The 72,089-nt window shown below is 33.3% G+C and overlaps 1 protein-coding gene across 1 annotated transcript; it reads left to right on the top strand.

The window, feature by feature from the left end:
- Positions 1–38,136: 38,136 nt before the first annotated feature.
- Positions 38,137–38,816, top strand: LOC120200987 (RING-H2 finger protein ATL70-like). The gene has a single exon (XM_039201690.1). The coding sequence runs from the start codon at positions 38,227–38,229 to the stop codon at positions 38,755–38,757; it is 531 nt and encodes a 176-aa protein (XP_039057621.1). The 5' UTR covers positions 38,137–38,226; the 3' UTR covers positions 38,758–38,816.
- The last annotated feature ends 33,273 nt before the right edge of the window (positions 38,817–72,089 follow it).

Below are 72,089 nucleotides of genomic sequence, written 5' to 3'. Positions count from 1 at the left end.
TGGCGGATAGAACACGAACGAAAAAGCTTTGGGGAGAGTAAATACAACACCATATTTATTTTCCAAGTAAAGCAATGTTCAAATCATGAATGTCTAGAAAATCAAAACCCCCTGCACGCTTTGGTCGATAAATAGATTCCCAAGCAGGTAGAGGTCACCCACGCTCCAAATGATGACTAGACCATCAGTAATCTTGAAGGACTTTAGTCATGTCACGAATAACACAATTCGATAATAAGAAGCAACCCATGAAATACGTTGGTAGAGATTGACCAACAGCTTTAATATAGATCCTCCAACATCCATATAATAGCAAAATTTTAGTCCACTCCCTCACAAGCGAGGCAACCTTATCACTAAGATAACCAAATGTTGCATTTTTATTTTACCCTTAATTAAAGACATCCCTAAATATATAACTTGGTTCATTAATCGGTTGGACACCCATAAGTGCACATAAATGATCTCGGGTAGAAGTAGGAGTAGAAGGGTTGAAATGGAGCCAAGATTCATCATAGTTTATCTTTTGACCCGAGGCCGCTTCGCAAAGAACAAGTACCTCCTGAATACGAGCAAATTTAGCAACATTATTAAGAAGAAACAAAATACAATAATCCGCGAAAAATAAATGTGTAATCTGAGGGCCAAGACGATAAACTTTTAATCCTAAAATATGTTGTTATAGTTATTCAGAATGTAGAAAAGAAGACAATCCCTATGCACATAAGATAAAAAGGAAATGTGAAGGTAGATCACCTTGAGTAAGGCCTCGTTTTGGTGAAAATACATCAGTTAGTGCCCCATTAATTTTGATTCGATAAGAGACTGTAGAAACACAAGACATAATAAGTGACACCCATGCTAAATCAAATCCCAAACGAAGAAAAAAGGCACGAAGGAAAGAACTTTCAACCTAATCATACATTTTCTCTATATCGAGTTTTAAAGTTGCTCTACGATTGTTACTTTTTATCATGATTTCAAATATTGAATGACCTCTTGAGTGATAAGCACATCGTCCGGGATTATCCGACTCGACATAAAGGTAGCTTGGTTCCCATCGATATGTCACATGCCGCGGAATTGAGCTTGATACATTGGTGTAAGTATCCGAAAAAGAGGTTGAATATAGAGTATCAGACTTTCCAAGAAGACCAGACTTGACCCATCACTTGGAGAATGTTGTAGAGTCTGTTCACACTGGCTGTGTAAAAAAGGAAAGTGGAATCATATCAGAAGATGATCATAGGATCTTGACAAATATGGTAGGGGACGATGTCATATCAAGGAGGATTATGGAAGAATCTCTCCATATCTAGTGTGACCACCTATCCAAGGAAAGAATCCTACTAATGGATGTAATTAGAAATGATTGAGTTAGATTTCTTTGATTTAGGGGATTATGTATTAATTGGGCTCATATTAGTTGTTGATGTAAATATATCTAGGCCATTGATTTAGAGGGAGATTAGCTATAAATATAGAGCATCCCCTCCTCATTTGTATCATCTCATTCCATTTATTCTCTTTATAGAGTAATAAAGCTCTAAGGCATTTTCTCTAGTTATTGTGTTTTTCATTCTTTATTATCTTGGTGCTTTTTGCCTCTTTTGGTGGCCAGGAGTAGCTACACTTGTGTTTTCATTTCCACACCATAGTCCAACCTAAGAGGCTTGGAGTAGCCACGTTGGTATTAAAGCTTTCGCATCCTAGAAGCCTCAAGGGTTTGGTTCCAACCTTGGTGAGTTTACATATTAATAGGCTTGGGTAAGGTTTACTTAGTCATAAAGAAGAGTAAGAAGTGTCAAGAAGCGTCTAAGACCGCACAACCCATTAGACCTTAACTCTGATATTGAGGGCTTAAAGGTTCTGAGGGCGTGATAAGTGGTATTAAAGTAAGTCGTTGTGGGCAGACAATGATCATTTTGTCCATTTTTGGTGGAAGTGATAAATGAGGTAAGTTTGATTTACTTACTGTATTGTCAATTTACTTTGGTAGTTAAGTTGGAAATGATTTGTTCTTGACCTAGTCAGGGGTGGTTGAGCTAGTTCATGAAAAAGGAGTTCGAGATAGAAAAATAGGAGTTAGAACCTTAAGGGAGTCGATAGTTGCGGTAAAGGAAATGGTTATTAGGTTAGAAGAAATAGATAGCCATACTGAGAGAGGGGTGTAGAAGCTACACAAGGAGTTCAGTGAAAAAACTTTCGATCATATGAAGGATGTGCTAGACAACATGTTAGAAATCTAAACTTGGTTAGAGAAAAGGGTCGATAGACTTGAGAAATCTGTGGAGGGAGCCAAGGAGACCTAGGGTGTTGTGGAGACCCATATTGATAAATTGGAGTCCATGGAGGACAAGTTGAAGGACTAGACCCACCAAGTTCTCAACGAGTTAGAGATGGTTTGAATAAGTAATGCCCAAGAAGTCGAGGTGATGGATTTAAGAAATAAGGTTGATGAGCTCAAGGGTGAGCTGCTCATATACAAGGGTGCAATGAGTGAATGGGGTGTGCTCAAGACCTTCTTGGAAGGATTTATACCAGGGTCAAAACTCGCGGTGGATTAAGGTAATGCCCAGAGATTTTCAGAGGCCACAGTTGTAGATCTTGCGGGTGGTGAGCCAACCAACGTAGAGTCATATAGGCCTACGTAGAGATGTGCCCAGAGACTTTCAGAGGCCACAACTGTAGATCTTGCGGGTGGTGAGCCAACCAATATAGAGTCATCTAGGCCCACGTAGATATGTGTCAATAGTGGGCAGACCAGGGAGAGGTGTAACAGGGAGAGGTGTAGCAGGGAGAGGTGTAGCAGAGAGATGGTGGAGAAAGCTTTTCGAATGAGAAAGATGGGCATCGACTGTTCGTAACCAAGGGAAGCCATCAACAGGGAATAGCAAGGTTGAATCCATGGTAGAGAAAAAGGTGAGCAAAAAGGAGTTCTAATGTACATATGTGATGGTCCCCAAGTGATAAGGGTATGTCCCAAGAAGAATAGACTAGCTACTATTGTTAAAGGGATAGATGAGTCTAGAGAGATATTAACAAGATGTGGTGCACAAAGGGAGTAGTTAAACTGCTACCGGTGCAAGGGGCCTCCTAAGGTATGGAGGTACCCAATCGAACCAAGCAATCCAAGGGAAAGGACCATGCTGCGGATACTGAGCTTGCAAGACTTAGTGCGATAAGGTTTGTTTCTTCTAAGGTGAGTAGTAGCCAAGTGCAGAAAGGGATAGCCATGTCGAAAGAGGTTAGGGAGCTCGCTGAGTATGTTCAAGAAGAGAAGAACAGGGCTTCAAAGATTGTAAATAGAGAAGAGTTGAAGGGAGTTGATCCAAGGAGGGACAAGGCAACCGTGGGACTACCAATGGGCAAGGTGGGAAATGAGCGAATGACTTCGAGTAAGAAGTGCCAACGCAATAGGAGGAAACTGACTTCAAGGAAGAAGTGCTGGGGTAACAAGGGAGCACTGAACTTCAGAAAGGAATGATCTATGCATGGAGTGTCAGAATTCATGAAGAAAGAATGTATGATGCATTTTAGAGTAAATGCAACAGAAAATGAGGTATATCTCGAAAACAGTTCTAGTGTTTCTTAGTTTGATTTGTCATCTTTGATGAATATAAGTGTGGAGAAACCTAACCATCCGTGTGGAGAGGCCAAAGGTTTGAGGGAGAATTCCAAACCTTCCCCAAAATGGCAAGGGAGTCCAAGATTCACACGACAACAAATAAGTTGATTGCTATTTGGAGAGTAGGTTGCGATCTGAAATGTTATAAAATTGAAAACTATCGATATTTTTACAAAAAGTATCGATACTTACCGGCAACATAAGTTACTTGATTAATCCATTTTAAATTATCTTAAATTACTTGCAACCTAATATATTAAACTTAACTCAAAATTTTCGGTAGCGCTAAACCTATTTCTTATGCTCCTTTTAAAATTTTCGGTTACACATTAGTATGTCGTTTCGTAGACTTTCCTCACAACATGACTTAATTGAAGCAATAACTCGTTAAAGTGACATCAACTAAAAAAATATTAAAATATAGAATGATATGTACATGTAACTTAGGTAATGTTAATATTGATCAGCTTAAAGGAAGTTCAATAATTGACATAATTACATGTGCAACTTTGGTAATAAGCATGCGATAGTTATTCAGTTTTATATATGAGTAATAATTCAATTCAGAGGAAGATTCTAGATCAAATATTCTTATTATCAAAGTTTGAATTTCACATCTAATATTTATCTGAAGATAAAATATTAATGGAGTATTTGATATCTTAAGATGAGGTTTATCTTTACTCAAATTTATTATTATTTTGGTTATCTTTTAATTTAACTTAAATATAAAATTAAAATAAATTGATTGATTGATGTAATCATAATTTTTATCCCAAAAATATTTATTATTGTATTATTATTATTACCAAAAATCATAAAAAGAAAGAAAAAGGGGAAAAACAATCCAATAATATATGGGGCATTCAATACCCCGGGTACTATTGTTGCCATCACCAATTCTCTGCCATCTCCATTCCTTGCAAACTATCCTAACAGTGCCCCAATCATATATGTAATTTTTATTTTTTTTATTGTTGTAACCGAGCAGTTATAAAACCCAAAGCAAACAATGTAATTGGGGGTTCCTGTTTTGATTTGAAAAGGAAAAAAATAACACTTTCCCATTTTTCAGCAAAAGAAATCAAGCACCGTTTTATTTTATTTTTTTAAATCCCAGTAATCAAACAGAGATAAACATTTCAAAACAAAGTAAAAAAACAAAGGAAGAGGCTTACCTTTCGGTCGGACCTTTCACCAGCGTTAGGGACCTCTGGTGGCAATCGAACGGTGGGGAGGAGTGTACCGACGAGGGGAAAAACATACTTGAAAAGCAACTTGATCCGATGGTGGACGGAGGAGATTGGAGCTTTAGAAGCCAAAACATTATCGGCCGTTTTCGTGGAGTTGGGCGTTGATTATCGCAAAATCGAGCGCCGTTTTGGACCATACCCGTGTGTTTTGGTCTTTGGTGGTCAAATCACACTCGCAGTCATCCCAAGTTTCATCGTCTTACATTTTGGTCACCAATTTCAATTTAATTCATATTATTTTAAAATTGATGTCCTTTTTGCGTTATTTTCCATTTATATGTTTTGGTTGCGTTAACTTTTTGTTTATTCTCTTTCAAGACCCCTTATTTTTTCTGTCTTTTCACAGTTTGATCACTAGATTGTGTCATTTTCAGAATAATTCGAACGTATGCCTCCAGTTGTGCTATTTACCCTTTTTATTTAATGTGTTATGTTGAAAATAAAAGAGAAAATGTTGCTTTTGGTACCTTAGGTCTAGCCGCGTTTTGCATTTGGGTCATTTAATTATTTCGAATGATATGCTAGTTCTGTTTTAATTCATTTAGGTCACTTGTGTTTATTTTATGTGTTTTTATTTTTTTTAATTTAAGTCTGATTTGGTGCACTAATTGTGTAATTTTTCCTTTCAAATTATTGTTTTTAATTTAACTTATTAGCTAACCTTTTCAATATTCTAGTTTCCTTAATTTAATTTGACTTTTCCGTTTGTGTGACTTTATTTGTTTTTATTTCTTTTGTTATTCCTATTTTGTTTGTTTCCCATTTTGATAAAGATTTACATATAATTTGAATGTATTTCCTTTTTTATATTGATTTGTTCATTTACTCCCTTTAAATTTGGCAATGGAATTCATTTGACTTGATTATTTCTAATTTAATTTTCATTCGAAATTGCTTGATTCATGCTTCTTTTTATTGAATTGTTTCTTATGTTTTAGTTCTTTACCTTTCTTTCTTGACGTGCATACTTTTCTCCTTATTATTACATATTTCATATCATATACTTTTTATATATATATATTTTTCATATTAAATATCAATTTGTAAGCAATGTGTATGTGTATATATTTATTACATAGCATCATGAATCTTAATTTACATACATAGCCCTTGTTTATATGTTATGGAGTGCTTACATGTCTTACGCATTAGTGTAGGAAGAATAAATATGTTTTACAAGTTAGTTTTACTTTACGTTATTACGTTTATTTATAAATATGTATGTATAAATATATATCGTATGCAGTTCAGTATTTCATCTTGACTCTATATATAGTATAACAATTTCTCCTATATACTTGTATTGATTCACTTGGCTTTAGGTTATAATCTTTAAATTTAACTTTTTTAAGTTTAGTCCCTTAATTTAGATTTTGATAAGATCTAGTCCTTGAACTTTTAGGGAATATTCGATTTGGCCTCATCTTTATGCCCGAGGGTTTTTATCGATTATTTGATTCAATAAAAAGGAGAATTATTAGGGTTAATAATTAAAGCCTTAAACTTAGACTTTTTACACTTTAGTCCTTAAACTTTTTAATTAGATATTTATTTAACATAATTAATTAGGTTAATTACAACCTCTAGTTTTGGTTTAATTTCACCTTAGTCCTTTAATTTAGGGAATAACTCGATTTGGCTTTCGCTTTAAGATGCCCGATGGTGCAAATTGATTATTCGATTCAATAATTGGTTAAAATAAATTAGGATTAATATTAGAGATCCACTTTTAGGTTTAGTCCCCTAAGTTCTTTAATTTTCATAATTTGACACTTTAGGTTAGGCTTAAACTATTGATTGTTTGATTCATCATGTCTTCAAATCAAGACAATGTTCATTTACCAAAGAGGAGTTCTAATGTACATATGTGATGGTCCCCAAGTGATAAGGGTATGTCCCAAGAAGAATAGACTAGCTACCATTGTTAAAGGGATAGATGAGTCTAGAGAGAGATTAACAAGATGTGGTGCACAAAGGGAGTAGTTAAACTGCTACCGGTGCAAGGGGCCTCCTAAGGTATGGAGGTACCCAATCGAACCAAGCAATCCAAGGGAAAGGACCATGCTGCGGATACTGAGCTTGCAAGACTTAGTGCGATAAGGTTTGTTTCTTCTAAGGTGAGTAGTAGCCAAGTGCAGAAAGGGATAGCCATGTCGAAAGAGGTTAGGGAGCTCGCTGAGTATGTTCAAGCAGAGAAGAACAGGGCTTCAAAGATTGTAAATAGAGAAGAGTTGAAGGGAGTTGATCCAAGGAGGGACAAGGCAACCGTGGGACTACCAATGGGCAAGGTGGGAAATGAGCGAATGACTTCGAGTAAGAAGTGCCAACGCAATAGGAGGAAACTGACTTCAAGGAAGAAGTGCTGGGGTAACAAGGGAGCACTGAACTTCAGAAAGGAATGATCTATGCATGGAGTGTCAGAATTCATGAAGAAAGAATGTATGATGCATTTTAGAGTAAATGCAACAGAAAATGAGGTATATCTCGAAAACAGTTCTAGTGTTTCTTAGTTTGATTTGTCATCTTTGATGAATATAAGTGTGGAGAAACCTAACCATCCGTGTGGAGAGGCCAAAGGTTTGAGGGAGAATTCCAAACCTTCCCCAAAATGGCAAGGGAGTCCAAGATTCACACGACAACAAAATAAGTTGATTGCTATTTGGAGAGTAGGTTGCGATCTGAAATGTTATAAAATTGAAAACTATCGATATTTTTACAAAAAGTATCGATACTTACCGGCAACATAAGTTACTTGATTAATCCATTTTAAATTATCTTAAATTACTTGCAACCTAATATATTAAACTTAACTCAAAATTTTCGGTAGCGCTAAACCTATTTTCTTATGCTCCTTTTAAAATTTTCGGTTACACATTAGTATGTCGTTTCGTAGACTTTCCTCACAACATGACTTAATTGAAGCAATAACTCGTTAAAGTGACATCAACTAAAAAAATATTAAAATATAGAATGATATGTACATGTAACTTAGGTAATGTTAATATTGATCAGCTCAAAGGAAGTTCAATAATTGACATAATTACATGTGCAACTTTGGTAATAAGCATGCGATAGTTATTCAGTTTTATATATGAGTAATAATTCAATTCAGAGGAAGATTCTAGATCAAATATTCTTATTATCAAAGTTTGAATTTCACATCTAATATTTATCTGAAGATAAAATATTAATGGAGTATTTGATATCTTAAGATGAGGTTTATCTTTACTCAAATTTATTATTATTTTGGTTATCTTTTAATTTAACTTAAATATAAAATTAAAATAAATTGATTGATTGATGTAATCATAATTTTTATCCCAAAAATATTTATTATTGTATTATTATTATTACCAAAAATCATAAAAAGAAAGAAAAAGGGGAAAAACAATCCAATAATATATGGGGCATTCAATACCCCGGGTACTATTGTTGCCATCACCAATTCTCTGCCATCTCCATTCCTTGCAAACTATCCTAACAGTGCCCCAATCATATATGTAATTTTTATTTTTTTTATTGTTGTAACCGAGCAGTTATAAAACCCAAAGCAAACAATGTAATTGGGGGTTCCTGTTTTGATTTGAAAAGGAAAAAAATAACACTTTCCCATTTTTCAGCAAAAGAATCAAGCACCGTTTATTTTATTTTTTTAAATCCCAGTAATCAAACAGAGATAAACATTTCAAAACAAAGTAAAAAAACAAAGGAAGAGGCTTACCTTTCGGTCGGACCTTTCACCAGTGTTAGGGACCTCTGGTGGCAATCGAACGGTGGGGAGGAGTGTACCGACGAGGGGAAAAACATACTTGAAAAGCAACTTGATCCGATGGTGGACGGAGGAGATTGGAGCTTTAGAAGCCAAAACATTATCGGCCATTTTCGTGGAGTTGGGCGTTGATTATCGCAAAATCGAGCGCCGTTTTGGACCATACCCGTGTGTTTTGGTCTTTGGTGGTCAAATCACACTCGCAGTCATCCCAAGTTTCATCGTCTTACATTTTGGTCACCAATTTCAATTTAATTCATATTATTTTAAAATTGATGTCCTTTTTGCGTTATTTTCCATTTATATGTTTTGGTTGCGTTAACTTTTTGTTTATTCTCTTTCAAGACCCCTTATTTTTTCTATCTTTTCACAGTTTGATCACTAGATTGTGTCATTTTCAGAATAATTCGAACGTATGCCTCCAGTTGTGCTATTTACCCTTTTTATTTAATGTGTTATGTTGAAAATAAAAGAGAAAATGTTGCTTTTGGTACCTTAGGTCTAGCCGCGTTTTGCATTTTGGGTCATTTAATTATTTCGAATGATATATGCTAGTTCTGTTTTAATTCATTTAGGTCACTTGTGTTTATTTTATGTGTTTTTATTTTTTTTAATTTTAAGTCTGATTTGGTGCACTAATTGTGTAATTTTTCCTTTCAAATTATTGTTTTTAATTTAACTTATTAGCTAACCTTTTCAATATTCTAGTTTCCTTAATTTAATTTGACTTTTCCGTTTGTGTGACTTTATTTGTTTTTATTTCTTTTGTTATTCCTATTTTGTTTGTTTCCCATTTTGATAAAGATTTACGTATAATTTGAATGTATTTCCTTTTTTATATTGATTTGTTCATTTTACTCCCTTTAAATTTGGCAATGGAATTCATTTGACTTGATTATTTTCTAATTTAATTTTCATTCGAAATTGCTTGATTCATGCTTCTTTTTATTGAATTGTTTCTTATGTTTTAGTTCTTTACCTTTCTTTCTTGACGTGCATACTTTTCTCCTTATTATTACATATTTTCATATCATATACTTTTTATATACATATATATTATTTTTCATATTAAATATCAATTTGTAAGCAATGTGTATGTGTATATATTTATTACATAGCATCATGAATCTTAATTTACATACATAGCCCTTGTTTATATGTTATGGAGTGCTTACATGTCTTACGCATTAGTGTAGGAAGAATAAATATGTTTTACAAGTTAGTTTTACTTTACGTTATTACGTTTATTTTATAAATATGTATGTATAAATATATATATCGTATGCAGTTCAGTATTTCATCTTGACTCTATATATAGTATAACAATTTCTCCTTATATACTTGTATATTGATTCACTTGGCTTTAGGTTATAATCTTTAAATTTAACTTTTTTAAGTTTAGTCCCTTAATTTAGATTTTGATAAGATCTAGTCCTTGAACTTTTAGGGAATATTCGATTTGGCCTCATCTTTATGCCCGAGGGTTTTTATCGATTATTTGATTCAATAAAAAGGAGAATTATTAGGGTTAATAATTAAAGCCTTAAACTTAGACTTTTTACACTTTAGTCCTTAAACTTTTTAATTAGATATTTATTTAACATAATTAATTAGGTTAATTACAACCTCTAGTTTTGGTTTAATTTCACCTTAGTCCTTTAATTTAGGGAATAACTCGATTTGGCTTTCGCTTTAAGATGCCCGATGGTGCAAATTGATTATTCGATTCAATAATTGGTTAAAATAAATTAGGATTAATATTAGAGATCCACTTTTAGGTTTAGTCCCCTAAGTTCTTTAATTTTCATAATTTGACACTTTAGGTTAGGCTTAAACTATTGATTGTTTGATTCATCATGTCTTCAAATCAAGACAATGTTCATTTACCAAAGAGTTAATAGTGTATCCTCCGCATTATGCTCAAGGGGTGACCAATGGTAATTCTCGAAGCAAATTGACATCCTTTTCAAAACCTTGCATACATAATGAATTTTAGATTAAGTAAAAGCTTGAACTCAAAATTTCAAAATTTTAATTATAGGATAATAGATTAGGTACCGATTTTTGGACGCTATAGGGTGCTAATGATTCCCCACGCGTAACCGACTACTGAACCTGATTTCTAGTTTTTGCAATCCTAAAGTTGGTATTTTTGATAAAATAAATTTTTTATTAAAATTACACGATTTCTGGTGTTCCAATCACACCTTAAAAATGATTTTTGGCAACTCCCAACATTTCACATATCTTTTTAAAGAAAAACCCAAGTCATACTAGTTTTTGACCCACATGGGCGAAAAACAATGACGACATCTTAGTGACTCTGCTGGGGAAAATATTTTTTCTAAAACAAATCGAGAGTCAAGCCACGAGTTGATTACCATACATTTGGAATTTAGAAATTTTGAGTTTGAATTTATTTAATTTACAGTTAATTATGTTATTTTGAAAGAAAAAAAGATTTTTTCTCTGTCATACTAGTTTTTGACCCACATGGGCGAAAGACAATGACGACATCTTAGTGACTCTAATGGGGAAAATTTGTTTTCTAAAACAAATCGAGAGTCAAGCCACGAGTTGATTACCCTACATTTGGAATTTAGAAATTTTGAGTTTGAATTTATTTAATTTACAGTTAATTATGTTATTTTGAAAGAAAAAAAATATTTTTTCTCTGTCATACTAGTTTTTGACCCACATGGGCGAAAAATAATGACGACATCTTAGTGACTTTGCTGGGAAAAATTTGTTTTCTAAAACAAATCGAGAGTCAAGCCACGATTTGATTACCCTACATTTGGAATTTAGAAATTTTGAGTTTGAATTTATTTAATTTACAGTTAATTATGTTATTTTGAAAGAAAAAAAGATTTTTTCTCTGATTAATGATTACTTCTGTGAATATTTAGGATTGTTGCATATCATAGTTGTATACATGAGCTCAATCCCGATTTACCTAAGTAGGGGGGAATGTCACACCTCATGGGGGGCATTGGGCTTCCTTGTGTAGGTATAAAAAATTACCTCTGGAAAGCATCCTAAGTTGTATGTTCGGATATCAATTCCGATATATGCTTTTAGTGGTGTGATCCCTAAGTTGAATCCAATTTACAAGTCTACAATGGGCCATAATTGGGGACCTTTTTAACCTTTGTAGGTTGTAAGCAAAGCTTAGGAACCCTATGCTAGAACCAAACTTTGTGTAAAGAATTTAGTAAGCCTACCTGCTAGAGCCATGTGGATAACCTATGAGAACTAGAACGCATGCGCTTATGACTCTTAATTTCCTTTGTATGCTTTATTTCTCAGTGTTAACTTTGAGTCGTATTTAATTATTTTTGCTAAGCTTACAATTCTTTGAATAATCATTTTAAATAGCTTGATTTCTTTTTCTCTCGTCTTGTGCTTTGTTATATTTTTGCATGAACATGACATATCATTTAAAGGTATTGATCCCTGGAATAACTGATCTTTTAAAAGTTTCTTGAAAGATAATGACCACAGTAATGCCTCTCATTAGGTTAGATAGAATTTTGAAGATTCTTTAAGTAGATCAAGTAGCGTCAAGAGATAGCTTACCTACTAAGGAAACAAGCAGGACATCTACCTGCTGAGGTAACAAGTTAGACTCAATAAGATTTGACGTTGAAGCCAATAGTTGAAGGTCACGAACCAACTTGATAAATCTTTGAAAGTAGGAGATGAAGTAAAAGCTTTAAAGGTTTTCAATATGCCTAAATCTGATAAAAGACGATGCAATACCCAAACGCTCGTAGGAGCTGGACAACTTGAAGATGGACCAGATTTTCACTTCCCTAGTGTACCGAGACATTGTCAGTTTCTAAAGAATTATTCAAGGAACAATTACTTTTGGGAGCAATTCATTTGTTGCATTTGCATCTCACATTTTGTATTCTCATTTCTGTATTTATGCATTCTTATGTGCATCTTTGCATTCAAATCTATACATCATACATTGCATAATATACATCAAAACATGCATTAATCATGGATCTTGGGAGTAACTCGTGGAGAATCCTATGATATAAGTTTTTGAGGTAAATTGAAGTCCCCCCATTCGTACCTAGAAAACGATTGAGAGCTATGGACGCGATGTTAACACCGTTTGAAGTTTGAGGCACATCATTGATATTTATGGGGCATCAAATAGCAAGGTCCAAAATTTGTTTGACTCAGGACCATTGACCTTTAACGTGTAATGAGACATTATGGAGCCAATTAGGATTTTTTTTTTGCATCCACCATGAAACCTTATTGCACTAACATTGCCCTGTTTGAACTTGTATTTGTTATTTCTTTATTTCCTTAAAATAGTTTGATGATTGAGCTTGTGTCATTTTCTAAGGTTATGAGCAATAAATCAAGTTTTAATCTTGTACATCTTTGACTATCAAATGAATTAGAAGGTTCTTTTACTACTTCATTAATTATAGATCTTTGACAAGTGACAAGATTAGACCTTTCGTGTTCCCTACAAAGTCGAACACCCTTACTCGTTTCCTTACATGGCATGTGCTCGTTACCAAAAAAATTGAACCTCGACATCACCTCCCTTTAAAGCTATGAAGTTATACCCTTATACTCCCCGGGTCACCAAACATATACTTTTACCTTCCCATATAGAGCAGATGTTTCCTTAACACTACCTTTTCCATGATAAATGGTTTCAGATTCACTCATTTCCCTTCCTAGACACAAAACCGACATTTATCTCCAACCTTGATAGGACCTAGAGTCATAAAGTACAAGGTGTCTGTGTGTACTAGAACATTCCTACAAGAGAACGAGATAGAGCATATCAGATCAAGTTTTTGAAAAAAAAAAGCTCGGATAATTGGGAAATACTTGTAGCAAGAAGAATAAGTAGAAAATAATTCTATCATGTATTACTGATATTGTTTTCATGTGAATAAAGTTAATCATAAATACTCATCCCCTTGGAGATACCTCTTTCACAAGGATATCTATGTGTGAAATGATGAACGACTTTCTTTCATTTATCCCTATATAAATGCATGCATCCCTTGTTGTCCCCACTTGAGCCTATATTATTTTTCTTCTGATTCTACCCTAACCAAGGATCACCCTCCACACCGGGGGGCAAGGTGAAGGAAATCTGCTTGCAAGAATAAAAGCCATCAATCCAGATTTTTTTACAAAGGTGAGTCATGGTGAAATAAAGTGGGAAATAACAATATACTGCAAGGTGTACCAACTACAAAGTGCTTAAAGATCAAATCAAGTTGACAACACAAAGACAAAAAAGAGAAGATATAGTAAAAAGAAGAAAAAAACATAAAAAAAAGAGAAATAAAGTAAAAAAAATGAGAGAAAAGAAAGCAAAAAAGGAAAAAAATGAAGAAATAAAAAAGATCAAAAACTTCAAGACGAGTAACTCAATCATCCTCAAACCACAAGGTTGATCAATTATGGCTAGTTCGAAGATCCAAATTCAATAATAATATCAAAAATGCGATGACATAGTGAGATGAAGATGAACTCTAGGGTGAAAACCAAAAAATGGGTAGTCTAGAGGGATCTAAGAAAATGAAACGTTAATAAGTAGATTCAAATCAGGCAGAGCAAGATTGAAGATGTCAACACAAGTTGATCATTTGTTTGATCACTCTTAAACACTTGTTTAGGCCTATTTATCCCTTTTTTCCATAACCGCGAGCCCTAACATACGTTACGTGTCTGAAAAGTCCATTCTAATTATACATGGATTTTTAGGTGCATAGATTATCTTCAGATTTCATTGAACCCCTCAGGGTTAATTTTATTTACAAAAAATAGTTTTCTAAAATCATTAATGCACGATAGGGAAAAATAACAAAAAGAGGGTTCAAGACATAAAATTTTAGAAAATGCCTTGAAACCAAAGGAGAATTCGAGTTGAAAACCTAAAAACTCGAATAAAAAGATTGTCAACTACTGCACAGAAGACGATCTTATACATCTCTTGATAAAGCACTGCACAACCTAAAGGCGCTCACGTGGGCTGAGAACCATTAAACATTTATGGAAGATAAGCATAACGACTACTTCATCAGATCAATGAACACTAAAATCAAGAAAGCTATACCTTAACCAAATAAACCAACCTGAAACACATTACCTTCCCAAATCAACCTGAAATACTCTACCTCCACAAGTCAACATAAGTCTTAAATCAACATCAATCTTTACACTTGTCAAGTAAATATACTTTTTTAAGGATTAAAAGAGAATTTAACTAATTTGATATTCAATGAACACTTGTTTTATAATTTATTTTGATTGTGAGCCTGAAGAAAATGGCAGCATTTTTAAAACTCATTCATCAAACTTTTTTTCAAATTTCTAAAATTGAAAGAAGAAGAAAAATATTTTCAAACAGGACAATCTCAAGTGAAAAAGGTCCTTAAAGCCAGTGAGGCTCATTCTGCCTCAATTGGAGAAAAAGAACAAACGATGCCAGGGTAATGAAGTAATTTCACAATCTTGAAAGATAATAGTCTGAGAGATCAAAATGATTGGAGGATAGAACTTCTAACATTTCCTTGTGGCATTGTTGATAATCCATCAAGAAGTAGACAATTGCCTTAGTCGAAAGGGGTATACATCAGCTTATAGCAAAGATTAAAGACATTTTTATTAGAAGAATTGATCACTTCTTAAGTGTCCATTAGATTGTAGCATCATGAAGAGAACCCCTTAAATTATTCGATAACATTTCTATTGATGACATATATTGCTAATTAGTGACACACTAGTTAAACCATTCGAGATTAAGATATTAACACGAAGAGAGCCATGAGTACCCAGATTTGGGCATTACTAAAATCAGATCCCGGTGAGATAACGATATTTAATTCAAGTAGACATGGTGAATAAGCCTCGTCGTTTGGAGTGCGAAGAGCAAAATATGAGAACAAGAAGAGTTTACCTTGAAATGTTTATGATAGAACAATTGAATTAGAGCCATAAAGAGGCATCAAGACCATATGCCTGACTGAAGGAAAGCACTTATTCTAAGAATGTAACGAAGAAACCCAAGATAGAAGATAGAAAATACATGATTGCACAAGTTAATCAGATTAGCCCTCAGAAGATACAAGCTTAAGCTGACAAGTTGCTATTGAAGCATGATTCATTCAAGAATAATCAAGTGAAGGAAAATTGAGTTCCTACTTTGAAGCCAGAAGAAGAATTAATTATAAACATTTCTGTATTCAGGAATGTCATGCATTACATACAGATACATATCTATTGCATTCACATTTCATGCATCAAGGCATATTTTACAGATTGTTCAAAGAAATAAGAGAGTGAAGAAATAGCATAATTCAAGCCTTGAATCAAGCGGATTTTGTTCAAAGTGTCTAAGCCTAAAGAATCGAGGAGCCCAATCAAGAAGAATCATTACTTTGGTGCGGGGTATGTTACCCAAACAATATGATGTTATCAAATGAGATTTATAAAGAAGATAAGCTTGATTTCATGGTTTCTTGATGTTTTCAAATGAATTTTTAAAGAAGCTAAGCCTGATTTGCAGGAGTTTCTTGATGTTTACAAATGGATTTTCAAAGAAGATCAACATGATATTCATGTGTTTTTTGATGTCTTCAAATGAATTTTGAAAAAAGCAAAGCTTGATTTTTAGGGTTTCTTGATGTTTACAAATGGATTTTGAAAGAAGCTAAGCCAAATTTTCAGGGGTTTCTTAATGATAATTGTAAATAAATTTTTGAAGAAGCCAAGTTTTATTTTTAAAGGTTTCTCCATGATTAATCCTTAGGGAATCGTAGCATATAGTTGCATTATTCTGGTGATTTGTTATGCATAAACTTAAAAGCCACCAGAAATGATGAATGATTCCCATACCAGTAGTTATGATGCTGAGCTAATGTTGAGGTCATAAGGGGTTTCTATAAATTCTAATTTAACCCATTTGGAAGGTTATGTTATGTCTGCACCAAGATTAAAAGTAGATAACCGAGAAGTTCTCTTTTCGCTAAATGGGCGATAGACCTTTGAAAAAATCAATGAAAGCTTGAAGAGATGAATTTGATATTAGTAATTCAGCAAACACCTTTACTTCCAGTTGTTTCTAAGGTTCTAACTACAATCCTTGGCATGGATGTATCGTAGGACTTGTTAGGGAACATGAATGTTCTGTCAGTTTCTATGATTGTTAGTTCTAGACAGTGACTATTGATTTTTTTCCAAAAGGTAGCAGGGAGTACACGATCTCCAAAGCTTAAAATGATGGATTCTCTTTTCAAAACATTTTGGCAAATATGAAAGCTCTATTGGATTTCTACATAAGTAAGGCAGGAGAAGCCAAATTTATCAAGGGCCAAAATTTACTGAAGCAAGATGCACCCATTCACAAGTCAAGATTCGTAAAAATGCACTCAGATGTGACAGATAAGGAAGATAACCAAACCTAGAAAACAATGAAGACTACTCTAGCAATAAAGACTGCTCTTGCAACAATTCCCAACAAAACAAGAAAACATGCATTCATACATATTACATGAATTTGTATCTTTGCATCATACATTTCATCGTCTCATAAACATGATAAATTTTGGTTTACCTCTCATGAGGATGTCTGTAAAATCTATTTTGAGAAGCTATTTTTTCCTTATTAGGATCATTTTTCTAGAAATTCGTTTGAGTCATTCTGAGGACTATTTTTTTAGAATGTCATTTGAGTCCTTTTTAGGATTATCTCCCTAGAAACCTTTTCAGTGATATCTTTCTTGAACTTGACTTTTCGTGTAGAGAAGTCAACCATTTACCAGAAAGTGGCTAGATCACTTCAATGTGATTGAGCAATGTCATTTCCAGGATGAACCCAACAAAGAAAAAACTCAGCGAAGATGAGGAGTGGAAACTCACTAAACAATATAACTGCAACACTAAAATGACATCATGCATGCATATTTAGGCATTAGTAAAATAGGAGCATACACATTCATTTTTCATCAAGTTTTAAATATTTGATAAGAATTCAAAGAGTCAACAAAGGTTTCATTTCAGGATTTCTTGTAAAAATGTGAGAAGAACTTACTCAACATTTGCTTGATTCTATCATATAAAGAGGTGGAACAACACCGACCTTGGCTCATACATCGCATAAGGAGCTGAATCAACATCATCACTTTGTTTGAATCCATCACATAAGGGAGTGGATAAAATTTTCCAATAAATAAGTTCCTAATGAGAATAACATGTTCAACATTTCATTCGATTCCATCATAGAAGGAGGTGGATCAACATTTCAAATAAAAGGCTTTGCAATGAGAAGAACTCATCCGATGAGGGAGAAGAAGTTCATAATGAGAAGAATTTGTTCAACCTTAGCTCAATTCCATCACATAAGGAGTTGGAACAACATCGAATTTGGCTCATTCATCGTATAAGGAGTTAGATCAGCATCATCACTTTGTTCAAATCCATCACAGAAGGATGTTGATCAACACTTCCACTAAAGAAGTTCCTAATTAGAATAACTTGTTCAACATTTCACTCGATTATATCACATAAGGGGATGGATCAACATTTCCAATGGAAGGGTTTGTAATGAGAAGAACTCATCTGATGAGGGAGAAGAAGTTCATAATGAGAAAAACTTTTTAACCTTGGTTCGATTCCATCATAGAAGAAGGCAAATCAACATTTATATTAGAGAGTTCATAATGAGAAGAACATTTCCGATGAGGGAGAAGAAGTTCATAACAAGAAGAGCTTGTTCAACCTTTGTTCATCCATCACAGAAGGAGATGAATCAGCATTTCCAGAGAAGAAGTTCATAATGAGAAGAACTTGTTCAAACCTTGGCTTATCCATCACATAAGGAGTTGGATCAGTGTCACCTTTGCTCGATTCCATCATAGAAGGAGATGGACCAGAGTTCCAAAGAAACGTTCATCCCATGAGAGTGAAGAGTTCATAATAAGAAGAATTTGCAGCTCAAGAACTTCAACATTTTAAGCCGGATAAAAATGGTTCTTATTATCTTTGTTCCATTGCTTTTCCACAATAATGAGAAAATAGGGGCAACTGTAATCACCATTTTTATCCCAAAAATATTTATTATTATAATATTATTATTATTACCAAAAATCATAAAAAAGAAAAAAGGGCAAAGCAATCCTTGAAGATTCGGGGCATTCAATGCCCTAGTTATTATTGCTGCCATCACCAATTCTCTACAAACTGTCCCAACAGTGCCTAAATCATATATGTAATTTTTTATTTTTTATTATTGTAATCAGGTTGTTATAAAACCCAAATCAAACAATGTAATTGGGGGTTCCCTGTTTTGATTCAAAAAAAACAACAAAAAAACTATTTCCCATTTTTTAGAAAAAAAAAATCAAACACAATTTTTTTCTAACAAATCCAGCAGCCAAACAGAGATAAACATTTAAAAACGAAGTAAAAAACAAAGAAAGAGGCTTACCTTTTAGTTGGACCTTTCACCGGCGTTAGGGACCTCCGGTAGCTAATCTAAAATGTGGGAAGGAGTGTACCAATGAGGGGAACAACATACTTTAAAAGAAGCTTGACCTGACAATGGACGGAGGAGATTGAAGCTTCGAAAGTCGAAGCGTTCTTGGCTGTTTCCGGGGATTTGAGCACCGATTATCGTTAAACCGAGGTTGGATCCACTCTTCTGGCATCGAGGTGGACCTTTTTGTTCTTTTAGTACCCAACGACCATCGGTGACGGTGATCAGTTGAGTCCGGCGCGGCTGCATGTGACTAGACTCTCGCCGGTTTCTGGAGAAGTTTAAAAACAATAGAGAGAACTTTGAAGAGGGGGAGTGAATAGGCATAAAATAAAAAATGTGATAAAGGATATTTATACCCAAAGAAAAACGACGCCATTTTGGACCATACCCGTGTGTTTTGGTCTCTGGTGGTCAAATCACGCCCATAAACATCCCAAGTTTCATCGTTTTACATTTTGGTCGCCAATTTCAATTTAATTCGTATTATTTCAGAATTGAAGTCCTTGTTGCTTTATTTTCCATTTCTATGTTTTTGCGTTAACTTTTGGTTTATTCTCTTTCAGAACCCCTATTTTTCCTTATTTTCACAGTTTGGTCACTAGATTTTGTCATTTTTCAGATTAATTCGAACGTGTAGCCCCCAGTTGTGCTATTTACCCCTTTTTATTCCTGAATGTGTTATGTTGAAAATAAAAGAGAAAATGTTGCTTTTGGTACCTTAGGTCTAACCGCGTTTTGCATTTTGGATCATTTAATTATTTCTAATGATATATGTTAGTTTTGTTTTAATTCATTTAGGTCACTTGTGTTTATTTTATGTGTTTTTATTTTTTTTAATTTTAAGTCTGATTTTTTGCAGTAATTGTGTAATTTTCCCTTTCAAATTATTGTTATAATTTAACTCATTAGTTAACCTTTTCATTATTCTAGTTTCCTTATTTTAATTCAACTTTTTCGTTTGTCTGACTTTATTTGTTTTTATTTGTTTTGTTATTCCTATTTTGTTTGTTTCCTGTTTTGATAAATATTTAACCATAATTTGAATGTATTTACTTTTTTATATTTATTTGTTTATTTTATTCCCTTAAATTTGGCCATGGAATTCAATTGACTTGATTATTTGCTAATTTAGTTTTCATTCAAAATTGCTTGATTCATGCTTCTTTTCATTGAATTGTTTCTTATGTTTTAGTTCTTTAGCTTTCTTTCTTGACATGTATTCTATTTTCCTTATTATTACATATATTTTGATATCATATAATTTCTATATATACATATATATTATTTTTCATATTAAATATCAGTTTGTAAGCAATGTGTAGGTGCATATATATTTATTACATGGTATGGAGTGCTTACATGTCTTACGCACTAGTGCAGGAAGAATAAATATATTTTACAAGTTAGTTTTACTTTACATTATTACGTTTATTTTATAAATATGTATGTAAAGATATATATATCGTATGCCTTTCATTATTTCATGTCGACTCTAGATAGAGTATAACAATTTCTCCATGTATACTTGTATGTTGATTCTCTTGGCTTTAGATTCTAATCTTTACATTTAACTTTTTTAAATTTAATCCTTAAATTTAGATTTTGACAAGATCTAGTCCATGAACTTTTTGGGAATATTCGATTTGGCCCTCACCTTTATGCCCAAGGGTTTTCATCGATTATTTGATTCAATAAAAAGGAGAATTAATTAGGGTTAATAATTAGAGCCTTAACCTTAGACTTTTTACACTTTAGTCCTTGAACTTTTTAATTAGATATGTATTTAACATAATTAATTAGGTTAAGCCATCGCCTTTATGCCCGAGGGTTTTCATCGATTATTCGATTCAATAAAAAGGATAATTAATTAGGATTAATAATTAAAGCCCTAACCCTTAGACTTTTTACACTTTAGTCCTTGAACTTTTTAATTAGATATTCATTTAACATAATTAATTAGGTTAATTAGAGCCTGCACTTTAGGTTTAATTTCACCTTAGTCCTTTAATTTAGGGAATAACTCGATTTGTCTTTCACTTTAAGATGTCCGGTGGTGCAAATTGATTATTCGATTCAACAATTGGTTAAAATAAATTCTTATTAACATTAGAGATTCCACTTTTAGGTTCAGTCCCCTAAGTTTTTTTAATTTTCATAATTTGACACTTTAGGTTAGGCTTAACCAATTGATTGTTTGATGCATCATGTCTTCAAATCAAGGCAATGTTCATTTACCAAGGAGTTAATAGTGTATCCTCCGCATTATGTTTAGGGGGTGGCCGCTGGTAATTTCTTAGGAAATCGACATCCTTTTCAAAACTTGCATACATAATAAATTTTAAATTAAATAAAACCTTGAATTCAAAATTTCCAACTTTTAAATATAGGGTATTTGATTAGATACCAATTTTTGGATGCTGTGGGGGTGCTAATCCTTCCCCACACGTAACCGACTCTCGAACCTGACTTTTAGTTTTCACAAACCAAAATTTTGTATTTTTGACAAATAAAATATTTTATTAAAAATTACCCGATTTTTGGTGTTCCAACAACACCTTAAAATGACTGAAGGAGACTCCCAAAATTTCACAAATATTTTCAAAGAAAAATCCACATTCATACTAGTTTTTTCCCACTCGGGCAAAAACGGTGATGACATTTGACAATATTTTTATGATTTTATTTATATTGTTAATGTAATATATGAAATATGTATATATAAATTCAGTTTGATCCAAATTTTAGTTTTGATCGTTGATTATTATAATATATACATATTAAAATAAATTATTCATATTTTGACTATTTGTATTTTTTGATAATTTAGTTGAAATAAAACATCACCAAAGTGGTCTATTTTGTCTAGATTATTTTATTTAAAATATTAAGATGATTATGTGTTTTTTTATTCACATTTTTATTAATTGACCAAAAGGAAATTTAATATTTGACAGAATTTATAACAACACATATGGTAATAAATGTTTGACAATTATAAGAGACTTCATGCGAGTCTTACATTAGTCCAAAGGCTTATCTTTTGTTCAACATAGTTTATTATAAATGTTTCATTATTACACGATTGTTGTTTATTGTTAATACTATTGTGTAAAGACTTTATATCAATGTATTGTGGTATTTTGAGATGTGCATTAGTCATTATTTTTTATTTTATTTGTTTACTTGTGAATATTAATATGAGATTAACTTTTTAGTTATGACTTATTTAATATTCAATTAATTTCTTTATTTTTTCTACCACAATATTTGATAATATACATTTTATACTCGTGTTTAGAAAAAAGATAAATTTAAATAAATGAAAAATGCACTTACAAAAGGTTTACTTATATGAACATAGACCTTGCATTAAGGAAATAACAATCTAAACGTCGAATGGGGCTAACATCCTTAATGGTAGATGAAATTTTGAAAGATAAAATTTGTTCAATTTGTTTAACTCTAAAAATCGTGAAGTATAATCTTAGAAGCATTTAAAGTCACATAATTTGAAAAAATTATTTAGGGCAATTAGTTTTTGTAACAAAACTGAGGAACTTTTTTCCCAAAACAATAAGATTGAAAAGACAACGTTTAACATTTTTAATGTCTATAAACTATAAGGGTTAAAGAAATGTAATATGATATATCATGAATAGTTTCATATTGTTTCAAGACTTAAAGCACTTAAAATCGAGGTTTTTTCTAAATAATTGTTTGTTCTTATGATTTCATTATCACTTCATGTAGAATTTAACAAACTCAAAGTTACTTACAACTATCAAAAGAAGAAATGAACTCTAAACAATCTCATTGTAATTATATCCAAGAGGGGAAAAAAAGGAAAGATTAGAGTGTAGATGTTAAAGGTCCAACTCAAAAGAAACATTTTATAAAGAATTGTTCCCTTTTGTAACAATTCATAACATATAAGAAAAAACATAATTATGAAACAATAAGCAGAACTCTATATGATCTAATATTTATTATTAATGATTTGGCATCAATTTTATTTTATATCAATTAGGTTTTTAGTTCTAGCATCCATTACGGTTGAAGCTTATGCCTATGTGAAAGCAATGCAATTGTCAAATGAATTAAACTTTCGAGTAATCATCGAAGGAGACTCACATATGGTCATCAAGAAATTGCAAAGTATGGTTGAAGATAGATCCATGATAACAATATCATCAATGAAGCGATGAGTAGATTGAGAGATTTTGAAAGAGCAGTTTTCAGATTTGTACCTCGTGGCACAAATTCGACTGCTCATGTTCTCACCGCAGAAGACCCATGTAACAGCCACAGACCGATACGGGTGACCCAATCCGATCCGAGGTGTCATATTAGGGCCACCAGAGCGACCCACCATAAAAATCCCAGGAAAATTTAAATTTTTTGTTAAAACACTAAAAATCATAAAACAATTTATAAATACAAAAGTAAATTTTTCTAATATTCAGAAATAAAACATATTTCAGACTCATATATAAAACAAATATAACCTACATGACCCCTAATAACATGCACCGTACTCTGCAAGCAACGCCAGAGGAACTCTTTTACTTAAGTCGATAGCTGCACTAGTTTGATTCTTTTAACTTGAAAAGGTGAGTCAAAGAGTGAGCTTTGGGAAGCCCAGTAATACAAAACTTCCAATTGATGCTACAGGACATGCAAATAAGCAATAAAATTTCCTTGTTGACTTAAACTTATACATGTTTTAAGAATGAGTTACGGTTCCACTTCGAGTAAAAGGCATGAAGATTTGATTTCAGAGGAAGCATTCAGAGAACCAGGTTCAAGAGATCAGAATAGTGTGTCTAGTGTGTTCCAACCAAAACCATAGAAAAGATATAAATCTTTTTAAAATAGTAACTGTTTAAAACATGTTTTCAAAACCATAGTGGAACCCTCCAACCTAACACATTTATGCAGTTCTCCATAACTGCATCCATAAGGGCTTACCCTAAGCACATAGCAAAGGGAGTCACCCTAAGGGAATACCTTGGGGCCCGAGAGCTTACCCAAGAAAGTTACTCGGAGCCATAGGGCCTACCCAAGAGTGATCTCGGGGCTGTAGGGCCTACCCAAGAAAGATCACGAGGCTTCGGAGCCTACCAAAGGGTCACCTTAGATTCGTAAGGATTTACCAACTAGATGAGGGATGAACCTCCATACTACAGAATCCTACCCATATAAAAATTCAATAGAAATCAGTTTTAACCACAAACCATATTATCTGGATTATGATCCAGTAAAATCTAGTAAACGTGATAATGAAATAAATTCTATAACTGCCCCTGCACCAGTACACCATATATAGTCCCATGATTAACCTAAGGGAGTGCATTGGGGTTTGAGAGCCTACCCAAGGGTCACCTTAGGTCCGTAAGGATTTACCAGCTTGATCAGAGTTGAACCTTCAGCCTACCCATATAATGTCCCAATAAAACAGTTCAAGTAGTAATCAATGAAAACATAAAACCAAAGTTCATAAACCATTAAATTCTATGATTCCATAAATTAGAAACAAATCATATTTTTCGGTGAAAATCGTAATCAGAGAACACATATCATGTAGCCATGTTTCATAAGCAAGTAACTCAATAAATTTTGGTAAAACACATTTCAAAACATATAAAACAATCATGTAGTACATGGGGAACACACTAGAGGATCCAAGTATTTTTCAGAGGCACTTAATAGTTATCAAAAAACATGAAACTTATGTAATTTGATCATATTCAAGGAACGAGGTCCTATTGTAACACCCCAATTTAGGGGATAAATTTTAAGAAATTATAAAGTATTGGATTTAATTGGTATTTTGAAAGAAATGGTGGATTAAATTATAAAATTTCAAAGTTGGCATACCATTTTAAGAAGTGCAGGAAATTCAGTGGCTAAACTCATGATTTTACCATTTTTCTTTAGGAGTTAATATAAAAACCCCATTTCCCCGTGTATTTCTGCAAAAATACACTCATAATTCCTCTCCCGGTCAACAACTTTCAACTCCGATCTACTCGCCGTCCGACCTCCGATCGAAGAGCCGAAACCACCATCGTGTTCGTTGTCGAGCGAGGAACAAAACCCCCTCAAACCTTTCATCGTGAATCGTCGTCGTTCGTCGTTAATTTCAGTCGGAAGTATCGTCGGTAATAACTCAATTTCAATTGGTTTTTCGTCGATTCACGACGATCCGATGATCCGTTTACGACACCTCTCGCACCATCATGTTCTTTGCATCATTCTGAGTCTGCCGGTGTCATCCTTGGTCTCCATTGATGGCGGGGCGTGAGGAGGAGAAGCGGTCAAAGTTTCCGATTTGTTGAAATCGAGCTCTCCGCCGTTCAAAATAGTGAACCAAGCTTTGTAAGTATCTCGAAATCGCTCAAAATAATTTTTAAGAAATTTTCCATGATTTTTAGGCAGCCAGAAGGGGCACCACGCGCCCCCACGCGTCGCCACTACGCGTAGGGATGGTCCAAATGACCGGTTTTAGAGCACATTTGATCGGTTTGACCGGTTACAACCCGACCCGACCCATTGACCCGATCTGACCCATTGACCCGACCCGACCCGACCCGTTGACCCAACTCGTTGACCGGCGTTGACCACAGTTAACCAAAACTTTGACTGGCTTTGACCGGGCATTAAACGACCTTTGACTTTGATCGAGTATACCTATCCTAACATTTTTCGACGTTCCATATCCGATTCCACAATCCGTTTTCCAAAATTCGGATCCGAAGGCCTCGAAATTGCCAGTCAAACCCGTTGACTTTTATTTTGATCGAAAATTCAAAATTTTCAAAAAGTCATATTTTATGCTTTCGACGTCCTGAATCCGAATCCGAAGTCCGTTTCGCCAAATTCGAACCCGGTAAGCTGTTTTTCACTGATTTATCACCCGATTCGATCCGTTTATCGTAATTAGGCTCCGTTTTTTATATAATTTATGTTGATATGTATATGAGGAATTATTGGAAGTTGAATTGAAGATCAAAGGCGTTCGAATGGAATTTTTATGGTCGATCAGTATTGCACGGAAATCGAGGTAATACTTTACTACCTCTTTATGCTTTATGGAACATGTGAATATTGGTAAATGCATGATTAAGATAATATTGGTCTCATTTGTGTAGTTAATTAGTTTCTACACTCGATCTGAATACGGTAAAATGGTTCCATAATTGATTATGGTTCAGATGATTTTTATAAGAGATTGAAGAATTGTTAGAATTAAATTACAAGTTTATGATTAGTGATAAAGAAAACATCCTTGGATTTGTAACTTATATTTTATATCATCAAAGGTTAAATGTTAAAGGTACTTGGATGGAAAATTATGAGAATATTTCGATTAGGTAAAATTACAAAAATACCCTTATGTTATAAAAATATAAGATTTGAATAGGGAAGTTGGATAAGACATTTTTACAGACATATTGATCTGATAAAAATATTGATGTGTATAAGAAATGTTAGTTTCACTTGGAAATTATGGATAACTGGTTTGTAATCCTAGGAGGATTTGTGAATGATACTAGAAGTTTGTTAAGAGAATTGTTTCAAGATCAGAGAGTGTTCAAGAAAACAATTAATCATAGGATCTCTAAATTATATTATTTTCGTTAAGAGCTAATATTGAAATTATCTGGATAAGAAATTACGAAAATGCCTTTGAGAGATAAAATAGTTTGAGTTGACCCTGAATGAGAAAGTACTTTGAGTATTTGTACTTAACTCGATTAAGTACAAATTGAAATGTTAAGATCCTGTCTTTGTACAGAAAAATTCATGATATTCCGTTAGTGAAATCTGAGAAGGCACTTGACCTGAAAATATACGAGAAATGAGTAAATACCTGAAGAATAATTTATCGGGGGTATTCTGCTGTCAGAATTATTCGAAAGGACTAAAACAAATGATGAGATTGAATTTAATAGTAAGATCAGACGGAAGAAAAGGATTAAAATAAACTGAATTTGTAAAATGACCAAAATACCCCTGTAATGGAAATGACTCAAGGATATCACCAAGCTCAGGAATGATTAGATATCCTTGAGCTCTATAATGATTGGAATAAATTGAACACCAAAATATCCAAAATACCCTTATGGCCTATACTAAGGAAATGTCTTGGATTAATTAAGGAATCCAAATAAACATCGATGTGGTACTGCTCTTAAAAGTTACAGATCACATATTAAGCCGAGCAACCAATGCTAGTGTTATATCAGTACCTGAACGAAATAGATGTCACTTGAATGCGTGTTTGTATTCTCAAGTTTGGCTCGATAATAATTTTGGAAGTATTCAGGTCAGCTCAACTCTAGATCACATTCAACAGTAAGAATTTAATATTTGTTAGACAAATCAACCACGAATACCAAATTGAATTGAACGGAAGTACAATATGTATCTGAAATTCAGAAACGTCTGAATTACCCTAGAAAACCTCGAAGTATCTGAAATGGACTTGATTGCTAAGTGAAATAAGTATCCTCAATGACTACGTATTAAATAAGTGATTTGGATGAGTCTGAAAATGTTAATGAACATACATGATGTAATGTTCTTATGGGTCATGAAATACTAATCAAGCACGATAGCATTTCATGATATCGTGGAAGCGTGGAAACAAAATTAAGAGCATTGGTATATCTGTTAGTTTCTTTAAGATCTATTCAGCAATGATTCCGAAGATGATCTATGGAAAAGAATTTTTTGTATTAAAAAGTAAATACCTTGAAAGGATAATGAATTGACTAGTTGACAAGCATTAGTTCTGGGAACTATTCATCTAGAGTTGTTAGAAAATCTGATTAATCGACATAACTGTAAATGTCTTGAATCTTCATTTCTTTCTTACAAGCTTAAGTCATATTCTGAATAACCGATGATTCCATTAGTTATTGAACTCTTCCATTAGTGATTTTGAATTCCGATGTTCTATCGGTATACAATAGATCTGTGTTCCTCTACCTGTTAAGATTATCCAATATCTTTGAATAATATCTGTAAATTCTGGTGTGTTCCCTACTCACATGAATATTTTATATGATTTTCGACTTGAATTCTGATCTGATACTTGACATGGATTCTGATATGATATCTGACATGGATTCTGATCTGATACTTGACTTAGATTCTGATATGATACTTGACCTGGATTTTGATATGATACTTGACATGAATTATGTTTTGATTTTTGATATATCCGTTTACGGATGGAATATGTTTTATTTGGGGGTATTATTGGAGGAAGTATAAATGAAGGCTCCCCGGCTTTGTGCTTAGGGCCTTATTTCTCAGCTCATCGGCTGTGTGCTCAGGGCCTTACTGGACGTGACGGGGTTGTATGGTTCTAGGGAACCTACACATTTTGTACGTGACGGATGAGGGTATATATATATATATATATATATATATATGTTTTAAAAAGATCTGAAAAGTTACATGGTTTTTGGAAACACACTAGATAACCTATTCTGATCTCCTGAACTCAGTCATCTGAAATATTTCTCTGAACTGAAAGTTCATTGTCCGTTACCACCTAAAATATCAGTAGGATCTCTGCTCAGCATAAAAGTCTGTAAATGTTCATAAACAATAAAGATATATAAATATTTATTTGTATATGCACGTTCATCAGCATCATCTGGTAGTTTTGTATTACTGAGCTTTCCGAAGCTCACTCTATTACTCAACATTGCAGGTTAAAAGAATTGTACCAGTGCAACTATCGTCATCAGTATAGGAGTTCTTCCGGCGTTGATTTCAGAGAATGGTACATGTGATTAAGGGCATGTAATTGTATTTTGTTTTATATACGAGTCTGGAAATCTATTTTATTTTTAAATAGTGACAAATGATTTTATAAGTTTACATGTTCTGATAAAAAGTTTTAAATTTTTCGCTATTTTTACAGTGGGTCGCTCCGGTGGCCCTAATGTGACAAACCAGATCAGATCGGATTATCTGCATCGGTCTTAGGGTTATATTTAGTGGTATCAGAGTTATGGTTTGAGTCAAAATTTTTCAAGATGGATCGGCCGGTCGAATTTCAAACCGATGTCTGATCAGTACATGCCCCTAGACTACAATCGTACCTCTCTGAGCCGAAACTCCAGGGCTGAGTCTCTATCTGTAGCGAGTAAACCGAAGTTTCTATCCGTTAAGGCTATACTTGTACAAAAAGGAACATCAGTAACATCTGTCTAAACGTTGTAAAGTACCTTAGGAGCCATGTGAGAGTTATTTATTTGAGAAATTCTGACTCGACTCCATAAATGAAATTGGGATATGCTACTGCTTTGTGCGCCTATTCTCATGAAAAAGACTGAATTGATTACTCAAGGAAATTTTTGTTCGGATTCTTTTATTGAAATAAGGAAAATTTATGATAAGAATGTATGCTCAGCTGGTTAAGGATAAGTGGCGGAATTGTACTTTTTTAAAAGCTATTGAAAGATTTGAAAGAACTGATGGAAGTTTCATTTCTGCAATTATGTGACATGGATGAATTTCGAGGACGAAATTCTTTTAAGGAGGGAAGAATTGTAATACCCCCAATTTAGGGGCTAAATTTTAAGAAATTATAAAGTATTGGATTTAATTGGTATTTTGAAAGAAATGGTGGATTAAATTGTAAAATTTCAAAGTTGGTAAACCATTTTAAGAAGTACAGGAAATTCAGTGGCTAAACTCGTGATTTTAACATTTTTCTTTAGGAGTTAATATAAACCCCCATTTCCCCGTGTATTTCAACAGAAATACACTCATAATTCCTCTCCCGGTCAACAACTTTTAACTCCGATCTACTCACCGTCCGACCTCCGATCGACGAGCCGAAACCACCATCATGTTCATTATCGAGCGAGGAACAAAACCCCTCAAACCTTTCGTCGTGAATCTTTGTCGTTCGTCGTTAATTTCAGTCGAAAGTATCATCGGTAATAACTCGATTTCAATTGGTTTTTCATCGATTCATGACGATCCAATGATCCGTTTATGACAACTCCCGTACCATCGTGTTCCTTGCATCGTTCCGAATCTGCCGGTGTTACCCTTGGTCTCCGTCAACGGTGGTGCGTGAGGAGGTGAAACGGTCAAAGTTTCCGATTTGTTGAAATCGAGCTCTCCGGCGTTCAAAATTATGAACCGAGCTTTTTAAGTATATCGGAATCGGTCAAAATAAGTTTTAAGAATTTTTTCGTGATTTTTAAGCAGCCGGAAGGTATCCCACGCGCCCCCACGCACTGCCACTACGCGTGGGGATGGTCTAAATGACCGGTTTAATCAGTTTTGGAGCATATTTGACCAGTTTGACTGTTACAACCCGACCCGACCCGTTGACCTGACCCGTTAACTGGCATTGACCACAGTTGACCAAAACTTTGACTGGCTTTGACCGGGCATTAAACGACCTTTGACTTTGACCGAGTATACCTATCCTGACATTTTTCGACATTCCAAATCTGATTCCGTAATTCGTTTTTCAAAATTTGGACCTGAAGGCCTCGAAATTTCCAATCAAACCCGTTGCCTTTGATTTTGACTAAAAATTCTAAATTTTCGAAAAGTCATATTTTATGCTTTCGACGTCTTGAATCCGAAGTCTGTTTCACCAAATTCGAACCCGGTAAGCTGTTTTTCACTGATTTATCACCCGATTCGATCCATTTATCGTAATTAAGCTCCATTTTTTATATAATTTATGTTGATATGTATCTGAGGAATTATTGGAAGTTGAATTAAAGATCAAAGGCGTTCGAATGAAATTTTTACGATCGATCAGTATTGTATGGAAATCGAGGTAATACTTTACTACCTCTTTATGCTTTATGGAACATGTGAATATTGGTAAATGCATGATTAAGATAATGTTGGTCTCATTTGTGTAGTTAATTAGTTTCTACACTCGATCTGAATACGGTAAAAGGGTTCAGTAATTGATTATGGTTAAGATGATTTTTATAAGAGATTGAGGAATTGTTAGAATTAAATTACATGTTTGTGATTAGTGATAAAGAAATCAGCCTTGGATTTGTAACTTATATTTTATATCATCAAAGGTTAAATGTTAAAGGTACTTGGATGGGATATTATGAGAATATTTCGTTTAGTTAAAATTACAAAAATACCCTTATGTTATAAAAAGACAAGATTTGAATAGGGAAGTTGGATAAGAGGTTTTTACAGACATATTGATCTGATAAAAATATTGATGTTTATAAGAAATGTTAGTTTCACTTGGAAATTATGGATAACTGGTTTTTAATCATAGGAGGGTTTGTGAATGATACTAGAAGTCTGTTAAGAGAACTGTTTCAATATCAGAGAGTGTTCAAGAAAATAATTAATCATAGGATCTCTAAATTATATTATTTTCGTTAAGAGCTAATATCGAAATTATCTGGTTAAGAAATTACGAAAATGCCTTTTAGAGGTAAAATAGTTTGAGTTGACCCTCAATGAGAAAGTACTTTAAGTATTGTACTTAACTCGATTAAGTACGAATTTAATTGTTAAGATCCTATCTTTGTACAGAAAAATTCATGATATTCCGTTTGTAAAATCTGAGAAGGCACTTGACCCGAAAATATCCGAGAAATGAGTAAATACCTGAAGAATAATTTATCGGGGGTATTCTGCTGTAAGAATTATTCGAAAGGACTAAAACAAATGATGAGATTGAATTTAATAGTAAGATCGGACGGAAGGAAAGGATTAAAATACACTGAATCTGTAAAATGACCAAAATACCCATGTAATGGAAATGACTCAAGAATATCACCAAGCTCAGGAATGATTAGATATCATTGAGCTCTGTAATGATTGGAATAAATTGAACACCAAAATAACCAAAGTACCCTTATGGCCTATATTAAGGAAATATGGATGTGGTACTACTCTTAAAAGTTAAAGATCACATATTAAGCCGAGCAACCAATGCTAGTGTTATATCAGTACCTGAACAACATAGATGTTACTTGAATGTGTGTTTGTATTCTCAAGTTTGGCTCGATGATAATTTTGGAAGTATTCCGCACAGCTCAGCTCTAGATCGCATTCAACAGTAAGAATTTGATATTTGTTAGACAAATCAACCACGAATACCAAATTGAATTAAACGGAAGTACAATATGTATCCGAAATTCAGAAACATCTGAATTACCCTGAAAAACCTGGAAGTATCTTAAATGAACTTGACTTCTAAGTGAAATAAGTAACCTCAATGACTATGCATTAAATAAGTGATTTGGATGAGTCTGAAAATGTTAATGAACAAACATGATGTAATGTTATTATGGGTCATGAACTACAAATCAAGCACGACAGCATTTCATGATATCGTGGAAGCGTGGAAACGAAATTAAGATTGGTATATCTGTTAGTTTCTTTAAGATCTATTCAGCGATGATTCCGAAGATGATCTATGGATAAGAATTTTTGGTATTAAAAAGTAAATACCGTGAAAGGATAATGAATTGACCAGATGACAAGCATTAGTAATAGGAACTATTCATCTGGAGTTGTTAGAAAATCCGAGTAATCGACATAACTGTAAATGTCTTGAATCTTCATTTCTTCCTTACCAGCTTAAGTCATATTCTGAATAACTGATGATTCCGTCAGTTATTGAACTTTTCCAATAGTGATTTTGAATTCCGATGTTCTATCGGTATACTAAAGATCTGTGTTCCTCTACCTGTTAAGATTATCCAATATCTTTGAATAATATCTGTAAATTCTGGTGTGTTCCCTACTCACATGAATATTTTATATGATACTCGACTTGAATTCTGATCTGATACTTGACATGGATTCTGATCTGATATCTGACATGGATTCTGATATGATACTTGACTTGGATTGTGATATGATACTTGACCTGAATTTTGATATGATACTTGACATGAATTATGTTTTGATTTTTGGTATATCCGTTTACGGATGGAACATGTTTTATTTGGGGGTATTATTGGAGGAAGAATACCTGAAGGCTCCTCGTCTTTGTGCTCATGGCCTTACTTGTCGGCTAATCGGTTGTGTGCACAGGGCCTTACTGGACGTGACGGGGTTGTATAGTTCTGGGGAACCTACACATTTTGTACGTGACGGATAGGGGTATATATATATATATATATGTTTTAAAAAGATATGAAAAGTTACATGGTTTTTGGGAACACACTAGATAACCTATTCTGATCTCCTGAACTCAGTCATCCGAAATATTTCTCTGAACTGAAAGTTCATTGTCCGTTACCACTTGAAATATCAGTAGAATCTCTGCTCAGCATAAAAGTCTGTAAATGTTCGGAAACAGTAAAGAAATATAAATATTTATCTGTATCTGCACGTTCATCAGCATCATCTGGTAGTTATGTATTACTGAGCTTTTCGAAGCTCACTCTATTACTCAACATTGCAGGTTAAAAGAATTGTACCAGTGCAACTATCGTCATCAGTATGGGAGTTCTTTCGGCGTTGATTTCAGAGAATTGTTCATGTGATTAGGGGGCATATAATTGTATTTTGTTTTATATATGAGTCTGGAAATCTGTTTTATTTTTAAATAGTGAAAAATGATTTTATAAGTTTATATGTTCTGATAAAAAGTTTTAAATTTTTCGCTATTTTTACAGTGGGTTGCTCCGGTGGCCCTAATATGACAAACCAGATCGGATCGGATTATCCTCATCGGTCTGGGGGGTTACACCTATTGAAAGGGTTTAATTACTAATAGATCTATCAGACATTTAAAGTTGATACTTTAGAACCCCGTTATGATTTAGGTACACCATGAAGGTGTTCAGGAACCTTTACATCGGAATAATTCAAGATTCAAATTCACTCAGAGTGATTCCATTATTCAGATCAACAAGGACATTTTAGACATTTTGATTTCTAGTGGATTCTTACTAACTTAATCTAATAAGAATGAATTGATGATTCATGGTATTCAAGATTCATGTCAATTTATTAGGATATCGGGCCAACTAAAACTGATCAAATCCCAACATCGTGATACCTGTCAACCACTTTAATACCAAAAACACTAGTCGAACTAATTATCTTCAGAACCATCGTTGAGCAGAGCTTGAGGAACTCTACTTATTCTGATGGTATTAGCTCAACTTATGAATTGCAACAGTCTCCAAGATTACCAACGTACTAGAGTCGTACTCCCCAACCTTTAGGGGCGATGCAATACTTAGGTTTTGTCGGTGTTTCCTGAATTTTCCAATAACGTTCACTTATTTCTAGGTCATGAAGGTATTTGGATCATTTTCGTACTCGAGATTACTACAATCACCTTGAAGCTCCAAGTATTTTAATCTTTTTGGGGGTTCATGGGTATTTTAGTCTTTTGTATATTAGAGTTACTTTAATATTTCATAGCTCAATGATATTTTAGTAATTTCTTTTCAATCCAAGCCTATGTACCTTTTCTGGTAATTTGACAGATATATCCATTCAGATTTATTTGAAATTTCAAGATTTAATAATTTTGATTTATCAGGATTTCAAGTACCACTTGAGTTACAAGTCCCAACACTAAGATACTTTTCAATCATTCGTACCATGATACTTCACTATTATTCATTTCATAACATTGTATGCACTAGCTGAACTGATCAATATCAGAATCGTCGCTGAATGGTTGTTAGGGAGACGAACAGGTATTCCAATGGTATTTATTTCATTTATGTGCTGCAACGGTATTTCGAAATATCAACATGATTATTTCTTGGTTCAAAACCCTTATGGATGTAAAACATATAAGCTAATCAAGGTTTCAGACTTATCCAAGCCATTTGTTTAATTTTATGTCATTGAGAGTACTTAGGTCATTTAATAGTCAAGTTGATCCCAGTCATTTCTGAATTTCCAGAGTAATTCAGTCGTTTCCACAATTCAAATACGTAAAATACTTCCACTTAGTTCAACTTGGTCATATAATATAGTCATTTTACACTTCGAGGGTATTTTGGTCATTTTACCTCATAAGGATATTTTCATAATTTTACCCTATAGTGCTATTTTTGGTAATTTCTTATACAGTTATTTCCAACATTTAACGTTTAACGATATTAATCAAAATTTATGCGTTTTGATATTGATTAATTTACTAATTAAATCACTGAACTTATATTTGATTCCGATAGGTCTACCAATTTCTTTTCCGAGCCGTCTGAGTCTTATACAATGTTTTGTTTTTATTCAAAATTTAATTTGAGTCCAATGATAATTAACTACATTTCATGGACCAATTATTTCCATCCACGCATTTACCATTGATTAGTGAGTCCCGAAACGCATACAAAAGGTAGTAAAATATTACCTCGATTTTGGTGTCATACCGATTGACCATTTAAACTCTATTTTATCACCCTCGAACTTTAATTCAATGTCCAATAATTCTTTGTATACAAAGCAAACAATTTTACTTCAGAAACTGAACTTAATTGAGAAACCATATTGAATCAGAAGGTAAATAACTGAAAAGCAGCTTACCGGGTGCGAATTTAGGAAAACGGACTTCGGATTCGGTCTCAGGACGTCAAAACAATATAATAGGACATTTTCAAAAAAGTAAACTTTTTGGACAAAGTTAACGGTCAACAGTCAAAGTTAACGGGTTGACTCGGACGAGTTAACTCAGATAAGGTGACTCTGACGACTTGACTCAGACCGAGTTGACCCGGTCGAGTCAAACAGACCCGGTTCAGACCGGGTTGGGCTGGTTCAGACTTGTCCAGACTGGCTAGACCAGTTCTAGAAGATTCTTGGATCGGCCGACAAATCCCATGCACACTACCGACGCGTGCGGCGGCGACGGGGGCCGTTTTCACCTGCCGATCATTCCAAATGCTGCCAAACACAATAACAAGTATAAAATTACTTAAAATCCATCCATAACAAATGCAAAAAAAACACTAAAGTTTGTTGGACAATTACCCCCGACGATCGAAGAAAGAACGGCGGCAAGAGACGGTGTTGATTGGGCTTTGATCGGAAGGACACTGGGAACTCAATGAGAGAGGCGGTGTGATGAACCGACAATTGTGGTGGCCGGAATCAACCAAAATCGTAGGCGACAAAAGGATTTTACGACGAACCTTCGATCTACAATTCACGGCGAACGACGAAAAGAATCGATATTTGTCCACTAAAGTTTTGATCGGGATAAGGCGATACTTCTAATGAATCTAGCAGTGGCGCCTACCTATGAGCGATGGCTGAGATCGGTGTTGGGGTTTTTCGAACGTTTTTCTCTGTTTTACAACAAATAATGAGCGATGACGATGATCCACCGGTTGGGGTATGCTCACGAGGTGATGTTGAAGTTGTAGTTAACGACGGTGTAAGCCACCATCGATCAAAGGTGAGTGATCGACGAAGGCAACGCCGATAGTCAAACAAATTTGGGATTTTTTTATCCCTTTATTTTGCTCGGTTTCAGATTGGGAAATAAATTTTTTCTGCCATCAGAAAATGGGCAAATTCAAGGTTGGGTCCCCAAATTTCCTACAACTTTCTAAAATAGCCTATAAGTTTGAAAAACTTACAATTTAACCCTTAAATTGGGGGTGTGACAATCCAACCGTTGTAGAAAGAGTGTTGGAACGAGATTACAAAAACGTTGCACTGATTTCATTTTTTTATTAATCAAGTACAATATAGTATCTGTTTAAAGATAACTCTCAGCCTTTTGACATTGAACGTTCACACCCCTAATGCTTGAACCAGAGTCCTCAACCATTTCTTACTTGTGATGAGAATGGGTCAAAGTATCCGGTTTCTATTATGAGTTTAGGGAAAAATGCAGTTCTGTAGAGAAAGATGAAAATTAGTCAATGAAACAAATGCCAGCCAAATCCAGAGAACATGAGCACAACTTCGATATGATTACAGAGAGAAAAGAAGAGAGGTAGCTGTAACCAGCCTAGCCTACAACATGGATCACACCTTATCTTATTAATGTTCATTCACATTCAAATTTCATAACAAAATTGATATAATTATGTTTGGTTGGAAAAAACTGGTAACAACCATTCATTATGGTACATCAAATTACAATCATAAATGTGTTTTCAGTTGTGTTACGGTTGTGGGTGCATTATTTCTTCCTTCTTTATCCATTTTACGCTACTTGTAAAATATTGGAAATAGTCTATCACTCTATGATTTTCTTTTATTTATATAGGTTAAGGCAAAGGGAAGTGCTTATGTTGGCAGATAAAAATAGGTTTTCGGGTTTAAAATAAACGAGCAGTGGGCAGCAACTTCTCATGCGAATACACGGAATGTGGAGACTTTAGTTGGAAGGAAAATGGACACGTTAACTCAAATCCAACGACATATTATACCTTAGGATTAGATGAGAACCGTTGACTTCCAATTAGGGATGATAATGGATTGAATCATATCAAGTTTTTTTGTGCACCCAAACTTAATCTAAAAAACAAAATCCTCCATTTGCACCTACACCTGACCCAACCCAAGTTTAGGAGGCTTCCCACCCAACCAAATACACGACCCGATATTTTAGGTTGAAGCTCACATCCGATTCAACTGATCTAATTATATTTATAAAAAAACATTTTTATTACATAAAATAAGGACTTAATTAGAAAAAATAGAAAGTGTTATTATTACAATTATCTTTCAAAAGATTAATTATAATATTATGTCAAGTCAGATTGGATCTAATTGAATCCTTTTTTACCCATTCAAATATAAACCATTCGATCATACCATAAAAAAACGCACTCAAATATGATCAAGTCAAAACTATCACACCCAGATAAAATTACCCTCCCTACTTCCAATAATCCCTCATAATGTTAATTAAAACCCACCAGTTTTCTTCTGTCACTCATGAATAACGTTGACTTTTATTAAAATCCCTGAAAATCCACGTCTAACAACCCATTTCTTTGGCCACTTCTATGGCTGACCAATCCCATATTTTTCACCTCTCAAAATTGTTGTTTGTCTTCTCCTCTCTTTCTTCCATCATTGGATCATGAACAACACCACATCGGGTTCCAGTGACGACGGACTTCTCGGATCCAACAACATTGGTGGCTTCGGATATGGCATCGGAGTTTCAGTCGGAATCCTCCTCCTTATCACCACCATCACTTTGGCTTCCTATTTCTGCACAACCAGGACTCAACCGCAGCAAGAAGCACAGTCGAGAAGGTCTCAGCAAAGGCGACAAGGGCGGCCAAATATCGATTCCGATAGCTTCGTGGTTGACGTAGGCCTCGACGAGGATACGATAAAGAGCTACCCGAAGCTGCTTTACTCGGAGGCCAAGCTCCAGAAGAAAGATTCTACGGCTTCATGTTGTTCCATATGCTTGGCGGATTACAAGAGCAATGACAGGCTTAGGTTGTTGCCTGACTGCAACCATCTATTCCATGTAAAGTGTGTTGACCCTTGGTTGCGGTTGAACCCGACATGTCCGGTTTGCAGGACATCTCCCATCCCAACGCCCTTGTCCACGCCTCTTGCCGAAGTGGTTCCGTTGTCAAACAGACAAGGTGGGTGATGTCAACAAAACTGTTACTTCTACATCTGTTCAATTATTCATCAGTATTCGATCAATGTAAAATTATTACTATAAGTCGAGATCTTTCCATAGTACAAAAAAGAAGAATCTTTTTGTTCTTTTTCTTTTTTATTTTTCCAGATTTTTGTTATATAAATATAATAAAACTTCAAAATTTTATGTTAAGGTAACGAAATTATACAATTTAAAAAGAGAAAGCTTGGGAGAGGATTTCTTTGTAAGTTTGAACAGCAATATTCTAGCCTTTTTTTTTTAACTCGTTTCTAAGTTCATCAATTCGTGCAATTAGTGGTAAGCATAGATTTGAGTTGGAGCCTAGGATTTGCGTTCCCTTGAGACCTCAATTCTAAGTGAAACGTTGGATGTAAATGTGACAGGTAATTTGCAGATCCCATAAATCAAGTTATTTATTTGTTTATTTGTCATCCTATATGAAGTAAGATGTATTATTTGATTATATATATCAGGTGGGTCCAACTTCATTTGTTGCTACCCGTCTACAATAAATTTACTTAATCCTTGTCACAGCCTATCGCTTCCAGACTCATCTACCAGAGAAAATTATAAGACATTTCACATAGTGATACATAAATGATATTAAGGAAACCAATTAAACAATTAATTAAGGTTTTTTTATGATTCAAACCAATTAAATGATCTAATGGTAAAAGAAAGTGTTATATTCTTCAAAGATTTCATATTCAAGTATCTATTTTTATAAGGTATGTGTACGTTGAAATGATTAAGAAAAATTTTAAACATATATAACCTTATAATCATCCCAGATTATTAAAAAAATTAAATTTTTTATATATCACTACAAAAAATAAGATCTTTAATGATTATGTAATTGTGAAAAAAAAAGAATTTTGTCACATAAAGTGTGTTATTTGTGTCAAAAATTATTTTTGTCACTTTTAAAATGAGTAATTGTGACTTATTTTTGTTTGGTCGTTTTTAGGCAATAACTGTGACAATTTTAAAGTATATCGCAAGTAACTGGTCAATATAGTATTTTATTATGACCAAAAGTAAGTTGTTATTTTTAGTTAGTAGCTAATAATAGGCTCGAATTGGCGTCAATTTATTTTTCGTGAGGAAAATTATAATGGTGACAATATAGTCACTTATTATTTATAATTGTAACGAAAACATTTTGTCACTAGTATTTATTGGTGATTTGTGACGATAGTTATTTTTTTCACCATTGAAGTAAATAATTGTGTCATATTTCTATTTGGTCATTATAAACTTTGATTGTGTCATTTAATATTCAATTATGATTAATTTAAAAAATTGATTAGTTTTTATATTTATTTATGATCTTTTATTGAGATATATGTGAATTTTGCTACATCAATTAATTATTAGTATTTTGTTTTTTTTTAATTTAGAACTTCCATCACAAGGGGTTAATACATTGTCAAATATTATTATTTTATTTTATTGAATATAATTTAAGGACATTTGATATTATTTTAGATTTAAATCTTAATATTTATATGTTTATATTGTAAAACCAATCTAATTATTTTTTATATTTTTCTTCTACACAAATATATTTTATATGAGAAATTATAGAAAAATTAATTAAATTATTACAATGATAATTAATATTATAATTAATATGTTTTCATAAAATAAATAAAATTAATCGACAAAATAGTTTAACTTAAATATTATTTTGTCAAAAATAAATAATTGTTTCTTAGAACAATGGTTAAGCACTCCACTTTTAACTTGAAGGTCCCAAGTTTGATCTTCTTGAAAGCCATGTATTATATTAATTTATTGAATAATAACATGTGGAATCAACAACCAATTGGTCTACTGGGATGAGGCATTAGATCTTTTAATCAAATTGGATTGGGGGTCACCCTTGCCTAACTAATGACAATGATTATAATGCAAGTTCCTAAAGAAAATGAATACAACTAAAAATTGGAATATAAATGTTGGAAAAATATGAATGAATTGATTTATTCAATCATGACTATTCAAATATCTCTATTCATAAAAAATAGTTAATTCATTTCACCCAAAAAGTCAAGTCTTTTCATGTTAACCTTTTCATCAAAAGGTTATAATTTTTAATCAAATGGTTAAGTCATTTCATTTAAAGGTCTTAACTTTTCAATACAAATTCCTCTCCCTATATAAAGGCTAAGTTGTGACACATCTCAACACAAGACTTTTCCTATTTTCTTTCAATTCTCCGATTCTTCAAAAGTTATTTTCTAGTGATATATAAAGACAAAGATTGTGTTCGATTGTTCATTGTGGTTGTGCTTACTGTTGGGAACGTTTGTTGTTGTATCCTGCGAGACCAATGTCCCGAAGCATGTTCGGCTGGTCCCATAGAAGCCTAAGCCTTCGGTAATAAAATAAATAGTATAGCCCACTTCTTTCTTTATTTTACCTATAAGCTAAGGCATGTTCTTCATGTTGCAACTGTCCAACGTTACTCAAAGCACCGAGGAGAGGACGAATTTGTCTTAAGGAAAATGTTCATACATGCCTCAACAAAACTCTTCTTATATTTATTCAGTTCTATATGATTACATGTTCTATTTTCATTTGACAATTTTTTGAACTTTATTATTGAAACGGAATTTTTAGATTATAATACTGCAACACTATATTTTTTTAATATTTACAACAATCTTAAGATATATTTCTTGCGTGCAGTTCAATCTAAACTCAAACAGAATACCGTGGTAATATATTTAGGTTAATATATATTTCATTTCATATTACATTTATTATTTCAGTTTTGATTCTAATTACAGAAAAATGTATGATACTTCATCCAATTCATAATCTAATGTGAATATCGCTACATAGACTCAGGCTACGAGCCAAACGTTACCTATGACCATAAGTCATAATTAAAAGCATGCGAAATTCAATGGAGAGAATTTCAAAACATGGCAACAAAAAATTTTGTTTTATTTGACGATTTTGAATCTGGCCAATTATTTGAAGGATGATCATCCTACTATTATAGAGGATGAAGTGAATAATGCAACCACATTCAACATTACCGAAGCATGGAAGCACTCTGATTTCCTATGTCGTAACTACATCTTGAATGGTTTATCTGATGCACTTTATGAAGTATACAATGTAAAGAAAACATATAAGGAACTATGGGAATCATTGGATCATAAATACAAAATTGAAGATGCTGGTGCTAAGAAATTCTTAGTTGCCAAATTCTTAAACTTTGCAATGGTTTATTCTAAATCTGTTGTGAATCAGATGAAATAATTCCAATTGATTATTCATGGTATTCTCGCAGACGGGATGATTATAAGTTAATCATTTCAGGTGGCAGCCATTATCGAAAAACTTCTTCCTGCTTGGAATGACTTTAAGAATTATCTTAAGCATAAGAGAAAAGAAATGATGGTGGAAGATCTGATTGTGAGACTTCATATTGAAGAAGACAATTGATGTGCGGCTAAAAGGCTAAACAAAATAGCTAATCATAATATTATCAAGGCAAATGTGGTGGAAGTCAAAAAGGACTTAAAGAAAAGAAAGTAATCTCAAATTGAGTCTAAACTAGGACCAAAAGGCGGTGTTTCTAAGAAGCAAAAATTCCAAGGGAAATTCTTTAATTGAAATAAGACGGGACACATGTCATCCGAATGTAGGCTTCCAAAAAGTTCCAGAACAAATAAGGCTAATGTTGTGACAGAAATTTACAAGGAAGTATCTGAACTTGACCTATGTGTTGTGGTCTCTGAAGTTAACTTGGTTGATTCAAATCTAAGAGAATAGTGGCTTGATACTGGTGCTACACGCCATATTTGTTGTGAAAAAGGACTCCTTTGATGAGTTGGTTTCTTGTGAGAAAGGAGAAAAGCTCTATATAGGTAATGCTGCAACTTCCAAGATCAAGGGGAAAGACACTGTAATTTTAAAGATGACTTTTGGAAAAGAATTAAAACTTCAAAATGTGTTGTATATGCCTGACATACGAAAGAACCTTCTTTAGGATGGTGTTTGAATCCCAGAAGTTAGTTTTATCAAAAGGGGGAATATTTGTGGGAAGGGGATATGTATTAAAGAATATGTGGAAACTCAATGCTATCTCTGTAAAAACTAAAAATATAAATAAGAGTGATTCTTCTTCTTCTTTTATTTATATGGTTGAGTCATTAAATTTATGGCATGTTAGGCTCGGACATGTTAATTATGATACTTTACGTAAATTAATTAACTTAGAACACATTCCCCTATTTCACATGAATTATAATCATAAATGCGATACATGTGTAAACTAACAAGGTCTTCATTTAAACCCATTGAAAGAAATACGAAACCTCTTGATCTAATACACAGTGATGTTTGTGACTTAAAATTTGTTCAAACTAGATGAGAGAATAAATATTTTATTACCTTCATTGACGATAGAACAAAATATTACTATTTATATTTGCTTAAAAGCAAAGATGAAACTATAGAAAAATTTATTCTCTATAAGTAGGAAGTTGAAACCTAACTTAACAAAAAGATTGAGAGGGTGAGAAGTGATCGTAATAGTGAATATGTTGAACCATTTGGTTAATATTGTGCACAAAATGGTATTATTCATGAAGTAAACCCACCATACTCTCCTCAATCAAATGGAGTAGCAGAGTGGAAAAATCAAATATTAAAGGAAATGATGAATTCTATGCTAGGATGCTCAGGGTTGTCACAAAACATGTGGGGCAATCTATCTTATCAGTAAATTACCTTTTAAATAAGGTGCCCGCAAGAAAAAAAAGAGGCACCATTTGAGTTGTAGATAAGCAAGAAACCCTCCTACAATTACTTGAAAGTGTGGGGTGTCTTGCAAAGGTAATGGATCCTTTATCAAAGCAAATGAAAATAGGTCCTAAAATAGTGGATTGTATTTTCATTGGCTATGCTCACCACATCAATGCATATCGATTTCTTGTGCATGAATCGAAGAATCCAAAAATTCACAAGAATACGACAAGATTGAATTTGATTCCATCATGCAAAATCATAGTGGGAATTAGTGGATCTTCCTCGAGGAATTAAACCATTAAATTGTAAATTGATTTTCAAACAAAAATTGAAAGCAGATGGAACAATTGATAAGTACAAGGCCAGATTGATTATTAAAGGGTATCAACAAAAGGAAGGTCTTGATTACTTTGATACATATTCACCCTATCAAGAATATCTTCTATAAGAATAATACTTGCAATTTCCACTTTCTGGAATTTAGAAGTACATCAAATGGATGTTAAGACTGTTTTCCTTAATGGAGACTTGATGAGAAAATTTACATGGAACAACCTGAAAGTTATGTAGCTACAGGATAAGAAAAGAAAGTATGTAAGTTGGTAAAGCCATTATATGGACTTAAGCAAGGACCAAAGCAATGTCATGAAAAGTTTGATAGTGTTATGATATAAAATGGATTTAAAATAAATGAGTGTATGTCAAAACCACTTTTGATGGATATATAATCCTATGCCTATATGTTGACGACATACTCATTGTTGGAAGTAACAATGAAATGATAAAATGTACAAAAACATGTTAAATTCAAATTTTGACATAAAAGACATGGGACTTGCTGACATGATTTTGGGCATCCAAATCAAAAGGTCATATGAAGGTCTCATATTGACTCAGTCACAATATGTAGACAAGTTTCTTGAAAAATTTGACAATGATGATTATGGTGTAGAAAAAACTCCGATAGATACAAGTCAACATCTATATAAAACTAAAGGTGAAAGTGTTAATCAAGTGGAATATGCAAGGATCATAGGCAGTCTAATGTACCTTATGAGTTGCACTACACCTGATATTTCTTTCACTGCAAGCAATTTAAGCAGATTTATAAGAAATTTAGGGGAGAAACATTGGAAGAAATTATGAGGGTATTGAGATATCTCAGATATACTCGAAACTATGGATTGCATTATTCTAGAGATCCTGCTGTGTTGGAAGGATTCTCTAATGCCAGTTGGATATATGATATTCAAGATACCAAAGGCACAATTGGTTATATTTTTACATTGGGATGAGGATTTGTGTCATGGAAATCCTCAAGACAAACAATTATAACCAGATCCACGATGGAATCTGAGTTTGTAGCCTTAGAAAAATCTGGAGAAGAGGCAGAATGGTTACAAAATTTTTTGGAGGATATTCCTTAATGGGCAAAGCATGTACCCAAAATATTTATATATTGTGGTAACTAAGCAACAATTGGTAGAGCACAAAATGTAATGTATAATGGTAAGATGAGACTCATGCGACATCGACACAATACCATTAGACAATTGATCTCAACTGGAGTTATCTCTATTGATTTTGTAAGATCAAAAGATAACATTGTTGATCCGTTAACCGAAGGGTTGAATCTAGATCAAGTTGATAAAACATCAAGAGGAATGGGATTAAAGCCCATGAATTGTTAAGGCTCTATGTGAATAAAAACCTAAACTAGTTGACTACAGATCCCAAGATCTAGGTTCAATGGGACAACCTACTTGCATAGACCTGGTGAGGTTACTGTAGGGGTATTTATCCCCAAGCCCATTCCTATGATGAAAATAGTGACTAAAATGTGGATGAGGTTAAGCAATGCTTTTAATGACCAATATATGTTTCGTTGAACCGAACAACATAAGTCACCTATGTGAGAGTGAAGTGGTGCCACTTCAAAGAGACTATTGGGCATAATTCTCTAAGCTCTTGTAGAACTAGGAGATGTCTACGACTATATGGACATAACCATGAGAACCAAACTCTTATTAGTGACATATTTGTGTGAGGTATGTCATCATTTACAAAAACTACAGGACAGTTCAATGACATCACGTCTACTGGACAGTCAGTAAGGTAAACATATTTACACAAGGGAATGTTCAAAAGGGGACGCCTACCTATCCGATGCAAATATCGATCGCAGAATCTATCACCATATCGAGTCAATGTTTTAAACAATCAAATTCATTCATGTGGAGGATTGTTGGAAAAATATGAATGAATTGATTTATTCAATCATGACTATTCAACATCTCTATTCATGAAAAATAGTTAAGTATTTTCATGAAAAATAGTTAATTCATTTCACCCAAAAAGTCAAGTCTTTTCATGTTAACCTTTTCATCAAAAGGTTATAATTTTTAATCAAATGGTAAAGTCATTTCATTTAAAGGTCTTAACCTTTCAATACAAATTCCTCTCCCTATATAAAGGCTAAGTTGTGACACATCTCAACACACAACTTTTCCTATTTTCAAATACTTTCCTTTCAATTCTTCTATTCTTCAAAAGTCATTTTCCGGTGATAGATAAAGACAAAGATTGTGTTCGATTGTTCACTACGGTTGTGCTTACTGTTGTAAACGTTTGTTGTTGTATCCTGGGAGACCGACGTCGAACGTTACTCAAAGCACCGAGGAGAGGACGAATATGTCTTAAGGAAACTGTTCATAAAGGCCTCAACAAAACTCTTCTTCTATTTATTCAGTTCCATCAGATTACATGTTCTATTTTAATTTCACAATTTTTTTAACTCTATTATTGAAACAAAATTTTTAGATTATAATACTACAACACTATATATTTTTTTAATATTTGCTATAATAACTACTATAATTGATTTAATAATGAATTTTTTAATTAATCAATTTAATTGTGATAAAAATATTTATCACTAATAAGGATAATATTAGTGTCTAAATTTTTGTCACTATTGTTAATCTTTTTGTGTCAAAAAAAGCAGCCACAAAAAATATAAATAATTACAAAAAAATTCAAAAAACAGTCACTAATATAATAGTGATTGAGTTATTAGTGACAACTCAAAAATTTTGTCAATATGATAATTAGTAATTGAATTTGATACTTTTAATAATCATTCTTAGTGTCACTGAAAATGCAATTTCTTGTAACATACACAAATCAAATAATTAAGGGTGAACTTAACACCATCATTCAATTGTATGTTTAATAATAATCAAGTTACAATTCTTATATGCACGAGTTAAATAATTAAGGTGAAATAAACATTTAACACTTGATATTTAAAATTTCTATCATTTTAACAATAATTTATTGATACATTATGATAAATATCAATTACTGATTTAATTAGGTTAGCTCACGTGGTTAAGTAATGTAAAAAAAAATTAAATTGATTGAATTTTAAAATATGAATGGTTAAATTTATCGTATTATTTTTAATTAAGATAAAATTTATAGAAGATACACGTTTTGAAGATTATAAATATTATTATAATAACTACATTAGATATTTATTTTATTTTTAACAATATTTGTAATAATATTTTAATTAAAATAATATATTTATATTTTAAAAAATAATTTGTATATTATCAAATGCATATTTAAATAACATAAAGTATATATATCTATGAATTGCTTGTCCAACTCAGTTGGTAAGAGCACAACGCTCTTAACCTTGAGGTCGTTGGATCGAGTCCCACGATGGGCAATTCATACTTCTGACTGTTGGAGGTCTCCCACGGAAGCTGCTCTCAACCTGGCATTGGGGACAACCTACTATCCTACTTCCCCTTACCCTATTACATATGGGAATAGGGTCAGCTAATTATTTTTTAAAGTATATTTATCTAATAATTTAATCTCCAAAAACAAAAGAAAAAGAAAACTATTGTGCACTGATAATAAGTACATGTGAAGTTGCAAGCGACTATTCGACTCAAATGGATACGCATGGCAGCATGTATAGAAGGGGAAAAAACAATTATTCAAAGTAATTAATTTATGGATACGCATGGCAGCATGTATAGAAGGGGAAAAAACAATTATTCAAAGTAATTAATTTAAAGTTTTTTTCCGGAAAGAAATCATGCCAATATTTAGAATTGAAGCGTTTAAGATTGTTTCACCTATATTATTAAAATACATTATCATATAACGTTCATCTTGGATCTTCAATTGATGCCAACATTGCATCTTAAATTTTATAATTAAAAAAAAGAGAGACGAAAACCTTCAAATCAGGCGTGATAATGGAAAATTTAATACGGAGGAAATACAAGAATTTGCCCCAAAGTCAATGAGGGTGGTAAAATAATAAAGCAAGTAACATGCTCCAAAGATTTTTAAAAGCACGCTGAAAATGGTCCCTTTGACAATTTGTATATATATAAAGCTCGTTTTGATAAATTTGAAATCTAATCCTAATTTTATTAGAGGGAGGAAAAGAGAGACTTAGGGGGAAATGGGGTAACTTAAAACATTAAAAAAAATTAAGATGCTTAAATTAAAATTTTCAAAATTTTTGAAAGGTTCAGTTTATATTTGTTTCCAAAAATTTAAGGTCTAATTAATTTTTTTTTAAATTTTAAGATACTCAATGAGGAATTTTAAAATTTATAGGAGAGTTTAATTAAGAACATTAAAAAAAATTTAAAGTTTAATCTCAATTCTTAAAAAAAAGGGCCAAATTAAATATTTTAAAACTTTTAAGGGTTAAATTATAATTTTTTAAATTTTAAGGGAACATAGGTCCTACTAGTCTCTCTTATATTCTTCCATTGACTCTTAATGAGTCTAAAACCTATAACTTGAAAAAATATAAGAAAATTAAAGTAAATAAATTAAACAATCGACCAACTATATTTGCTCATATTTAAACCCTAAATTAGAAGTTGATGCATAGAAGTTGATGCATGCTCCTATTCAAATCAACACCCTTTAAAAATGACTGTAACAATATTAAATGGATAAAAACTAAATCAATAATAATGTAAGCCTTTTAATTTCATGCGTTACATTCATATTAGATTCGCTTTGTGGATAAAAAATGTATTAATTAAAAAAAGTGAAATAAGAGTATAAAGTAATTTTTATTCACTACATTATTTCAATATAGTTAATAAATTGAGGACTGAGACATGCACGGGAAAATGGCTACAGACACGTTCATCTCCAGTATGATTGCCTTGAGGCAGTCCATCTCGTAAATGACGATCACTATGCAAATTGCTCCTTGATAATATCAATCAATCATATCAGGGAACGCCAATGGACAATAAGAGTTAAATGGATCCCCCGAGAGACAAATAGGATCGTGGATGCCCTTGCTCACTCCCAAGTTGATATTCTTGCTGGTTTGCACGTTTACACAGAGCCATCGATGTCTATCTTGGATCTGCTTAATCATGATTGCTATGGCCGCCCTTACATGAGAGCTTAATCTAACCTTGCTGTCTTTACAATTCAAAAAAAAAATAATACATTGACTTATTTAAAAGTTCTAAATGGACACTTTTTCTCTTTTTTAAATTATGAGTTCAATATCCAATAAGAATAAAATTTTCCTCTCCTCCCTTAAATAGAAATTGTTTAAAAAATAATCCCATTAATATACAAATTTTAATTACTTTTGGTTGTTTTTCAATTGAATTATATGTCAGCATATCAAAGTGAAGATAACTATAGTAGTGTAGATATAAATAGATTAAAGATTAAAGGGTGTAAAACCTTTAAATTAAGAAAGAATATTGGTTGGTTGGTCAATTTGTTTATCTTTGTTCTCTTATATTCCCTTAGTTCATGGGTTTTAAATCAATCAGAAGCACTCCCTTTCCCCTCCCCTCTAGGTAGGATTAAGATTAGATTATGATTTGTCAAAAAAAAATCTTTAAACATTGTTTTCTTAAAAAATTAATTAAATTCTTATTTTTTTACTTAATGAAGCCTTTATACTTCATAATTTAATTAATTTATCCCTTGCCTAATGGTAATTGTAACAACCAAAATTCTGGGTTAGTGGTTTCGGGTTTACCTGAGAGGTATGTAGACCACGTGCAGTTTGTAATTGAAGTTATTAGGCCAAGTGAGGGCTTAATTAAATATAATTTGGGTTTTAATGGTCATAAAAATGGAATTTTGCATTGAAGGAAAAATATGATGGAGCAAAAGTGCAACTAGACCCTTGTTGATAAAAAAGTTGATTTTCTTAGGATTTAGCTGATGGCTTTTCATCTTTGCCTTCTCTTCTTTTTTTTCTTCTTCATTTCTTTAGTTTTCTTCTCCATTCTTCATCTCAAGTGTCATAGCTCAAAGGCGAGTTCTTTCATGCTTTATTTAAACTTTGACTTCGTCCCTTAACTTTCTAACAACATCTCTTTTTGTGTATAAACTTTTAATTTCTCTTATTCGTTAGAGAAAGTGGGTGGTGAGCATCCTAGTTCAGGAGGAGAATGAGATATCAAGTATAGTTGAGAAATGAGGCTTATTTCGGGTTTCTAACCTCAAAGTAGTGTATTTTCAAACTTTTGTGGTGTTAAGGTTTTCATAATCATGATGCTTTGTTGAGATTTGGATGTTTAAACATTTTAGGGTTTTTGCTTAATTCATGCCATGGATGATGTTTTGTTGCTTATATTGTGTTTTTAGGGTGCTAGATGACCTTAAGTAACTTTCCTAAGATTTAGCACATGATTTAGGACAAAACTAAGACTCTTGGGAGGATTTTTGAGTGTTTTCGAAGCCTATTTCTGGGGGTTTTTTTTTGTTGTAGTATCTATATTGTTCTTGTAGTATCGATATTATTCTTATATTACAAATATTATAGAACCGATACTGTTGTAGTACCAAAATTATTGTAGTACGAATATTGTAGGATTAATATTGTTGTAGTACCAATACAATTGTAGTGTCAATACTCTCCAACATAAAAAAGATCTACAACATCACTTGTTGCACCTGAATGCCTGTAGATGGCTATGAAATGTTTGGAAAAGTGTCCTAATTTATAAAATAACTCAAATACACTCTAGATAGCATAAATTACCAAAATACCCTTAATGAGAAATAAAGTTCAAAAGTACTTTTAAAGGAACAATTGTGATCGACGAATCATTACAAGGAATACATACAAGAATTACGTTATAGCACGTGAATAGTGTGATAAAGGAATCATGTACCACGCGAGCATTGATAAACCAAATTTTCACAAATTGCCCATTCGATTCATAGGTAAATCAAGGGGTGAGAAAAACTCGAATAGACTCGAAAAATTGATTTCTTTTAATCAACTTTAATTGACTTCTAGTTGTAATTTCATAAACTCGACTCGACTCGAAAAAAATTTCAAGTTCAAATTGAGTTGTAAAATACTATTTATGGGTTTTCTCAGTTGTAGTATCTATATTGTTCTTGTAGTATCATTAATGTTCTTGTAGTACCAATAATGTAGAATCAATATTGTTGTAGTACCAATATAGTAGTACCGATACTGTTGTAGTATTGATACTATTGTAGTACTAATACTATTGTAGAATCAATACTTTCCAATATAAAAGATCCGCAAAATCGATCGTTGCACATGAATGTCTATAGACGGCTATGAAATGTACAATTAAGCTTGGAAAAATGCCCTAATTTATGAAATGACTCAAATATCCTCTAGATGACATAAATTACCAAAATACCCTCAATGAGAAGTAAAGTTCAAAATTACCCTAAAGGTGCACGTAGTGAATGATTGTGAGCGACTGATCATTGCAAGGAATACATACAAGTAAGACGTTATACCACACGAATAGTGTGATAAAGGAATCAGGTACCACACAAGCATCAATATACCAATTTGCACAAGTTGCCCCTTCGGTTCATAGGTGAATCAAGAAGTGAACAAAACTTGACTTGACTAAAAAAATCAATTTTTTGACTTGACTTTAATTGAATTAGAGTTTTAATTTCATACACTCAACCCCACTCGAAAAATGTTTAAGTTCAAATCGAGTTGTAAAATACAACTCGAATAGTAACTCAAATATCTCGAAATATTTTAATAATTATTGGATTGATATTCAAATTTGATTCAAATAGCTAGTCTTTGTATGATATATTTACATTCACACACACACACACACACATACACATATATATACATATATATATATATATATATTGTATATGGTTATAAAAAGACATTTAAATTGGACTTAAATAATATAAACTATTATAAATATTTACAATTAAATTTAAACATAAACTAGAAAATTCAACTCTACTCGACTCAAGAAAATTCCAAGTCAATTTTGAGTTATAAAATATGACTCGGTAAATTGAATAATTTGAAATATTTTGACTCGAATTAATCGAATGCTTACCCCTAGGTGAATCGAAGGAAAGTGTGATGAGTGAGAATAGAGAGTCGCTAGTGAATAATGAACTTAAGTCAAGTGTTGGGCTAGAAAATAATACATCAAGTGAGTAGCAGCAATAACAATTGTCGTAGAGCATGAAACGCTACAAACACCTTTAGAGGTAAAAAGGACCAAAATGCCCTTGAGTATAAAATGACCAAAATATAGTAGTTTAATAAACAAACAAGTGTAAAAGACTAGTAAAACCTTACTAGTTTGTAGTGAGCGAGGAATGACCTCACTTAATTGTGATGAACTATGCTAGTTTGTAGCTAAGCTACCTCATTTGTCATGGTAGGGCATTGATTGTTATGTGAGGCCTTTTGGCACCCAGGTGTGCATGTGTGATTGCATAATTTTGTACAACAAATGTCCTTAAATGTTTGGCTTGTCAACTGTGTGAGACTAAGCCAATGCTATATTTGAGCGAGAATTGTACTAAGGCTTATGTGAGATTGGGTTCCCCTTTATAATCTACCTGAAGGCTTTTTAAGGACTAGGAGATCATTCAACAACATGGTGGGAATTTTACAGAGGCTTATGTGACACCGGGCTACCCTATTTGTAACTAGTATCTGATGGTTGTGTGAGACTAGATACTAGTAGTGTGTTGTATGTTACGTTTAAAGAATGCACAACAGTTTGATATTGTACTTAGAGACTCAATGCATATATAATATTTTTTAGGCCTTTAGAAGTAGATTAAGGGAAGCATAAGACTCATACTTTATTAATAGAATAGTTGAACCTTAATTATGTAGTACTTGATTACGATCATGCATGTACCTACTACTTATTATAATGTCTTCTAGCATGCTTACGTTTATGAGACTAATAAGGTTGCTCTATATTAGAAATTGTACTGCTAGGCTTTGCAAGTTCAATGTTCAGATGTTTTCATTTGCAGGTTAGTAGTTAAGCTGTTTAAGGAGAACTATCGTAGCAGGATGTTATTGAATACATGCCCTTAGGTTATGGAAGTACTCTTATAAGTCTGAAATTATGATGATGCACTTTTTCTTTGACTATTTTAATAGAAATTTGGATGGTTGATTGTTCCGAGTGTAGTCTCAAGGATAGGATAGAGAATCGTACATCTCATATTGAGGATATTAACAGTGAGCTCCTAGTTGAGGCAAATAATCATAGGGTTTCTATAGGCATAGGAGTTGTAAAGGTGACATTCTTTAGAGATTTAATTTCCACTCTTAGGGATATAGTTGACACTATACCTAAACAATATATTGTTTAACTAGTCACTTTGAGTACTTTAGTATTGATAAAGTCCTTAATATGGAGATCAAAGAGGTAAAAAATAAATGACTTCTATGGTTCAAATGATGATCTGATTTTGGCTAATCATTGGTTGCAAGAGATCATGAGGACCTTAAGAAAACTTCACCTTTCCCTGAAGGGTAAGTTAGAGTACGCCACCATTCTGCTCAAAGGTGATGCTATTGACTGGTATGAGACTGTAGAGATGGAAATACCACTCTAGATGCCTACATATGATCAGTTCTTGAGCAAGTTTAGAGGCAAGTATATCGGTGAACCATACATAGATGGGTTGAGTTGTTATACTTTAGAGCTAGTTGTGAACGAGCCTTTGAGGTGTAGGAGGTTCCTCGAATGGCTTCATACTGATATTCGTGAGTAGTTAGTGGTAGACCCTTCCGGAGTATTTCTAGAGTTGACACGAAAGGATAAGGTCATAGAGAGAGTACATAGTATAAGGATGAGTTTGTTGGGTAAGAGCTACACCCCGAGTGTGAGGAATTGGGTACCAATAAATCTATCACATTTGGTGGCCAAGAGAGCTAGAGATTCTCATGAGTAAAGGATAATGATGTTAGTTCATTCACTCCAAATGAGTTAGAGGTCTAATTTTGGATCTCATAGGAGGCCATCATCTTCACAGTTTGTGAAAAACTTTAGAAGCTGATATATTATCGAGATATCTAGAGTATGAGAATTACGGTAACAAGCATCGAGAGAGGTGCTTTAGAATCTCTAAAAGTTATAATAGATACATATCCTTAGAGCATATGGTGAGAGATTATCCTAGTTTGGATAATGATGTCTCAGCTTGACATGAGAGAGCGATCTTAGAAGCCCAACATGATAGAGAGTATACATAGAGAGGTGTCATCTCTATGCTCAGGAAGGAGATTGGAGGAGTACATCAACCTACTTCCATATTGACTACCTGCAATATATTTTACCAAATCTCTATGAGGCCCAGAGAGGATGTCAATGATGCAGATGAGATGTTAGGTACATTTTGACAATTCCAATTGTTTATATTGTACTAGTAATCATTAGTTTGTGCTTTCCTTCATGGCATCAAGTGAACATTTTAGGAAAAGTATTTGTGTCGAAGATCATAGAATGGGATCTAAGTGCATAGTTTGATAGATCTTATTAGGGTATATGAAGTTTACCATAGATTACTACCAGGGATTGGGTCAAGCTATATTGTCAATGTAATAGAAGATATTAGTACGAGTGCTTCTTTTACTTTGAGTCTATGAATATAGAGATATATAAGAATATTGTTTGTTACTTGTTGAGTTTAGAGTTAACCCTTAGGAGATATCTGAGAATGGATTTCTCCACTCCTACATGTTCCCTAAAGGAGCACCCAAGTGGGTTGTTAAAATGTGATGCGAGACTATAAGTACATTTTATGCATTGTTAGTTGATGGTTCGTGTGACCAACCCAATAGAGATTTAATAATCTCATGTTTAGCCTTAGAGGTAGAGGTCTCCATGATGGTGTTGACAACGCCTAATTTAAATTCTTAGGCTGATTGTTGACCATACGTAAAGAGTTATTCTAGTACTTCAATAATTGTTATGAGGTATCGACCACGTGGAGCCATTGAATGTATGTTCTAATTTCATGAGTGACCCAGGTCTCAACCAAGTTCCTTGGTTAATGGGATAAAAAATGGTGTGAGTCTTATGATGTTGTGTGACCTTAGACAACATTATGATGCAAGCTTGCATGTATGAATAGGTGTTTGAGTTGTGAGAACCAAACCTAGTCCTTGATGTCTTCAGGTGAGTGTATGAGTGTGAACTATCTACAACACCTACTGTTATGCAAAACTGTATGGTACCGTTGAACTTATGCATGAGGCTATACGGGACTAAGTACCTTAACTGCCGATTGATATGAGTTTACTGACATCGATTATCATGTTTATGGTAATCGGTCGTGGTAAAAGATGTGGATTCATATTCAACCTATGAAGACTATAAATAAGAATCTTTTCTTTCATTGTAAACGCCACTTCAATATATAAAATTCCTCTTTGGAGAGTTGATTTATTTCTAGTTATCTTGAATAACCTCATCAACTTCAAGTGTGCCTTGTAGTCTTCAACCATTTCATTTGTTTATAGCACTGGTTTGTATCTCCTTTAGAGCTAGATGGTCACGTTCTATCCCCTACCATTTCTACCATTCTTTATTGTTATATTGTTTATTCCTAGTTGTTGTGTTGTGTGAGTGATATCAATTTAACACTAATATGTGTAAGTATTCACAATCGAACAAGTAATATAGTAGTAAGTGAGTATCATCTCCACAAGGATTGGAGGTATTTACAATTAAGTTTATCCACTTACTTATAACTATCTAAATATAGAATGTTATTAACGATTGAATGAGAATGATGTGACAAAGTATTGAAGTGTGGAGTAAAATTTTGTGACAGACAATAAGAAATGTTATGGAAAATAAGTAAAGAATGCTATGGAAAAATAAGTTGAACACTGAAATATGAAATAAGATAAATAGACAACCTCTCACAAACTAACTATAATAGGGATAAATGGTTGGGTTTACTAAGAAATCATATGCCTTGATTTTGGGATAGTTTATGTCTTCCATGAGTATCTTGCTTGATAGGTTTTACTAAAGTGTTCCTCGGCTATCTCTAGTAAGGAACATGACAATGAAAATGCTACGACAATACCTCTCGATAAAAACTGTAGTAAAATACTATTGACTAAGCCTTACCCTTTTTAGTCATTGAAACCTGTTGAGTTAATCGATCGACGGAATTAGCCAAGGGGGGTGAATTGGCAATTAAAAATTCGGTGGAAGCTTTTGCAGAAAATTGAAAAGATTTGCACAGCGATTTAGAGTGGTTCGACTTTCTCAATCAAAGTCTACGTCCACTACCTTAGCTATCCACACTAAGGATTTTCCAACAAATTCACTAATTTGTTCTTTCTTTTGAGGCCAAAGAGATAACCTTACAATACCCTCAAGCATATACCCCAATTCTTGAGAACACTCTTTTCCCAAAGAGAAGATTACAAATTTGCAAACTTACAAGGAAAACCTCACAAGGTAAGATGTTTGCACAATTCTAGAACAAGAAAAGAACACTCAAAGATAATTACAAATGAGCACAAATGGTGTTCTTGAAAGCAAAATGAATATTGAAAGGAAAATTGGCTTGATTTGCACAAACTTGGTGTTTTATGCTTTCTCTCTTGTTTCTCTATGATTTCTTGTTGATCAAGGGCTTCAGAACTTGTTTAAATACACCTTGAATCACTTATGAACGTTGGGGATGATTAGTGAATATCATATAGCCGTTTAAGTGTGAAAGCAATTAATTTTTCTAGGTGGAGCGTCTCATGCATCGATGCATGATCAAGGATGCATCGGTGCATTCGTGTAAAATTCAAATATTTTGACCGTTGGGACACTTAGTGCATCGGTGCACTAAGGATGCATCGATGCATGAAATGCATTCGATGTTTGAAAAATAGCCTGATGCATCGATGCATAGAGAATGCATCGGTGCATGCCTTTGAAAAACTGATTTAAGGCTTGATTTTGGTTCAAAATACTTTGTGAAAATTGTTTCAAAAATAGTTTAAGTACAAATCACAATTTTTACACATTTAGTAAGGATTAAAATTGATCTTGAAAAACTTGGAGTAATAATTTGATATTCGAAAAATTGAATCGAATATAATTTGTAAAATCATTTGTAAAATCTTAAAATTCATTTAACTTAATTTGTTATATCGAAATATCAAAAAAAATGTTTTCAACAATCTCCCCCTTTTTGATATAACAAAACATTTGAGTAATTTTAAGATTTTTTTAAGAAATTATTTTTGAAATTGATTTTTGAAAAACTTACTCCCCCTTAATATAGCACATCAAAAACTTACTCCCCCTTACTATAGCACATCTTAAATTTTCTCCCCCTTTTTGTTAAATCAAAAAGACTCTATAAAACGTTAGCCAATTGATTTATTAATAATAAGCTGCTAAGATCACAATCAAAAGAGAGATTAGCCATTAGTTTTCATAAACAATATTCATAATAAAATGTGAAATGGCATAATTTGGTCATAAATTTCTAATGATGCAAAATTAATAAACAGAAAGCGTTAAAATGTCAAACCAAATAAGTTCAAGCATCCTCAAACAAACATCCAATAACTAATCAAGTTCAAAGTACCAAACAAAGCACAAAAATCAAAATCAATCCAAGTTTTAAAAAACAAGAAAACGTGACAAGCAAGTCTACTCCATCGGAGGATCGGGAGGAGGAGAATAATGAGCTCGAACTTCAAGAGTCAGAGAATCCATACGATCAACCATCTCCCTCTGAAACTCAGAAATCGTAGACTCAATGGAGGCAAAACGTAGATCAAACGACTCTAGAAAAGATCGGAAATAAGGTGGCGTTTGATCATCTTGCCGAGCTGGTACTTCCTCGTCAATATCTCTCATAAACCTTTGAAGCTCTGGATCATCATCAGTGTCAAGAGCTGGAGGAGGAGGAGGAGCACGAGAAGAACTAGGAGCAGCTCGTGAAGAACTAGTTCCCGGGGTTTGCTTACCGGGTCGAAAAGATCATAGTCCGGTGTTCTCATCCAATTTCCAATCCGATTTCTTTAAGGATGTGATATTAATTGGGTTTTGGAGTGGAATAGGATTGTCAAGGGAGACATCTAGGCCGAGTTTGATAAACAAATTGCTTAGTAGACAACCATAAGGTAGGGTTTCTACATGCTTTAAGGGAATGATGTTTATGATATCGACAAGCGCGCTAAAGACAATATGTGGAAAATTGATTTTCTTTTTGTTCTTTATACAGTGCATCCACCATAAGTCTGTAGTACGTAGTGTGGAGTACCGACCTGCGGATGGTCTAAACCACCAAGAGATCATTAAGTGAAGAAATCGATCGTGGTGAGACCTAAAGGTACTGACACTAACATTAGGGAGATATGGATATTCCACATCTTCCTTCTCATTAAATAAACCCTCGTCATCTAAACCAAAATGAGATGCAATAGATTCAGAAGTAATAGTGATATATTGTCCTAAAAGATAGGATCTAATCGCTATAGTACCGCACTGAGTTGTGTTCTGAATACAAACCGCATTGGAATAAAATATGCGGACAAGTTGGTGAAAGACGATGGGTTGAAGAGAAAAGAGTTTATCAAACTTCCATCGACGAAGAATTGAGAGGTATTCAAATTCAAGTTTTATCATAGCTTGTAGAGAAGGAATACGCTCTTCCCTAATACGATAGGATTGGAAGGAGTTCATGTACCTAGAGTACAATTCATCCCTACGGTTTTCAGGCATGTTAAAACAAGTACTAATGAGGGATGAAGGAATATTGGATGGATTTTGAGGTCTAGGAGCGGGAGGACGGTTTTGGTGAGATCGACTCGAGGATGACCTAGGGCGTTTGGGATTAGACATGGTTAGGGAAATCAGAAAAGAAATATCACCTGTAATTTAAAAACACATGTATGCACAAAAATCAATCCCAAAACTCAAATGAGTCCTCAATAATTCAAGGTTCTCTAACATAATCCTAATGGGCAAAGTTTTGAAAAACTATTTTAAAATAATATCATAATATGTATAGTTTTCATGAAAACAACACAATTAAATCAAAACTATCACTTAATTTTAATTTTTTTTTTTAAATTTGAAATTTTAATTTTGAAAAATTATGTGTTTTTGATGAAATTCGTTGTAGAAACTAGTTTAGAATCATCATATAACCAATGCCCGATAATTATTTCAAACTAGAAATAATCTAAACGAGTCCTAAGTTCAAAAATTAATAAAATAGATTTTTTGAAAAATTACCTTGAAAAATTTGGATTGAGGAGAATGTGGAGATGTTTTGAGCGATTTAATGATTGTAGCAGGTTTGCAGGATAAAAATCTTGAAGAATCCGATGATTTCCCGAAGATTTTGAGCAAAAATAGAGATTTGAGGGAGAGGGGGATGAACGGCCGTGTGTTTAGTGTTTTAGGTTTTGAGAAAAAATGAAGAAGATGAAGCATTTTAACCTAAAACCTGACGGATGCATTGGTGCATGGTCTTATGCATCGATGCATATTCAATGCATGCATCGGTGCATCATGCGGATGCATCGATGTACATTCAAAGAGATGTATCGATGCATTGTTAAGTGCATCGGTGCATTAAGCACAAAAATGTCAAAAGAAAAATCTGTTTCAAAAAATGCTAAATTAATAGGCTCTAGTGTTGGCAACTCATATATCAAAAATTAATTATGTTCAATTAATTAAATTAATCTTTAAACATTATTTGAACATAAAATTAATTTTTCACTAAGAATCATAAACTCCCCCTAACTAATAGCAAGAATGCAATCAAAAATTATTATTATAAGCATTTTTCAGTATTTATTAAAAGTGCTAAATTATTTTAAACACTAAGTGAAGATAGGTCAGTTAAACCTAATTCTCTTCTAAGTGTCCAAAACCTTTCCTTGTCTAAGGGTTTTGTAAAGATATCCGCTAATTGATGCAAAGTATCAACATATTCTAGAACTACATCTTCCTTAGTGACATGGTCTCTAATGAAGTGATGTCTTATTTCAATGTGCTTAGTTCTAGAGTGTTGGATGAGATTTTTTAGTGAGACAAATAGCACTAGTATTGTCACACTTGATAGGAATGGTACCTACTTCAATTCCATAATCAAAAAGTTGTTGTTTCATCCATAAAACTTGTGCACAACAACTACCGGCTGAAATGTATTCCACTTCAGTGGTAGATAATGCAACACAATTTTGCTTCTTTGAAAACCAAGAAATCAGCATATTTCCAAGGAATTGACAAGTACCGGAGGTGCTTTTCCTATCTAATTTGCATCCTCCATAATCTGCATCAGAAAAGGAATGCAAGCTAAAGCTAGAGTCTCTAGGATACCAAAGTCCTAAACTAGGAGTGTCCTTAAGGTATCTAAAGATTCTCTTAACAGCTAGTAAATGTGATTCCTTAGGACATGATTGAAATCTAGCACATAACCAAACACTAAACATAATGTCCGGTCTACTTGCAGTTAGATAAAGCAAAGAGCCATTCATTGACCTATATAATTTAACATCTACACATTTACCTCCTTCATCTAAGTCAAGCTTTGTTGAAGAGCTCATTGGAGTGTCATGAGGTTTCCCATTTTCCAGTCCAAACTTCTTGAGCATATCTTTGACGTACTTAGCTTGATTAATGAAGATGCCATCTTTTCTTTGCTTGATTTGGAGTCCCAAGAAAAATGAGAGCTCCCCCATCATGCTCATCTCAAACTCACTTTGCATTAGCTTAGAAAATTATTGGCAAAGAACATCATTAGTAGAACCAAATATTATATCATCAACATAAATTTGAACTACTAATAAATCTTTACCTTTATGCTTTAAAAACAATGTAGTGTCAACCTTTCCTTTTGAAAAACCTTTTTCAATTAAAAAATTTGACAATCTTTCATACCAAGCTCTAGGAGCTTGTTTTAAACCATAAAGAGCTTTTGTCAATTTAAGAACATGATCTGGAAATTTTGAATCTTCAAAACCTGGAGGTTGTTCCACATACACTTCTTCTTTTATAAAACCATTTAAAAATGCACTTTTAACATCCATTTGATATAATTTAAATTCATGAAAACATGCAAATGCTAATAACATTCTAATTGCTTCCATCCTAGCTACGGGAGCGTATGTTTCATCATAGTCTATGCCCTCTTCTTGAGTATACCCTTGAGCAACAAGTCTAGCCTTGTTTCTCACTATATTACCACTCTCATCAAGCTTATTCCTAAATACCCATCTAGTACCTACAGTAGATTTATTACTAGGCCTTTCAACTATTGTCCATACTTTACTTCTCTCAAATTGAATTAACTATTCTTGCATAGCCATAATTCAATGTTCATCATTTAATGCTTCTTTAATATTCTTAGGCTCTATGCATGAGATAAATACAACATAATTACAAATATTTCTAAGAGAAGATCGAGTTGTTACCCCTTTTGATGGATCGCCTATAATTTCACCATCCTTGACATAGTTGTACTCTCTTGGATAAGATACTTCCCTTTCTTCAATGGTTGGATTCTCAAGAGGATCATGAGTTTCCTCATTTTTCGTTTCTTCCTTTGATGATGGTTCTCCAACTTCATGTCTAACGTCATTTGTATTTATAACACCTACATCATCATTCACACAAGAATCCTTCCTCGGAAGGTGATTATCATCGAAAACAACATGTATAGACTCTTCTACAACTAAAGTTCTTTTATTAAATACACTATAGGCTTTAGGATTTAAGGAATAACCCAGAAAAATTCCTTCATCACTTTTAGCATCAAATTTGCCAAGGTTTTCTTTACCATTGTTTAAAACAAAACATTTACATCCAAAAGGATGAAAATAACTAATGTTAGGCTTTTTATTTTTGAAAATTTCATATGGAGTTTTCTTTAAAATTGGCCTAATCATTACTCGATTTACAACATAACAAGCGGTATTTGTGGCTTCCGCCCAAAAATATTTTGGCAAATTATTTTCACAAAGCATGGTTCTAGCCATTTCTTCTAAAGTTCGATTTTTCCTCTCAACAACTCCATTTTGTCGAGGGGTTCTAAGTACTGAAAAATTATGACTAATACCATTAGAATTACAAAATTCAATAAATCCAAGATTTTCAAATTCAGTGCCATCATCACTCCTGACACTAGTTATAGAGTAAACCCTTTTCATTTTGGATTATTTTTGAAAATGTGATGAACTGTTCTAATACTTCATCTTTAGTACTTAAAAATAGAACCCAAGTATATCTAGAATAGTCATCTACCAAGACAAATGCATATTGTTTTCCACCCAAGCTAGTAGTCCTAGTTGATACTCTACTAGTTGATACGTCATTAATGGATTTAAAAGAGACACGCTTTTGTTTTCCTTTAGCACAAGCATCACATATTTTATCATTATCAAATTTAAGCTTAGGTAACCCTCGAACTAAATCACCTTGAATTAGCCGTTGCAAAACACTCATACTAGCATGTCCTAGTCTCCTATGCCATAACCAACTATCATGTTCATCTTTAGCAACTAGGCATAAATTAGTCATATCAAAAGAATCTAAATGCACCATGTAAATGTTCCCTATTCTATGACAAACAAGCATAATCCGATTAGATGCAATGTCAATGACTTTACAACCATTAATTTCAAATAAGACATTGAATCCTTTATCGCATAATTGACTAATACTCAATAGATTATGCTTTAATCCATTCACATATAAAACATTCTTAATTTGTATGGAAGAGGTATTACCTATTGTACCAATACCTTCAATGTGGCCTTTTGAATTGTCTCCAAAAGTCACTTCTCCTCCATTTTTGGCGTTAAGCTCAATGAACCGGCTTTTGTCTCCGGTCATATGTCTTGAGCATCCACTATCAAGGTACCATGAATTTGAATTTCTTTCTCGTGCCTTGTAGCAATGCTCCTTTCCCTACAAACATAGATTAACTTTTGATTTTTGGTACCCAAATTCTTTTGGGTCCATATTCATTAGTTTCCAAAATCCTAGTCCCCTTAGGTATCCATTTGTTTAGGATATTTTTATCTTTAGTAGTAATGAGTTCTTTAGGAACCCACATACTTCTAACGATTTTTCCATTAGAGGTTCTTTGGGGACCTCTATGATTGTAGTTTCTAAAACTTTTTCTAACAAAGTTGGATTTTGAATTTCCACCTTTTTCAAAATGTTTTGTTCCAACTTTATCAAAAGAAGTTTTAAGATCATCAATTTTCTTTTGATGATCATCATTGATCTTTGAAAGTAAATTTTGCAAATCTAAATTTTTCTTTTCAAACTCTTCTAGTTTGATTTGCAAGTCTTTGATTTTACTTTCAAGATCGTTGTTGATTTTGGATATGAGTTTGTTTTCATTTTTCAATTTTGAAACATCATTTTTATATTTTAAAAATAATTTCTCATAATCCGAAGCCAACCCATTATATTCCTCTAATAACTCATCATAGGATAAATCATCAAAATCGGATGAGTTAGAGGTTACCTTAGAATCTTCCCCAAATGCCATCAAGCACAAGTTAGCTACTTCTTGTTCCTCTTCATCGGAACTTTCTTCATCGCTCCATGTAGCCACATGAGCCTTGTGCTTATTCTTTGATTGACCATTTTTCTTCAATTATGGGCAATCATATTTAACATGCCCTGGCTTTTGGCATTCGTAGCAAATGATTGGGTCCTTCTCTTTCGGTTCATTTTTGAGTCCTTCATTTCGTTTGAATTTTCTTCCTCGATAAGGTCTCATCATTTTTCTGAACCGTTTGGCAAACAATGCCATTTCCTCGTCATCGTTATTCGAATCACTCTCATCTTTTGTGGATTTGAGAGCAACTCCAATGTTTTTCTTCTTCTCCTTCTCCTTTGGTGTCTCGTCAATTTTGTCGAGGTCCACCTCATCTTCGAGCATCATTTCATGAGTGAGGAGTGACCCAATTAGCTCTTCAAGAGTTAAGGACATTAAGTCCTTAGACTCGATGATTGTCGTCTTCTTTGATTGCCACGATTTTGGGAGGGAGTAGACTAACTTCCTCACAAGCTTTTCATTTAAAATGATCTCTCCATATGATTTGAGACCATTGACAATCGTTGAAAATCTATCCGTCATAGCTTTGATATCTTCATTTGGTTTCATCCTGAAATTTTCATAGCTATGAGTTAGAATACTAATTTTAGATTTCTTTACCTCATCGGTACTTTCATGAGTGACTTGAAGTTTGTCCCATATTTCTTTGGCGGTTGTACACGATGAAACTCTTCCATATTCATCTGGTCCAAGAGCACAAAAAATGATATGGATGGCTTTGGAGTTGAGCTGGAACATTCTTGTCTCTCTTTCACTCCACAACCTTGGATGAGTGAGAGGTTTGATGTATCCTTCTTCTACAGCATTCCATGCTCCCATGTCACTTGCTTGAATGAAGTACATCATTCTATTCTTCCAATAGGCATAGTTAGCTCCATTGAAGAAAGAAGGCTTGTTGACGGGCATCGAATCGAGACCGGAGTCGAAGTTTAAAGCGGAGGCCATTGATGACTTTGATAATCGATATAACTCTTCCCGAATCGACTCAAGAGGTGATTAAACCTTCAAATGAGTTAGGCTCTGATACCAATTATTGTGTTAATCGATCGATGGAATTAGCCAAGAGGGGGGTGAATTGGCAATTAAAAATTCGGTGGAAGCTTTTGCAGAAAATTGAAAAGATTTGCACAGCGATTTAGAGTGGTTCGACTTTCTCAATCAAAGTCTACGTCCACTACCTTAGCTATCCACACTAAGGATTTTTCAACAAATTCACTAGTTTGTTCTTTCTTTTGAGGCCAAAGAGATAACCTTACAATACCCTCAAGAATATACCCCAATTCTTGAGAACACTCTTTTCCCAAAGAGAAGATTACAAATTTGCAAACTTACAAGGAAAACCTCACAAGGTAAGATGTTTGCACAATTCTAGAACAAGAAAAGAACACTCAAAGATAATTACAAATGAGCACAAATGGTGTTCTTGAAAGCAAAATGAATATTGAAAGGAAAATTGGCTTGATCTGTACAAACTTGGTGTTTGATGCTTTCTCTCTTGTTTCTCTATGATTTCTTGTTGATCAAGGGCTTCAGAACTTGTTTAAATACACCTTGAATCACTTCTGAACGTTGGGGATGATTAGTGAAGATCATATAGCCGTTTAAGTTTGAAAGCAATTAATTTTTCTAGGTGGAGCGTCTCATGCATCGATGCATGATCAAGGATGCATCGGTGCATTCGTGTAAAATTCAAATATTTTGACCGTTGGGACACTTAGTGCATCGGTGCACTAAGGATGCATCGATGCATGAAATGCATTCGATGTTTGAAAAATAGCCTGATGCATCGATGCATGGATAATGCATCGGTGCATGCCTTTGAAAAACTGATTTAAGGCTTGATTTTGGTTCAAAATACTTTGTGAAAATTGTTTCAAAAATAGTTTAAGTACAAATCACAATTTTTACACATTTAGTAAGGATTAAAATTGATCTTGAAAAACTTGGAGTAATAATTTGATATTCGAATAATTGAATCGAATATAATTTGTAAAATCATTTGTAAAATCTTAAAATTCATTTAACTTAATTTGTTATATCAAAATATCAAAAAAAATGTTTTCAACAATCTCCCCCTTTTTGATATAACAAAACATTTGAGTAATTTTAAGATTTTTTTAAGAAATTATTTTTGAAATTGATTTTTGAAAAACTTACTCCCCCTTAATATAGCACATCAAAAACTTACTCCCCCTTACTATATCACATCTTAAATTTTCTCCCCATCTTAAATTTGTTATATCGAAATATCAAAAAAAATGTTTTCAACAAAACCCTTTTCATATCTCTAAAGCGAGTTACAGCCTTGCCATCCCAACTTAGCTCTATTGTTCACGCTATTCTAAAATAACTCTCTCTATATTAGGCATCAAAACTTAAAAATGGCAAACTCTCAAAATCTCTTACAAGTTATAGAACATTTAAACAATGAACAAAGCAAGCAATTAAACATGCAAACCCACACCAAATAAGTTAGTTCATGATGGGCTCATAACATCCATCGTTATTCGTTTTAGTACAAACTCACAAAGAAAATAGAGAAATGAAAGCATAAAAAGGGAGATGGAAAACTCCCAACGTGAGCTGCTATCGCGCTTGGACTACCGCCTTGAACCACCTTAGTAAATTAACTTCTCTCAAAGATCTAGCTTGTTATCCCCTTGTAGCTTGGCTGTGGAGGACACCACGAAAGAAAGAAAAAAGGAATAAAAAAGGAAAATAATGGAGTTCTTTGTTTTATCTCTTATTTTCCCTCTCTCTTATTCTCTTTGATGTTATTTATACTAAAATCAATAACTCTCCAACTCCTAAGAAACTTTTCAACTCCCAATAAGCTCATAAATTCATGAAAACTCTCTAACTTCCAATCTTTTCAACTCACAAAAGTTCTCTAACTCCAAATCTCTTCAACTCCTCCTTAATAATGGGATATCGTTATCCTTATCTCTTAAAAATAGAGTATTCACTTAACATGTATGGGCTGGCAGAGGGAATTCACATATGGGCTAGATAGTTTGGCAGTAAAATATCTTTGTCCTTTTGTTATTTTTTTTGCCCTCAAAATTTTCATCCACAATGTTGTAGCATTTCTCCAACTCTTTCAGCTTCATTAATTTTCCCCATCTCCTTCAACTTCCATCACTTGCACATCATCAACAAAATAACACCTTTCCCCTTAAATAACTCCAGTTTTATCATTAAAATGTTGCAGCAAAACATGACTACCAAATGTAATTACATGGTCTTAAATGCAACTATATGCAATGAAATAATCTTTTAAACAACTAATAACCTAAGTAAAGAAAGATATGAAATATAGTATTTTTACGGTGTTATCATACCCCCAAACTTAAGCTAATGCATCTCCTCAAGCAATGGATATAGTGATCAAAAGAAAAGAATGCCATAGAGAAGTATAGTTCAAGATAGTTATTTGGCATAAAATTTTAGCCCTAAAAACAATTGGCTTCAACATGCTAGACAAGTTGAGAATACAAGAACTTTTTCCAAGGATAAGATCTTTTTTATGTATGTGCGTGATTGTATCCAATCTAAGCTTAACAAAAACTTATTGTGTTATGTAAGTGCCATAATTTTAATGCAAATCTATGAAAGTATACACAATCAAACAAGTAATATAGTAGTGAGTGAGTATCGTCTCCATAGGAATTGGAGGGATTTACAATCAAGTTTTTTGCACTTACTTATAACTAACTCACAAACTAGCAATAATAGGGATAAATGAATGGGTTTACTAAGGAATCCTATGTCTTGTTTCTAGCATGGTTTATTGGAACCATCGACACACCCCATGGCATAATGGAAACAAACACGACGGCCTCACTAGCGATCCAAGTACGAAAAACTCAGATTCGTGAGGAAGAGATACGATTTATCACCTTGGGTCATTGAATAACAGCAATACAACAATGGCTCACGATCTCACGAATGATTTAAATCCTAGCCTCCATGAATATATTCTCGGTCTCTACTCAATTTACCCAGTTAAAAAACGTAGAGAGCAATTTTGAAATTTCTAAAAAGGGATAAAAACGACTACTAGACCAACATCTCCCTTTTATATGTGTTGCCCTAGCTATTAGGGTTTTAATCTGAATTTAACATGGAATATAATTACCCTAATTATATTCTTTTAATTAAATTTGGTATTTTAATGTGTAATTAAAATTACACGCCATATATATCATATATATATATATATATATATATATATATATATATATATATATTAACAATACATTTTATTCAACTATAATAAAATTGTGCATAAGTAACACATTTATAAATTGCTCTTTTCAACCATTGGGTGTGACCATGTAGGTTCCTGTAACATTAGTAGTAATAATTAGAACCATTCTAATATTACAAACAATGAGTGACATCTAGGAATATATCATTGTTACCTAAGTTACAGGAAGTCATGATTCGACATAACATGTTCGTGACTAACTCTTTTAATGTATTAAATTCTTTGGTCCTTTATATCTAGAATAGGCACAAGTTTTGGAATAGTCACACTTGTATAACCAATCTATTATTTATTGGTATCTATAGTAGACTATAACAAATGAATAATTTGTGATATCTCATATCAACTTATTCGAGCATGACCATCATTTCTTGTCTCACTCAATCAAATGGCATGTGATATATTTCCTATTATATAGGAAGGACAAATCCTATCTCGATTATTCACACTGCACTACATATTTCGTGATATGTTCAATGTCAGTCTTTATGGTACAACCATTTACGGAGTACGTTTAATTTTATCAAAACATACAACAATATATGTTAAGATAGTAATAATCTCAAGTCTAAGGATCATACATATGGTTGTCACCACGAGCAGTACCGTGATCGACACGTAATAATCCAAGACTTATGCTCATGGCGGGTCAATCCAATACATTGTTCTCTAACAACATATTCATGCATCAATTATGACATCTCTATGTCGATGACAACTCATTGTCATCAATCAATAACATGTTAGTCTAAAGCGTATTATTATTGTCCATGCCCATAACAATAATTGACTATTGATCTTTTAATAATAATCACATTATTATATGGACATTATTATCTTTTAGTTTATCTAATATTTAGAAATATAACAAAAGAAAATAAGGGCAATGCCTTTATTCAATAAATATGGTAAAGAAAACATGTCAATACAATCATCATATGATTGGTCTTTGGGCATACTCTAATATGGTTTTCATTTTCCATGAGTATGTTGCTCGACAAGGTTTGCTAAAGTGTTCCTAGGTTATCTATAGTAAGGAACCTGACATTGAAAATGTTATGACAATACCTCTCAATGTAAACTACAATAAAATACTATCGACTAAGTTTTACCCCTTTTAGTCGTTGAAACCTTTCCTTATCTCTAAGGCGAGTTAGAGACTTTCCATCCCAACTTAGCTCCATTGTTCATGTTTATCCAACCTAACTCTCTCGAAATTAGGCATCAAAATTTAGAAAATGGATAACTCTCGAAAGCTCTTACAAGTCTAAGTTATTAAACATTTAAACAATGAACAAATCAAGAAATTAAAAATGAAAACATCAAACCATTAATTAAAAAAATATAATCACCCAAAGCAAACCCACACCAAATAAGTTAGTTCATAGTGGGGCTCAAAACATCCAACATCATTTGTTTTAGTACAAACCCACAAAGAAAATAGATAAATGAAAGCATAACAAGGGAGAAGGAAAACTCCCAATGTGAGTTGATGTCATGCTTGGATCGTTGCCTTGAATAACCTTGCCAAGCTAGCTTTAGCCAAAAGCCTAGCTTGCTATCCCCTAAAAGCTTGGCTTTGGAGGACACCACAAAATAAAGAAGAAATGAAGAAAAATGGAAAATAATGGAGTTCTTTGTTTTGTCTCTCATTTTTCCCTTTTTCTTCTTCTCTCTTGTCTTATTTATACTACAAAAAACAATTTTCAAACTCTTAAGAAATTTTTCAACTCCCAATAAGCTCTTAACTTAACAAAAATTATCTAACTCCCAAGTTATTCAATCCTCAAAAACTCTCTAACTCCAAAGCTCTTCCACTCATCCTTAATAATGGGATATTCTTATCTTTATCTCTTTAAAATGGAATATTCCCTTCATATGTGTGGTCTAGACAAGCTGGCAGAGGGAATTCATGTATAGGCTGGACAACTTGGCCGCAAAATATCTTCATCCTTTTATTTTTTTCCTACTCTCACAATTTTCGTCCAAAATGTTGTAGCATTTCTCCAACACCTTCAGGTTCATCATTTCTCCCCATCTCCTTCAGCATCCATCACCTGCACATCATCACCAAAATAATACCTTTCCCCTTAAACAACATTAGTGTTTTCATTAAAATGCTACAGCAAAATGTCACCACCAAATGCAACTACATGGTCCTAAATGCAACTATATGCAATGAAATGAGCTTTGAAACAACCAATAACCTAAGTAAAAATGCACGAAATGTAATCTTTTTAAAGGGTTATCACATCCCAAACTTAAGCTATTGCTTGTGCTCAAGCAATAGATAGTGATCAATAGAAAAAATTGTTTTAAAAAAGTCCAATTCAAGATAGTTATATGGCATACAATTTCAACCCTAAAAATAATTAGCTTCAACATGCTAGACAAGTTGAAAATTTAAGAACATTTTTCCAGGAAAATATCCTTTGCATGTTTGTGATTGATTGTATCCAATCTATGCTTTACAAAATTAGAAAATTTCTAGTCAAGTTCTCTATTTTGATATAGCATTTATTTAACCTTTAAGCACAATTTTTCTCCCATTTCTTTAAAATTCAAAAAAAATATTATATATTGCTACAAGGAGAGTCAACCTAACACATCTACCATCCCACACTCTAGATGAATTGGAGCAAACATTCAATCCCCGAGCTAATAGGTAGAGTTATCCTGTTTCTACTTTCATTCAATCGTATAGTATAATTTCCATTTATTAAAGGGGTATCCAGGCAATGCTATAGCAAAGAGGAGTGTCCCTTTATAGTTATGTCGAAGCATTTATTCATGACTTAACACATTTAATAAGCATAAGGGAGTTTAATTTGAGACTTTCATGTTATCATTTATCATTTAAGTTCATTAACAATTTATACTAAGGCATGCAAGAATCCTTTCATAAAAAATTTCTAATTTCCTTAAGCATAGAGAGCATGCAATTGTGTATTAATGAATTGCAAATAATAAAGTCCTAAAGTTGGTTCTATCCTCTCAACAGTCATGTGCATTCAATCAATCATAGCCTAAAAATTTCTCATCATCATTAGGCATCATCAAGTTATTCCAAAAACTTTCTTAAAACCGAACAAATGTTATAGCAAAAATTTGTTGTCAACTATTAATGCAAATGTTGAACTCTGAACAATACCTCCTCGAAACTTGAAGAAGGCATTATCCTAAATGAATGAAAACTAAATTAAAACTAAGCTAGATGAAATGCAATACAAGGTACCTTGACTATTGAACTATTTTGGTGGTGGTGAGTTCTTCGTTGTCATGTGCTTTACGCACCTCTTTCTAGGCATCATAGAGGAGAAAATATGTCTTGTTACAAAAGATGGGATAACTAGTGTAGGCCTTCAGTCACTGGCCATTGACCTTGAAGATTTTACCATCATCAACGTTCTTGATATCAACAACTTCGTGAGGGTAAATGTGATGTACTTGGAATGGTTTGGACCATCACAACTTGTGCTTGCCTAAGAATAGCTTGAGCCTTGAATTATAGAGGATGACTAGCTGGCCTTCATGAAAATGTTGTGACAAAATATATTTGTCATGCCACTTTTTGGTTTCATCCTTGTATAGATGAACATTCTCATAATCGAAATTGTTATATCACATTTAGCTATAGCAATCTTATTTCACTAGCCAGTTGGGCACCCATATTGAGCTTTTTGATGACCCATTAGGCCTTGTGTTCTATCTCCACCGGAAGGTGACATACCTTGCCATAAACAAGCTTGAAAGGGGATATACGAATGAGTGGCTTAAATGTTATTCGAAATGCCCATAACACCTCATCAAGATTTGGAGACTAGTTATTTTTAGGGTTAACCACCTTTTCAAGTAGTTACTTTGTCACTCGATTAGAGACTTTATCTTGCCCGTTGGTCTAAGGGTGGTATACTATAACAATCTTGTGTTGCACCACATATCTCTATAATCTTTTAGCAATGAGCTTCTTATCAAAGTAGGTTCCTTCATCACTAATGATAACTTTAGGTGCTTCTTATCAAAGGTCTTGGAGTCACTCCTTGGTGTAGCCACGACCTCGACCCATTTAGATAGTAATCCACTGCTAATAGAATATAAGTATAACCAAAGGAAGATGGGAAGGGTCCCATGAAGTTTATTCTCCATACATCGAAGAGTTCCACCTCTAGAATATTTTGTAACGACATTTCATGTCTCCTAAAGATGTTTCCCGTTCGTTGGCATCGGTCACATGCTTTGTAGAATTTATACACATCCTTCAAAAGTGTGGGCCAATAGAAAATGGATTGTATGACCTTTGTAGCTTTCCTATCCCACCAAAATGACCTCTACAAGGGGTTGTATGGCA

Source organism: Hibiscus syriacus, unplaced genomic scaffold, assembly GCF_006381635.1.
Source record: "Hibiscus syriacus cultivar Baekdansim isolate YM2019G1 unplaced genomic scaffold, ASM638163v2 tig00006731_pilon, whole genome shotgun sequence".
In the NCBI taxonomy this organism is placed as follows: Eukaryota; Viridiplantae; Streptophyta; class Magnoliopsida; order Malvales; family Malvaceae; genus Hibiscus; species Hibiscus syriacus.
The sequence above is the reverse complement of the archived record's forward strand: the minus strand, read 5'-3'. Positions and strand labels throughout refer to the sequence as shown.

Excerpts from the sequence above, each read along its gene's own strand:
- LOC120200987 (XM_039201690.1), top strand. The coding sequence starts at position 38,227 with ATGAACAACACCACATCGGGTTCCAGTGACGACGGACTTCTCGGATCC.